The sequence below is a fragment of the Lactuca virosa genome, chromosome 1, assembly GCF_052849685.1.
Source record: "Lactuca virosa cultivar CGN04683 chromosome 1, Lactuca_virosa_CGN04683_v6, whole genome shotgun sequence".
NCBI classification, from domain to species: domain Eukaryota; kingdom Viridiplantae; phylum Streptophyta; class Magnoliopsida; order Asterales; family Asteraceae; genus Lactuca; species Lactuca virosa.
Genome location: NC_136426.1, coordinates 91,025,531 through 91,097,619, shown reverse-complemented (window position 1 = coordinate 91,097,619; position 72,089 = coordinate 91,025,531). Strand labels below are relative to the sequence as shown.

The 72,089-nt window shown below is 34.7% G+C and overlaps 6 protein-coding genes and 1 pseudogene across 7 annotated transcripts; 3 read left to right on the top strand and 4 right to left on the bottom strand.

Moving 5' to 3' along the window:
• Nucleotides 1-1,794: 1,794 nt before the first annotated feature.
• LOC145116845 (delta(8)-fatty-acid desaturase 1 pseudogene) lies at nt 1,795-2,634 on the top strand (annotated as a pseudogene).
• A 905-nt stretch (nt 2,635-3,539) lies between these two features.
• LOC145150970 (uncharacterized) lies at nt 3,540-5,579 on the bottom strand. The gene is made up of 4 exons (XM_079075308.1): nt 5,369-5,579; nt 4,720-4,976; nt 4,162-4,641; nt 3,540-4,075 (listed from the first exon to the last, which is right to left on the bottom strand). The coding sequence occupies exons 1-4, from the start codon at nt 5,460-5,462 to the stop codon at nt 3,779-3,781; spliced, it is 1,128 nt and encodes a 375-aa protein (XP_078931434.1). The 5' UTR covers nt 5,463-5,579; the 3' UTR covers nt 3,540-3,778.
• Nucleotides 5,580-20,491: 14,912 nt separating this feature from the next.
• LOC145150987 (uncharacterized) lies at nt 20,492-22,488 on the bottom strand. The gene is made up of 4 exons (XM_079075309.1): nt 22,297-22,488; nt 21,613-21,869; nt 21,059-21,538; nt 20,492-20,955 (listed from the first exon to the last, which is right to left on the bottom strand). Exons 1-4 carry the CDS (start codon nt 22,388-22,390, stop codon nt 20,659-20,661), a joined length of 1,128 nt encoding a protein of 375 aa, XP_078931435.1. The 5' UTR covers nt 22,391-22,488; the 3' UTR covers nt 20,492-20,658.
• Nucleotides 22,489-27,759: 5,271 nt separating this feature from the next.
• On the top strand, nt 27,760-29,120 carry LOC145105574 (uncharacterized). Of its 2 annotated transcripts, XM_079042664.1 has the most exons (5): nt 27,780-27,855; nt 27,990-28,074; nt 28,336-28,447; nt 28,531-28,655; nt 28,727-29,120. In XM_079042664.1, exons 3-5 carry the CDS (start codon nt 28,366-28,368, stop codon nt 28,943-28,945), a joined length of 426 nt encoding a protein of 141 aa, XP_078898790.1. In that variant the 5' UTR covers nt 27,780-27,855; nt 27,990-28,074; nt 28,336-28,365; the 3' UTR covers nt 28,946-29,120. The 2 variants fall into 2 exon arrangements, with proteins under 2 accessions (XP_078898786.1, XP_078898790.1); XM_079042660.1 differs by lacking the exon at nt 27,990-28,074 and having other exon boundaries at nt 27,760-27,855.
• Nucleotides 29,121-35,473: 6,353 nt separating this feature from the next.
• FACE2 (farnesylated protein-converting enzyme 2) lies at nt 35,474-37,597 on the top strand. Its single transcript, XM_079075307.1, has 8 exons — nt 35,474-35,789; nt 36,191-36,250; nt 36,386-36,598; nt 36,678-36,789; nt 36,877-36,948; nt 37,043-37,105; nt 37,193-37,270; nt 37,363-37,597. Exons 1-8 carry the CDS (start codon nt 35,571-35,573, stop codon nt 37,497-37,499), a joined length of 954 nt encoding a protein of 317 aa, XP_078931433.1. The 5' UTR covers nt 35,474-35,570; the 3' UTR covers nt 37,500-37,597.
• Nucleotides 37,598-37,854: 257 nt separating this feature from the next.
• On the bottom strand, nt 37,855-52,575 carry LOC145150938 (protein NRT1/ PTR FAMILY 2.7-like). The gene is made up of 3 exons (XM_079075306.1): nt 52,504-52,575; nt 51,650-52,409; nt 37,855-39,003 (listed from the first exon to the last, which is right to left on the bottom strand). The coding sequence occupies exons 1-3, from the start codon at nt 52,565-52,567 to the stop codon at nt 38,151-38,153; spliced, it is 1,677 nt and encodes a 558-aa protein (XP_078931432.1). The 5' UTR covers nt 52,568-52,575; the 3' UTR covers nt 37,855-38,150.
• Nucleotides 52,576-57,567: 4,992 nt separating this feature from the next.
• On the bottom strand, nt 57,568-61,021 carry LOC145150922 (protein NRT1/ PTR FAMILY 2.7-like). The gene is made up of 3 exons (XM_079075305.1): nt 60,915-61,021; nt 60,057-60,816; nt 57,568-58,576 (listed from the first exon to the last, which is right to left on the bottom strand). Exons 1-3 carry the CDS (start codon nt 61,003-61,005, stop codon nt 57,760-57,762), a joined length of 1,668 nt encoding a protein of 555 aa, XP_078931431.1. The 5' UTR covers nt 61,006-61,021; the 3' UTR covers nt 57,568-57,759.
• Between the last annotated feature and the right edge of the window lie 11,068 nt (nt 61,022-72,089).

Genomic DNA, 72,089 nt, shown 5'->3' with positions numbered 1-72,089 from the left:
GAGCTTTTTTAAAATTTTCCAAATACACATTTTAATTAATTATAGAAACACATACTCCTACATGTCCTTTTATGTAATTTTATATATTTCAGCTAGTTTTACCAAACGTTATTTTTTATCAGCTAGCTTTTCAGCTATCAGCTAGCTTTTTATTTAACAGCTAGCTTTTCAGCTATCAGCTAGCATTTCAGCTAACAGCTAGCTTTTCAGCTAGTACGTCAAACATAGCCAAGATTTTAGATTTTTTTAAGAAAATTTGTGAAATGACCAAAAAGAGAAGGATGTTTGAGAAAAAATGACCAAGATTTTTTTTTCGGAAATGACCATGACTTCTGTAGAGAGGAGTTCTGCGGAAGTCCTTATCTTCTGAGGAATGGATTTGGCTATGAGGAAATTACGTGTCATGGGAAAAAGACAAAAAACATTCATTGTTTCGGAGAGGGTGCATCGGTTCCGCAGAGATGCCCTATGCGGATCTGTTCATCATAGGTACTCCTCTGAGTATTTATTCTTCGTTGAAAAATGATTGAAAACGATCGAAATCGATCGCTGTGACAGTCCGAAACTTCATCATCTTCCCTAAAAACCCTATGTTATAATCGGATTAGAAATCGGTTTAGAAACATAGTTTTATAGTTTAATTTGTTATTTTGAATCAATTATATGTGCTAAATGTTGATAACTCGTTAGATTTAGACATCTCTGCGAAACCATGAAATTTTTTTTGTCTTTTTACCATGACACATCATTTCCTCAAAGCCAAATCCATTCCTCAGAAGATAAGGACTTCCGCAGAGCTCCTCTCTGCGGAAGTCATGGTCATTTTCCGAAAAACAAAAATTTTTGGTCATTTTTCTCAAACATCCCCTCTTTTTTTGTTAATTCACAAATTTTCTCTTGTTTTATTTGACAAATCAAAAAGGAGTGTATCAAGTAGGTTTTTAAGATGCTATTTACACTAACATTTAAGTAAGTTTATTGAGTTTTTTTAATTCACCTAAATCTACCATTTATATTAATTATTAAAAAAAAAAAAAAAAAAAAAAAAAAAAAAAAAAAAAAACTCAATTTTTTAAATGTCTTTTATATCATTTTATATATTTCAGTTAGCTTATCAGCTAACAATTATTTTTTATCTATAAGTTAGCATATAGTTTTTTTCAGTTAGTCTATCAAACATAATCTAATTACAACAATTTTATCATGTAAAGATCGGTGCATATGACTTTTGACTTTTGATAAGACTTTAATAATTATTCATTGAAGCATCAAACATTCGGTTCATCAATTTAGATCCTCCGTCGTTCTCTTCACCCCCAACAACCATATTCTTCATTTAATCATCTTCTTTCAAAAGAGAACTCGCAAAACTCTTCCAATTATCCACCAAAACCCTAAAAATCAAAACCTGAATTGCACGGCTAAGGCAAGAGAGGTATGACGAAAAGAGAAGAGCATCATCAATGTTCAAGATCATGGCGACTAATGGAAACTCCAATTTAGACCTAAAAATAGATCGTGCCACGACCATGTTTTTGTATTGGTATTAGTGGAGATTTGAGGTGTTGTCTCCCATTAGAGAGGTCATTGACGGAGATATGTGGATGGCGAGATGAGGATTGTTCTACAGAGGTTGGTAGAAGGCGGTGAGGATCCTGACCTTCAACACATACCAGTGTTCACTATTTTTTTCAAAATGCATCAACTCTCTCACATCCAAATGCTACGAAAGAAAACTAATATTCGATTCTATAACCATGTTCCTTGTTATCTACCAACATTTAACATACTACCATGTTATGTGAGATGAGGATTGTTCTACACAGGGACGGACGCAGGAATACATTGCAGGTGTTGCGGGGACGAATAGGTGTTGCCGATACATGAAAAATAAGTAAAAAAAATCGAAAAATCGAAATTTTTTCCACTGCGGCCAGAAAAGTTAGGGGTTGCTGGTGCCACACCGAGAGCCCCTTAAATCGTCTGTGGTTCTACAGAGGTTGGTAGAAGGCGGTGAGGATCCTGACCTTCAACATATACCAGTGTTCACTATTTTTTCAAAATGCATCAACTCTCTCACATCCAAATGCTACGAAAGAAAACTAATCTTCGATTCTATAACCAGGTTCCTTGTTATCTACCAACATTTAACATACTACCATGTTATGTGTGTAGCAGACTCAATCTATTTGCTCAATCTTTCGTGTTGCTTTTATCGAACACAAAGGTACCCAATATAGGTCGGGAGCTTCTTGTAGTGTTTTGGATATAATATCATTTGCTTGTTTCTTACTTACCCAACTGGAGTGAAAGGGTGATGTTCGTGATAGCAAGCTTTTCAGTAACTGGGATTCAATATTTCCAGTTTACTTTAAATCATTTCTATTCTACTGTTCACGTGAACTAAGCGGAAACGATTGTTTTGAAAAGAAAACAAATGTCACACTCAATATCACTTGTTCTTCACTCATGGACTGGTTTCAAGGTGGGCTTTAGTTTTAGATCGAGCATCATCTTTTTCCAAGATTGCTAAGATGTCACTACAGAAAAATCTCTTCGATTGTGAAGGATTTATGTAAGAAACATAGGTTGCCTTATGAGAGATGGAAACTCCAAAATAAGACGACGATGTAGAAGAAGAAGACCGCCAAGTGGTGGAAGAGGTGAATCTGGTCATAGGTTTGGAGGAGAAACGAAACACGAGTCAGGTCAAAAGAGGTGGGGCTTTTCAAAGTCAAAGTCTATGTGACAAAGGGGTATCCGGGTTACCCCTTCAATTTGTTCAAAGTGACCAAAAAGACCCGACAAAAACAAGTTTATTCCTCATAAAGTACGAAAATAAGTTAAGGGGCTAAAGCACAAATGTGCAGTACATTGTACGGCTAATGTGTCATTTTCCCTAATGAAAATTCAACCGATCCAATCCAATTACTATCCAATTTAACGTGTCCCAATTATAATCCAATTAGTATCCGGTTTCAATTATCAAAAACGATTAATACAGATATTTTAAATACTTATAAATTTTATGAAATTTGGATGGATCCAATCGGATGGAAATTAGATGAAACTTGACATATTGGATATCCAACATTAAATATCCAATGGATAAAACCAATCCTGTCTTTAGTTGGTCGTAGCAAATTGGATTGGACCAGTTGGCAATATCCAATATCCTATGGATGATTGTATTAGTATTAGATCGGTTGTATAAAAATATGAGGATATCCAATGGTGAACAACCCCACTTTATATATTTGACATGTAAATGACACTATATTGTCACAATACATAATAGTGGCTTTAGGAGGCAGGGAGTGAAGCTCTCTAAGGAAATTAAGTAATCTACAACAACATTGACGAACCAACGATATTTGGCTTCGATGCTGGACCAGGAGATGGCACTCCTTCTCTTAGAGGACTGGTCTATAAGATTTTGCAAAGAACACAATATCCTAGAAGTAGATTGTTTTATTGTTGGATATATTCCCATATGTCAGTATTAGAGTACGATATTCATAGAGATAGAAGTGTGTATCTAGAGCCAAAGGTTAATAGTTCCCATACATATCGTAAAATGTGCTTAAGAACGCCAACACGGGCCTCAGAAAAATCATTCATAAAGAGACACATCTATGAACATAAGATCGATCTAGTCTGGTAAAGGTAAAGGTACTAAAGTTTGTTGTGATGAGGACATTGTACAGAACACAACAGTTTCATCATGTTCTCAAAAACTTAAATAACTAGTAACAAACCCCAAAAAGCATATTTTAATCTAATTTTTACCAATAAGTAGTTCTTTTAAGATCTCGTCACTGATCCCATCAGCATAAGGAAACATATGACCAGCACCTGTGATCTCATGGTATTTTATCCATGGAAGTTGTTGGGCAATATAACGTTGCAGTGTCACAGGCACAAGTATATCTTCATCACCCATCCAAATATGAACGGATCCTTCATTATTCGGAAACGGGTTCTCAATCTCCATCGGGTCAAATTCCCAAGTACCAAATCCAATATTCAAGTCACGGTGGACAGATTCATATTCTCCTTGCTGCCTTACTTGTCCCTTTTCAACACACAAAAAACAGTAACATTAGATTCATATTCTCCTTCCATGCTTTAAAATAGTCAAGTAATTGTAATTACAGGTACCTCAACTGCTGCTCTGCCAGCTGTAAACTTTGGAACGAGTTCTTTATCCTGTCTAGAGAGAATATAAGGGCTATGAGCAATAACAGTGAGAGAAGGAAACAGCTTCTGAGTGTTCCACCAGTACGTCAATGATGGAAGGTGGTGAGCAACACGCAGACTCCATTGATCCTGAATGAACTGCTTTGAATACGCTTCTTGAGATAGCTTAGATGGCAAACGTGGCCACCAGTAATTAACTACTGGAGCTATAAGAGTTGCTCCTGCTAACCTGTGAGGAATGTATTTCAAACAAGACCAGATCACTTGACCTCCCATTGAAAAACCAACCACATAGAATTTTGATCCGAGTTCTAACTGATCACCAAGCTCCTCTATATCCAAAGCCAAACTCTTCAAAGTTCGTTTAGGATCTGGATCGCTCTCTCCATACCCGGGTCGATCGAATGAAACAATATATACCCCTAAATCTTGAATTAGATCCTGTAAAATCAACGAAATGATCAAGAAACACAATAGCGAAACTAATAAATGTGTAAGAGAAAACGAAAGAAATCATACTGGAGAGGCCGATGTGGCAATAACAGCGTAATGCTTGACAGAATCGAATCCATGGACATAGATGATTTTGTATTTTGCGACCTCTTTTGGTACTCCATATTCTTTATAGGACAAATGTCTGCCATCGCGAAGCTTTATTCTAGAGGTTGTAATGGGAAGTCCGTCTGGAGATCCGAGTTTGATGGGTTCGGGTGGACAAGCTGATTGATAAGCCCATGCCAGAAACCCGATGATGAAGACTAATAGTATGAAAATCCCTGAAAATTTCAGCAAGTGATGCGAGTTGAATAAGTAGACAGAGAATTAGATTATTAGTTGATTGAAACTAAAGTAGGTAGCTACAAGTGTGTATATCTTAATTACTAGATCCATCCTTATTTGATTTTAGTTGCTCAAAACATATGCTATGAGTGTAAATCGTATATTATCCGAATACCTAACTCAAATTGCAGATAAAAAAATTAACTGATTTGACCAAAAAAGTCAGAAATCAAATCTATATTAATGCATAATGAACCCATCTGCTAGAAATTGAATTCAAGCAAAATCGGTATTACAGTTCGGAATTAAAAGCTTCGATTCCAAAGGGTAATTAAAGTCTGTAGTCTAAATTTTTTTTGATAACGAGAAGTAGATGGGAATAGAGCACCTGAAGGGAAAGAAGAGGAAGAATTGGATTTGGAATTCCTGGTATGGGACCTAGCTGATGCTGCTGAAATCTTCCTCTTTACCTCCGCTGCCATTGTTGTTGTTTCTTCGATGGCTGAATAGGATTGAGAAAGAGAAGAAGCTTTGATTCACATCATCACATGGAAGAGCTGTAGTCAAACTCATTGACAACAAATGTGGCGGAAAACGATTGAAATTAGGTAGCATTGTTAATTTAATTTGGCATTCTTTTATGTAGGGGTGGCAATTTATGCCACGACACGATAAAAATACACGATACGAAATGAAGTTGGGACGAAACTAAAATTTGAATTCGTGTTCGTGTTAGCTGTAAAAAACACGATGTCGTGTCATGTCGTGTTCGTGTTCAAAATTCGACACGAAATTGACACGATTTAGCAATTTTTTATCGTATTTTTCGTGTTTCTCGTGTTTATCGTGTTATATTTCATAAAGTATTCATTAGATAAACTAGTTTTTAGTATATGTTATATTTGTCGTGTCGTGTCGTGTTTGTTGTTTTTCAAATTCATTCGTTTTCGTGTTAGTTAAAAAAAACGACATCATGTCGTATCGTGTTCGTGTTACAAAAAACATTGTCGTGTCGTATCGTGTCAGACAGAAACACGAAATGATAGCATGGTAATAAAATATTGATTTTGTATATATATTTTTAGTTGTTGTTATTATTATTATTATTATTATTTTGTATGATTTTTATGAGAAAATTATAAATTTAATCATTTTCCTTAATTACTTTGCAAAAAATAACAAAAAAAAAACAAATTTACAAAATTAGCACTAAAATCGCAGATGGATTAGAGCCATCTGCAATTTCGGCATTTGATCTACGAATGTACAAGTGTTTAAAATGTGGGCGTGCATTGGTAGTTGTACGTTCGCAGATGGACTCAATCCATCTGGGATTTTATTAGTTGATCTGTGATTTTGACTTTTTAAGGGTATAAATACCTAAAAAAAATTGCGCTTTCATTTTGCAAGGTTTTTATTGGGAGAACTCTCTCTGAAGGCGAAAATCAATAGCTTTTGACGATTTCATGTAAAATCGTAGTCAAACCCTATCATTTCGTAGTCAAAATTATTTAAAAAAATAAAAAAAATTTGCGTAAAATCGCAGATGAAACATCAGAGGAAATCACAGATGAACTAAGTTCATCTGCGATTTCCTCTGATGTTCCATCTGCGAACATACAACTGCTAATGCACGTCCACACTTTAAAAACTTGTACATTCACAGATCAAATGTCAAAATCGCAGATGACTCTAATCCATCTGCGATTGTGGTGGCTAATTTTGTAAGTTAGGTTTTTTTAGCTATTTTTTACAAAGTAATTAAGAAAAATAGCTAAATTTGTAATTTTCTCTTTATTTATTGTTTAAAGTATTATTTTGATATGGTATTGTAATTCTAGTGGTTTATCTGTTTAAAGGAAACATCATTTGTTGTTCAATAAACACTATTAAACTCAAATTTTTGTACATTGTTTCCTAATAAACTAACTTTTATACATATTTTTATCTTTTCCAAGACATAATCATTTTTCGGTCATATTCTTCTGCTAATAGAATTTCAAAGAAGTAGAAAAGACTTTTTTAGGTGTCCATTTAAAAAAAATCACAAAGTGAAAGTGCACAATCTCCTCATTCTCCTTTATGGTGCTAGGTGTGTCGGTCGATAAGTCAATTCCCTTTTTTGTGTGTCCGACATTCTAAATCACCTCCATAATAATTCCTATGGTTTCTTACTTTCTTTGGTTCTTTACATAACCATTAGTTTTCACACATTTATTCATTATAAGACCATGCGGTATACTCATCACATGTCATGTGTATGTGGTGCTGACTTTGCATGCATGGCCATGTAGATACACCACCCCCTCCCGGTGTGGTGATGATATGGAGGCTTGTTGGCATGGAAGGTTAAGGCCTCAACCATTCCTTATAACACCATTCTCTCTCTCTCTCTCTCTCTCATGATGGAGAGATTTGTGTTGAAGGTGGTATAGTGTCGTGAGTATAACTCATTACCTAACACTTAAGCATTATGCTTTCACTATAAACTCTTAAGTGTTTGATTCATGAGCCCATAAGCCAACGCTCGATGAGTCCTAGATCTTTTTTGTGATAACCATCAAATTTCGGTCAAGTCAAAGTCAACTAGTCAAACCGGTCAACTCCATTAACCCTTGTATGATAGGGTTTACGTTATGTAATCACTGTACAATTCGCTATTTTAATGAGAAAACATCATTTGGAAAGTTCATGTGTTTGATTTTCCTTAGCCTTAACAGTGCTAAACAATGAACCAAAGCGATAAAACACTATTGCACAATCATCGGGATTGTGTAGGACACTAAATCATGGCTTAACGGGGTCTATGGACCTTGCGTTGCGAAGCCGGACACTCAAAAAGATCACAAACGAAACCTCTCCCAATCTCATTCAAACCCTACTCAAGATTACTTGACGCTAATAGGATCGAAACTCATACACTACGATATAAATTGACGTTAATAGCAACATAGTATAGTATAACGTTATAACTATAATCAAATTAAATTATGATACCATATTAAAATCAAATCAAAGTATAATGCTCTAATTAAATTTAAAAGAATCAAACTTGAATGCTATAATTAAACTTCAAATCAAAGTAGATTGTTATAATCAAATAATAACTCATCTTTTATAAAACTCCATTTTTATAAACTTTACATTAAATTTTATAAAACTCTATTTTTGTAAACTTTACATTAAATTTTATAAAACTCTTATATTAATTATGTAAAAGATGCTTGTGTTAGTGGGAAATTATGAAGACCACCAAAAGCAAAAAGATTATTCCCATGGTCTCCCACTCACACCTCACATCCACTTTCCTTTCCTTTTTCTCCCAACACATTATTCTCTTCACCACTTAAACCTTCTTTATTCTTTCTCTCACTCTCAATCTCGAAATTTCCTCCAAGAATACTCATATTCCATCCAAGAACAATCTATTATACTCAAATCTTCATCCCTCTTGAAGCATTCATCAAGGTATGTTGTTAAAAGTTTCATATTCATACAAGAAACAAATTAAATCCACCAAAAGATCTAAAACTCATTTTATGCATAAACCTGATTTTTCTCAGAATCTCATCAATAAAATAAGAAGTTCTGGAAATTTTCAGAAAATAATTTATTTTTATTGAATTACTATAATTATTGCAATAAAGTAGGGCAATAATTCACATAAAATACTTTTTGCATTCAATAAATTCTGAGAAAAATCTGGGATGACCTGTATACTGATTAAACATGATATATGAAGTTTCATGCATTTATATTAGTTTTTACTATTATTTATGATTTTATTGATTAATTAATAATGAAATATATAAAAAATACTTCCCATAGTCACAAATATCTGAAACTTATACACTGAGCTCTACATCATGTTATAAAACTATGGTTAAGTTTACAGATTTTTTGAGAATCATTTACTATTTTTCCCGAATTTTGTGTTGTTTAGTCATTAAAATATTAAATAAATATTAAAACATTTCAGAAAAATATACAAATTTTACAGTAATTCATATTGTATGAAATAATGATTTCCTAATAATTTCATAATTTTTCAATACTGTTTACTATTTAAAACTATTTTCCTAAGTATTTAAGCATGTAAAAATGCATTTTAATGATTATTTCATATAAATAATTGTTAAAATCTGTAAATAATTATAATTGGGCAAGTTATTATTTTAATAAGAAATTATTAAAATCTGGCCTAAATTGAAAATATAAATTAATTATGCAAAGTAAGTAATTCAATTTAAAATTCATTTAACAAATAAATACCTTAATATTATAATCAAAATGAATTATTGTTAATTCATCTAATATAAGAATATGTGTCTAATTATTTGTATTAATACTTCATTCTCGTTTAGCAGTTCCTAAACCAAAACTATTAATTATATTAGGTTCTACGCCATTTTGACCCGAATCGTCTATCGTACGACACACGCATTTCGTTTTGGGACTAATGTGAGTAATCTACCCCATATTTTTTAATTTTCAATACTTTTGGGGTGTATCATGTGGTTCTAATATGTTCCAACTTCATTTTATTGTTTTATCACAATTGAGACATTGTTGGGACATTTATACGTGACTCATTAATTGTATAACTATTGTTTGTTTACGCTACATGTACTTGTAGTGCATTATCATTTTTAGTCTAATCTCCATGACTATGCCCGTATTCTTGAGGTACGTTATGGACAATAATAGCGCTATTGGGTTGACCACCCCGCCTTGGGACGCTAAGGTGATTGATCGCACGTGGTTGAGTGTGTATGATGATTAGATGCTCCATCCTATATATATATATATATATATATATATATATATATATATATATATATACATATGTATATATAGGGTGAGGACTTATTGTTGTTGTTATCATTTGTTAATCAATTTTTGATTTATAAACCGTTATCTCAAATACAATTGTTTGCCGACTTCAAAAGAAAACAAATTTCCAATTATAAAGGTTTCAACTTCACAATTTTCTCTACTAAAATTAGATTATTCACCAACTCTCGTAGTTGACCTGTTTTTACCCATGATGCAGATTTGAAGAATGAAGTTGATGAAAAATAGGTTGTGCCTTAGAAATCCACAAGACTATTTAAATTTGATGTAATAAATATTGTTCATATTTGGATTTGTATTTGTATGTTGTGGATCTTGTTTGCATACTTAGTACTTAATTGAATCTAATCATATTATAACATAGTTGTCATGAGACTTTGAACAATATATCACGCCTCGATCGATTCCGACAAGGATCGGGGTGTGATAGATTGGTATCAGAGCCCTTGACTATAGGGAATTAGGTTAATTGCTTTGACCTAGTCTATAGCCTCTAGGGTCCTCTCGTATGCTAGTTTATAAAATGCACACACAACTGCATGCAATTCGCACTTAGAAAATCCTACGAATACCTTTGTGTGTTAATTGCTCCCTTATGTGCATACGTATTACTCCTGACACTTATATGTGTGCATACACTTGTGAATATTCTCCACTTTCTTTGAAAATCACACACATACCCAAGTTGTTTAACAAAATGTATATACATATATGTATTCCTTAGAGCTCATAGGAAATTCAAAGTCATCCACTCTAGTTGGGTAGGATCATAGTAATGGACGCGTAGTAACTGGAAGGGGGAGGTGCCGGTAGCCCGAAAGTCCTGACTAGGTAAGCATTCGTATACATCCCAATCAACCGAGGGACCAGTTTGCTTATCTGGGGACCAAAGGCGAGAGTTCCCAAACCTATAGGCCAAAGCGCGTCATTCACATTACTTTTGAGCCATCAAAATACCCGACCTTATCAAACGTATCCGAAAGGATACACTCCAAAATGGCCAACTCATTGGACTATTAAGTTCCCTAATGGGCCTAGAAGTGGGAAAGAAATGTGAAAACTTAGTTTTGTGGGGGCCCACGCAAGTGCTACATGTTTCACATTTAGTAACCATGGAAAGCCCAAAAGGTGCCCAACACTCCTAACCATGGCCCAACAAGTGTTTTACAATTATTTTACCCAACAATGTCTAAAAAAAAAAAACTTTATTTCCCTAATCAATTTACAAATAACTCACAAGTCCATATGCGTGTTTCTCATAGTTGACATGTTCCTTGTTTGGTTGTGGACTTAGGGTAGACTCATTAGGATCAACAGTCTAATAAAATTTTAATTACACATAACTGGGGGCATGTCGAGTGAATCTTAGGAGTGGATCAGACATGGAACAAATCACAAGATTATAATCAAGTTATTCCTACTAAATTCATAAGTCTATTTATATAGACCTCTGGTATAGAGTCGTCAGCGTAGTCGTGTCGGCAATCTAGAATATAGCTAAATACATAATACAAACTATAATACCCAAATTATACAAAATTTTCTGCATAAAAAATCAATAGACAAACACAATGAAACTAAAAAGGGTATCAATCTATCAAGAGAAAAACACATACAATGTAGATTAAAATCCACTAATTATAACAAAATGGCTAAAAGAAAAGGTAAGGACTAAGGATTGTTAAGTCCTCTCTTCTTATAAATAGCTTTGAAGCAAGCTTGCCTAAGCTTCTTTGTTCTTTCTGTCAATTCCATACCTGGCAATTTCTCCATCATCTTCTTGTGCCCTGTTAACGTCTCTACCTCCTCCTTTAATCCCAACTCCTAGTTTTTTTTAGGTAGATGCAATATATTTTTCGTGTGAGTTCATAAAATTTACAATGAGTTAAGTTTATGTAAATATAAATCAGAAATCGTAGTAAAACAATTGATTCGATGTGGCATATGCCTAGGGCCTATGTTTATGTTATAAAGAAACTAATAATTAAAATTTTAGAAAATACCAAAACTACTTTGGTTACCAAGTGCATGCATACATGCATGAGTAATGTATAGAAGGTTATTATCGTAGTTTACCTTGGCATTTTGAATGAGGGATTGAAGGCTCTTAAGTTTTCTATGAGGCCATCTGTTTATGTTTAGCTCTCTGCATCTTTTCTTCAACAATGTTAACCCTATCCCTAGTTCCTTTGCTGCCATGATTAGCGGCATCTCAAAGTACTTCGCTATCTCTTCAAACTCCAATGGTCTCAATCTATTTGTCACCTTCCGGCCACCGTGATCAGTGGTGGCAGCACTAGAACTACATGTAGCCTTACCACCGGATTTACAGTCTTCACTAAAACTAACCAATGGTAAATTACCATCCTCCCAACAATCCCATAAGCTTATGTCTTTAAGGGGATCCAAATCGTGAAACTCATTTCTAGAAATGATGTTTTGATCTTTGTTAAGTACTGTGGAAACGTTCTGATCGAGCACTTCATGCAATTTTTCCGACAACTCGTAATCATGATGGTCGAGCATGTCACCACTGCAAAAATCCAAAAAAAAAAAAAAAAAAAAAACTCAAGATAATCAAATCCAACACGATGAAAGACTCTTTTTGATCACTACAAATCCAAACCATGTTTTGATCAATATAGACAAAATCACTTTTCTGTGCGAAAGATGGGGTAATGAGTGACGTTTATATATACCTGAAAAGATCTTGATGATCAAAGTACTGAAACCAATCGAGGTCATCTATGGGGTTTTGATGATCTGCAGGTGGATCCATTTGTGAGGGAGAAGTTAAAAGTTGCGGTAAGAATGTGATGATTTATATAAGTGAAGTGGGAGAAGTAATTAATAACAAATAAAGAGGAAATGAATATATATGGTCTTTGAACTGTAACCTTCTTCTTCAATTCACACACATATACGTATATGTTGCCGCAAATTATGACTTATGTGCCTCATGCATTTAATACATCACATGCCTACCGCATATTCTTGACTTTGAAGCTACGTACCAGTTTCAAATTTCCCCAGTAGCACACTTTTCATTAGAAAGTACTCCAAGTCTTCACACATGAACCAGTTAGAAAGTACTCCAAGTCTTCACACACGAACCAATTAGAAAGTACTCCAAGTCTTCACACATGCAAATTATGACTTGTGTGTCGCTATAGGTAACTAATAAAATTTTATTTTTTAACCCCTTAAATATCAGTACAAGCTTCTAACCTCGACGTTTAAATTCAAAATTTCTTTTTATTACTAAAACTAGCATCGATTCAAGTATATAAACCATGAATCTTGAGAACACGGCAAAACCCAAATAAGTCTTATCATCTATGTAAAAAAAACTCAGGGTTTTTACTAGTAAATCTATCAGTGGCGGAGCTTGAACAATTAACTTGGGGGGGGGGGCGAAAATATTATAAACTGAAATTAAAATTAAAAAAAAAACAGATTGTTTTCTACAAATAAACACCAAAAACACCTAGAAAAAGAATTACAACTCAGCCCGACAGCCTTTAATGTCTTTAAAAACAGATTATGAATGATATATTAGTAAGCAGACAACAATTTCTCTTTCAATGTTTTCATCTTTCCCATGATTATATCTAGAAAAATCAAAATGAAGGAACAATTGATCCAATCAAAATAAAATCAAATTCAAAATTAGAACAATAACCAATAACTCATTTAACAATAACCAAATCAATCTTTGTTGTCACTTTTCAGTTTTGTTTGAAGCTGACAAGTTGTTAAGCATAACCAAATCAATAACCAAATCTATAAGTTCATAACTTATAAATCAAATTGGCAAATCGCCAAATCGCAAATGACAGCCAAATTAAAAGGAAACTCAGTAAGACAGTAGTAACGCATAAATAGGCAACAAATTGACAGAAAACAGCAGCAGCAGTGCAATACGCCAACACCAACAATCAACAATCTTACAATCAGAAAAGAAAAAACATCTGAACAGGATTTGGGTCTCGGGATTACATACCTGATTTCTGTGAAGTGAGAATGGGGACTTGGGCACTTGGCGATGATGATTGGCGAGAGTGAGACCAGGCGACTGACTTGGCGAGACAGCGACAAACGAACAGCAGGCGAGATAGGCAGCGAATTGGGAAAATGGGGATGAATCGATTTTGATTTCTTGATACCGCTTGGTCGCTTGGAGAATTGGGAGTATTGGACCATTCTGATTAGGAATCGGGAGGGGCCAAAGCCCAAGTTTGAAGATAGCAGTCTTATAACTATTTTATTTTGAACTACAATTCCTACTTCTAGCCCAATAATACTACGCCCCTGGAATCTATGAGGGCTAGTGTAAACATTATGGTCATATATCATTAAGATTCTATGGACTTAGAATGTGTGATTCCGCCTCATTCCCTGCTCCTTGTTTGGTTGTGGGCTTAAGGCGGGGTCACCCATCCAAAATGCCGTTGCAATCTTAATGATATACGACTAGTTTACGTCAATCGACTATAAAAGAACTTGTAGGACTTATAATGCAAATTTCGTCAAAATTTGTTGAAACATTCGTAATGATGGAACTCGCTAACTACGTTATAAAATATTCATAGTGGTAATACCAAGGATAAAACAGGGAGTATAAAAGCACACATAGAATACTCTATCATCCCAAAACAATAAACTCCTTTTAAATTGACTCAGTTCAAGTTACAATAAGAAATTTCCAAGGTCATCATGTGACATCAGGAGGGTTGTTCCTCACCATAATCAATTTCTTGTACTACGAAAAGTTTTCCACATCTTTTTCCAAACTCTTGAAGTCCCAATCAAAATGCAAATTTCGGGACGAAATTCCCTCTAACGGGGGGATGATGTGATAACCATCAAATTTCGGTCAAGTCAAAGTCAACTAGTCAAACCGGTCAACTCCATTAACCCTTGTATGATAGGGTTTACGTTATGTAATCACTGTACAATTCGCTATTTTAATGAGAAAACATCATTTGGAAAGTTCATGTGTTTGATTTTCCTTAGCCTTAACAGTGCTAAACAATGAACCAAAGCGATAAAACACTATTGCACAATCATCGGGATTGTGTAGGACACTAAATCATGGCTTAACGGGGTCTATGGACCTTGCGTTGCGAAGCCGGACACTCAAAAAGATCACAAACGAAACCTCTCCCAATCTCATTCAAACCCTACTCAAGATTACTTGACGCTAATAGGATCGAAACTCATACACTACGATATAAATTGACGTTAATAGCAACATAGTATAGTACAACGTTATAACTATAATCAAATTAAATTATGATACCATATTAAAATCAAATCAAAGTATAATGCTCTAATTAAATTTAAAAGAATCAAACTTGAATGCTATAATTAAACTTCAAATCAAAGTAGATTGTTATAATCAAATAATAACTCATCTTTTATAAAACTCCATTTTTATAAACTTTACATTAAATTTTATAAAACTCTATTTTTATAAACTTTACATTAAATTTTATAAAACTCTTATATTAATTATGTAAAAGATGCTTGTGTTAGTGGGAAATTATGAAGACCACCAAAAGCAAAAAGATTATTCCCATGGTCTCCCACTCACACCTCCCATCCACTTTCCTTTCCTTTTTCTCCCAACACATTATTCTCTTCACCACTTAAACCTTCTTTATTCTTTCTCTCACTCTCAATCTCGAAATTTCCTCCAAGAATACTCATATTCCATCCAAGAACAATCTATTATACTCAAATCTTCATCCCTCTTGAAGCATTCATCAAGGTATGTTGTTAAAAGTTTCATATTCATACAAGAAACAAATTAAATCCACCAAAATATCTAAAACTCATTTTATGCATAAACTTGATTTTTCTCAGAATCCCATCAATAAAATAAGAAGTTCTGGAAATTTTCAGAAAATAATTTATTTTTATTGAATTACTATAATTATTGCAATAAAGTAGGGCAATAATTCACATAAAATACTTTTTGCATTCAATAAATTCTGAGAAAATTCTGGGATGACCTGTATACTGATTAAACATGATATATGAAGTTTCATGCATTTATATTACTTTTTACTATTATTTATGATTTTATTGATTAATTAATAATGAAATATATAAAAAATACTTCCCATAGTCACAAATATCTGAAACTTATACACTGAGCTCTACATCATGTTATAAAACTATGGTTAAGTTTACAGATTTTTTGAGAATCATTTACTATTTTTCCCGAATTTTGTGTTGTTTAATCATTAAAATATTAAATAAATACTAAAACAGTTCAGAAAAATATACAAATTTTACAGTAATTCATATTGTATGAAATAATGATTTCCTAATAATTTCATAATTTTTCAATACTGTTTACTATTTAAAACTATTTTCCTAAGTATTTAAGCATGTAAAAATGCATTTTAATGATTATTTCATATAAATAATTGTTAAAATCTGTAAATAATTATAATTGGGCAAGTTATTATTTTAATAAGAAATTATTAAAATCTGGCCTAAATTGAAAATATAAATTAATTATGCAAAGTAAGTAATTCAATTTAAAATTCATTTAACAAATAAATACCTTAATATTATAATCAAAATGAATTATTGTTAATTCATCTAATATAAGAATATGTGTCTAATTATTTGTATTAATACTCCATTCTCGTTTAGCAGTTCCTAAACCAAAACTATTAATTATATTAGGTTCTACGCCAGTTGACCCGAATCGTCTATCGTACGACACACGCATTTCGTTTTGGGACTAATGTGAGTAATCTACCCCATATTTTTTAATTTTCAATACTTTTGGGGTGTATCATGTGGTTCTAATATGTTCCAACTTCATTTTATTGTTTTATCACAATTGAGACATTGTTGGGACATTTATACGTGACTCATTAATTGTATAACTATTGTTTGTTTACGCTACATGTACTTGTAGTGCATTATCATTTTTAGTCTAATCTCCATGACTATGCCCGTATTCTTGAGGTACGTTATGGACAATAATAGCGCTATTGGGTTGACCACCCCGCCTTGGGACGCTAAGGTGATTGATCGCACGTGGTTGAGTGTGTATGATGATTAGATGCTCCATCCTATATATATTTATATATATATATACATATGTATATATAGGGTGAGGACTTATTGTTGTTGTTATCATTTGTTAATCAATTTTTGATTTATAAACCGTTATCTCAAATACAATTGTTTGCCGACTTCAAAAGAAAACAAATTTCCAATTATAAAGGTTTCAACTTCACAATTTTCTCTACTAAAATTAGATTATTCACCAACTCTCGTAGTTGACCTGTTTTTACCCATGATGCAGATTTGAAGAATGAAGTTGATGAAAAATAGGTTGTGCCTTAGAAATCCACAAGACTATTTAAATTTGATGTAATAAATGTTGTTCATATTTGGATTTGTATTTGTATGTTGTGGATCTTGTTTGCATACTTAGTACTTAATTGAATCTAATCATATTATAACATAGTTGTCATGAGACTTTGAACAATATATCACGCCTCGATCGATTCCGACAAGGATCGGGGTGTGATAGATTGGTATCAGAGCCCTTGACTATAGGGAATTAGGTTAATTGCCTTGACCTAGTCTATAGCCTCTAGGGTCCTCTCGTATGCTAGTTTATAAAATGCACACACAACTGCATGCAATTCGCACTTAGAAAATCCTAGGAATACCTTTGTGTGTTAATTGCTCCCTTATGTGCATACGTATTACTCCTGACACTTATATGTGTGCATACACTTGTGAATATTCTCCACTTTCTTTGAAAATCACACACATACCCAAGTTGTTTAACAAAATGTATATACATATATGTATTCCTTAGAGCTCATAGGAAATTCAAAGTCATCCACTCTAGTTGGGTAGGATCATAGTAATGGACGCGTAGTAACTGGAAGGGGGAGGTGCCGGTAGCCCGAAAGTCCTGACTAGGTAAGCATTCGTATACATCCCAATCAACCGAGGGACCAGTTTGCTTATCTGGGGACCAAAGGCGAGAGTTCCCAAACCTATAGGCCAAAGCGCGTCATTCACATTACTTTTGAGCCATCAAAATATCCGACCTTATCAAACGTATCCGAAAGGATACACTCCAAAATGGCCAACTCATTGGACTATTAAGTTCCCTAATGGGCCTAGAAGTGGGAAAGAAATGTGAAAACTTAGTTTTGTGGGGGCCCACGCAAGTGCTACATGTTTCACATTTAGTAACCATGGAAAGCCCAAAAGGTGCCCAACACTCCTAACCATGGCCCAACAAATGTTTTACAATTATTTTACCCAACAATGTCTAAAAAAAAAAACTTTATTTCCCTAATCAATTTACAAATAACTCACAAGTCCATATGCGTGTTTCTCATAGTTGACATGTTCCTTGTTTGGTTGTGGACTTAGGGTAGACTCATTAGGATCAACAGTCTAATAAAATTTTAATTACACATAACTGGGGGCATGTCGAGTGAATCTTAGGAGTGGATCAGACATGGAACAAATCACAAGATTATAATCAAGTTATTCCTACTAAATTCATAAGTCTATTTATATAGACCTCTGGTATAGAGTCGTCAGCGTAGTCGTGTCGGCAATCTAGAATATAGCTAAATACATAATACAAACTATAATACCCAAATTATACAAAATTTTCTGCATAAAAAATCAATAGACAAACACAATGAAACTAAAAAGGGTATCAATCTATCAAGAGAAAAACACATACAATGTAGATTAAAATCCACTAATTATAACAAAATGGCTAAAAGAAAAGGTAAGGACTAAGGATTGTTAAGTCCTCTCTTCTTATAAATAGCTTTGAAGCAAGCTTGCCTAAGCTTCTTTGTTCTTTCTGTCAATTCCATACCTGGCAATTTCTCCATCATCTTCTTGTGCCCTGTTAACGTCTCTACCTCCTCCTTTAATCCCAACTCCTAGTTTTTTTTAGGTAGATGCAATATATTTTTCGTGTGAGTTCATAAAATTTACAATGAGTTAAGTTTATGTAAATATAAATCAGAAATCGTAGTAAAACAATTGATTCGATGTGACATATGCCTAGGGCCTATGTTTATGTTATAAAGAAACTAATAATTAAAATTTTAGAAAATACCAAAACTACTTTGGTTACCAAGTGCATGCATACATGCATGAGTAATGTATAGAAGGTTATTATCGTAGTTTACCTTGGCATTTTGAATGAGGGATTGAAGGCTCTTAAGTTTTCTATGAGGCCATCTGTTTATGTTTAGCTCTCTGCATCTTTTCTTCAACAATGTTAACCCTATCCCTAGTTCCTTTGCTGCCATGATTATCGGCATCTCAAAGTACTTCGCTATCTCTTCAAACTCCAATGGTCTCAATCTATTTGCCACCTTCCGGCCACCGTGATCAGTGGTCTCAATATATTGATTATCTCAATATATCACGCCTCGATCGATTCCGACAAGGATCGGGGTGTGACATTTTTGTCATGGTTGTGACCAAAGAAGGAGATTAAGATTAATACGATATGATATTTACTCTAAATGATTATAGATGTTATTAACTAAAAAGATATTCATAGTAGATTTTTAATTTAGTTATATTCAAGATTCGATAATCAATATATGACTTCAACAATAAAATTCAAACAAAAAAAAACTGAAAACGAACCGTTAAAAATCCCAAACCCGATAGATAAAACCCAAGTACAAACCAAAAAAAGACTTTCCAAAATAGGTGGTCAGACCGGATCGGTCTTGATAAAGACCGGAAAAAAAGGATCGCTTAGAATGCGTTTGGTTCCTTAAAATTTTTTCTAATTTTTCATGAAAATTTTCAAAAGAAAATGAAAATTTCGAAATGTTTTGTTGATTCAATTTTAAATTTTTTTCCAAGAAAACGAAAATTTTATGTTTTTCAAATTGTATGTAAATTAAAAAAGTGATTTTTAAAGTTTTCTAAATTTCTAAGATGGAAAATGAAAACTACACACATCCCAACCAAACGCGTTTTCTAAAAATTTATTTGAAAACTGAAAATCAAAACTCTATTTTCTGAAAACATTATCTTAAAAAATGAAAACAGTTTTCCACAACCAAATGCATCTTAGAGACCGATTTTGTGCACATCTAGGGTAGACGAATATGTTCAATCTGATCTACTACGGAGTATGGATCCAAAGCTTCCCCTCTTATCCGATATTTGATAAGCTCGATATATATATATATATATATATATATATATATATATATATATATATATATATATATATATATATTCTCCTTTTGCCATGTGTCATCCTATTAAGTCCTCTAATGCCACTTGTCAACCTATTGATTCTGTATTTCAAATTTTAAATTTCATAATTTTTTTTCTAATTACATTAAATTAATAACATTAGAATAAACATTAAAATAACATTAATACAAATTATAAGACCACTTATTTATTTAAATCGACGATTATAATTTTATATAACTAAAAAATATCTCTTAATTAACAATTTAATTAAAATAATTGATTAATAATTTTGATTTTTTTACTATGAAAATTTAATTAGTTTTATAACCGTGGTTTCCACGGGTTATAAACTAGTATATATATATATACACACACACGACCTACCAACAATATATTTCATCAACCACTCTCAACCCCAAAATTAAATGTAGTCATAAATTTATAATACCAAATACAACAGTTTAATTTACACAAAGGACATCAAAATACCCAAAAGTGTGCAAAGAATAAAAACAACTCAAATTTTTACTCTTACAAAAATACCCAAATTTTTACTCGTACAAAAAGTATATGAATCTAAATTTTACCAAGAAGAAGTTCTTTTAGGATAGCATCGCTGATCCCATCAGCATAAGGAAACATATGACCAGCACCCTTGAGCTCATGATACCTTATCCATGGAAGCTGTTGGGCAATATAACGTTGCAGTGTCACAGGCACAATCTTATCATCATCACCCATCCAAATATCAACGGATCCTTCATTGTTTGGAAACGGGTTCTCAATATCCATCGGGTCGAATTCCCAGGTACCAAATCCAATATTCAAGTCACGATGTATAGATTCATATTCCCCTTGCTGTCTTACTTGTCCCTTTTCAACACAAAAAAAAAAAGAGTAACATTAGATTCATATTCTCCTTCTTAAAATGGTCAAGTAATTAGATGTTTGGATGTGTGATTACTTAAATGAGTACCTCAATGGGTCCCCTGCCAGCTGTAAACTTTGGAATGAGTTCCATGTCTTGGTGAGAAAGAATATCAGGGCTGTGAGCGATAGCTTTGTAAGAAGGAAACAGTTTCTGAGTGTTCCACCAGTACGTCAATGATGGAAGGTGGTGAGCAACACGTACACTCCATTGATCCTGAATGAACTGCTTTGAATACGCTTCTTGAGATAGCTTCAATGGCAAACTTGGCCACCAGTAATTAACAACTGGAGCTATAAGACTTGCTCCTGCTAACCTGTGAGGAATGTATTTCAAACAAGACCAGATCGCTTGACCTCCCATTGAAAAACCAACTACATAGAACTTTGATCCGAGTTCTAACTGATCACCAAGCTCCTCGATATCCAAAGCCGAACTCTTTAATGTTTGGTTAGGGTTTGGATCACTCTCTCCATAACCAGGTCGATCGAATGAGACAATATGTATCCCCAATTCTTCAATTAGGGCCTGTTAAAATCAACCAAGTAATCAAGAAACTGAATAACGAAACTAATAAATGAGGAACAAAACAGGATACCTACCGGGGAGGCTGATGTGGCAATAACAGCATAATACTTGATAGAATCGAATCCATGGACATAAATAATCTTGTATTTGGCGACCGCTTTTGGTACACCGTATTCTTTATAGGACAGATGTCTACCATCACGAAGCTTGATTCTAGGTGTTGTAATGGGAAGTCCGTCTGGAGATCCGAGTTTCTTGGGTTGGGGTGGACAAGCTGATTGATAAGCCCATGCCAGAAACCCGATAATGAAGACTAATAGTATGAAAAACCCTGAAAAAAATATGGTGTTTGGATTAGTTCTTATGATTCATAATTGACAATTTGACATGATGATTATTTGATTCTAATTGATGAAAACATTGCTGTGATTAAATTGCATTTCAGAAATCAAATTAGAATTAATGCTCGATGGACCCATCTCTTGATTTCAAGTAAAATCAATATTACAGTTCGGATGTTAAAAGGTTCAATTCCGATCGGGAAGTTCATGATTTTACGGTTTTCTAAGCTTCTACCTACAGATGTGATATGTTTTAGGATCTTAATTGAAGGAAATCCAAGTTGACAATATTCATTCATTGGCACACAAACACTTCGATTCGGTAAAATCGCCGACGAATCTATAACGAATGAATCAAATAGTGAAGTCTGTAAGTTTGAAAAAAAAAATGGTGACAAGTATATGAGAATAGAGCACCTGAAGGGAAAGAAGAGGAAGATTCGGATTTTGATTTCCTGGTATGCGACCTTGCTGATGATGCTGAAATCTTCCTCTTGACTTCCCCTGCCATTGTTGTTATTCAATGGCGGAAGAGGAGGAAAAAGAAGAAGATGCTTTGATTAACTTGGAATTTGGAAAGAGTTGTATACAAAGTCTGAGACAAAATGTGGACGATTTTCGTGGGACATAGTTGACTCTCGGACTTTTCTTGGGCCTATATAGCATCAAATGGATCGGTTTTAAACCGATCCCAGACAAAGACCGATACAGTCCTAGTTTAAAATGAGATTGGATCGTAAAACCAATCTCAAAAATTATGGATTGATCCAAGACCAATCTCACAAAATTCACATTTGTTAATCACGTATTACCTATTTTTTTAATTAAATTTTAATGTATCATTTTTTAGTAAATCTTAATATATCATTTTGGTGTTAATCAAACATTTATTAGTGGAAAAACCTGAAATTGAAAACGGATCAAAAACCCCCAAAATTGAACCGAAATAGATCCAAAAAAATATTATCCTGTAAACATCTAGGACATATCTGGAAAAACCTGAACTGTAAGACCATTCCTAAAAATATAGGATCGTTCTGAGAAGGCTCATGGACTGTTAATGTGTAGGTTTATTCTTAGCTAGTATTTTGTTATCTTCATAAAAGAATAAAAAAAACCATGAAAACTTATGGGTTATTTTTTTGAGAAAACTATAAAAAATGGTCCATATGATTTGCAATTGATTGTGGCTAAATTCCAAAAAACTCTTAACTTGCAAAAAATAGTCATTTTGGTTTGGCTGTAGAAGACTAACTTTAATATCCATTTGTTTTAAGACGATAAATAAAAATTACTATTTTCCTTTTTATTTTTAATTTTATTGAATTATTAATTGTTAATTAACATTGTTTCTATTTTAATACCTCCTATATTTCCTGTCATGTCCTCCTACTCATTGTTTTAATTTTGCTACAAGTTTGGTCCTTATATAAAAGTAGATTTGGAATTATGTTTTCTTTGGGGATGATTTGTCTCACGGTCTTGGAATTCAATGTGAATTTAATTATAGGTTGACTTTTTGAACATTTGACATGATTATTGTTCTCTAAGCATATTTTTAAGATGGTTTTAAATTAAGTTGATATTGGTGTTCTTTACTAATGAACTAAGTGATGGAATCCTGTGGTTTATGTGAATTTAGTCATCTAGGTTTTTTTGCTTTAACTTTTTGTGTGACAATCGTCACTTTCTGGTCAGGTCAAAGTCAAAGAAAGTCAACAAGTCAAACTGGTCAACTCAACTAGTACTAATATGATTAGGGATTTCTTTATGGTTACTAATGTATGACTCTAAATCTTAAATGCAAAGTAACACTTGAAAGTTTCAAATGTTCAAAATTCTAAACCTTAATCAGAAGTAAGGAAGTAACAACTTTATAAAACATTATCACGTGCCCTTCGGGGGTGTATAACACTCAAAATGGGATGTAACTAAGCCTACGGTCTTTGAACTACGAAGAAAAGCATTAATAAAGGCTCCCGACAAAGTCTCTCTCAATCTCTCCCATTGTATCTATCTCTCTCCCAAATCTCTCCAAGTATGTGAAATCTCTCCCAAATCTCTCCAAGTATGTGAAATTTCTCCCAAATCTCTCTATGTACCTTCCTCAGTCGAAAACAGCCCAAAACCAAAGGAGAAAACCCAAAAGAACCCTATTGGTTCGGAACCCTCTTGGTCCGGATCCCTCTTAAGAACTGGACAATTTCGCATCTCCCTCAGCTTCGGAACTCCTTCACTCCGGAAAGTGGCTCCGGCATGCCTTGCTTCGGACCATCTCGCATACGGCAGGAGGACTTCGCCCCGGACAAGCCTCGCACCTCGGAAGCCATGGATCCACTCCGGAAGCTGCTTACTCCGCACTCCCCACTCAGGAACCATGAAAGAGCTTCGGAATTTGCACATTGGCTCCGGAATTTGGCATGTTGACTCCGGAACCCTCGCAGGTTCGCTTCCTTCTCCCGGTTTTCGACCGCTTTTGCGTTTTAAGCTCGTTTTTCATTATTTTCGCGTGGGATTTTCACCCGAACTTATATTTTGACATATAAGGCCATATATATTCACAATTTAATCGCATTTTGGGAGAAATCTTAACTTAAGAACAATATCTAGTGGTGAGATATTGTGTTAGAGTGTTGATGTTTTCATGAAGTGTGACTCAAGCTAACGCCCATACCCACATAGGACAACCCTCAGTCACTATTCATCCATACCTAGTCAACTATTTGTCCTCTCACACCTCTCCTCCAGCCGGTAATTTGATCAAAAGTTGGAAACCCCCATCTCTCCTTCTACTTTACTCACTCTCTCACCAAGAAGCAAACACTTCTCTCTCATTTCCCTCTCTCAGAACTTGAGACTCCAAGGCTGCCTTTGAGCTTTTCACCCTCATTCAGTAAGTATTCCCATCCTACATTGAACATTATTCACTCCTTCACTTAGATTATGAGTCTCTCATAACAAATAACACTATAATTATTCTTAGATCTTCAACTCTCCAAGCTCCTACCAAGTGTTCTTGACTTGGAAACCCTTTCTCTTCAGCATACATCTAAGGAAATCACTCAAGGTGAGTTCATACCCCTATATTTTCATATTTTCTTCAATTTTTAGGGGGGGGGGGGGGGAATACAAGTTAAATCACCTTAACACAACTCAAACTCGTACTTCAGCTTTTCACAAAAAAGTTGAGTCCTATTCACGGACTGTTTTGACCATCTTAAACTTAATATCTTTCAAAACTGTTTTATATGCAAGTAGTTCAAGTTTATACCTTTCTAATGAGTACTTGCACATCTCCATACGATTTTTCTACAATTTATGGTGATTTTTACAAAACTGCCTATCACTTCAGAAACGAATTCGGACCAGTCTGTGAATATGAACAATTTCACACAAGTTAGAGACTTCTAAAAATCAAAATAAAAATTATGGATAAACTAGACACATTTACTAAACTCTCAGAGTTTACGGATTCATTTTTTGACTTCGTATGATTTTTCTATGATCATTTTAAAACAGTGCAGAAAGGTTAAAAACTAGTTAACAGTTTTCAACTTACACTTTGTAACATGTTGAGCAAAGTGTTTATCTTTGATGACTCTATCTTTTACATGTGTTTTCTGTTGAGTTACATTAAATAACAAAAATGATTCACTGAATTTTAAGAGTCCTTTATCATTACAAACATACTAGATGAAACATAAAAAGTATAGTTTATGGACTGTACTTTTCAAACATACTACATAAAGAGGGGATTTATTTCCATCACACAAAAAGGTTTTATACTCAAATAACACGTAAACTCGTTAACATAAGTTGTGAGACAATTCTTCAATTGTACTCTTAGAGTACGGGTTAAAAAAATCCTGTAAGTTATAACCAGAATCTCTTGTAAGGAGAGCGTGATAATTGTGTATAGATCTATATTGGAATTGACACCCCACACCTTGCCGCTAGCTACAGCGGGACCTGCAGGTCTACGGGTGACAAAAGTCATAACAAATTCTAACGCCTGAGAAATGTTGTAGCAGGTCATCTAGTTGTAGTATGGTTATAACGACTCACATAGGGAGTTAACAACACTTAAATTTTAGGGGAAAATGCTACTTTAAAAAGGAGGTTTTATCTATCTAAAACTGCATACTCTCAGTCTTGGGATTTAAGACTACATGACTTTGTATAAGGAAAATATTGGATTTTTCTTGGATACACATTACAATTACAAACACGTTATAAGTACAAAATACGCACATACTCTCGGTCTTGGGATTTAAGGCTACATAACATTTTATAAGGAAAATATTGGATTTTTCTTGAGTATTCATTTACATTTACAAACAGAGGTTTTTCCAACATTTCATCCAAAAGCTTATGAACTCATCAACTTAATTGTTGACACTCTTTCAAAACTACTTGTATTCTCAGGAAATCAGTGAAACAGGAAATCAACAGCTTTTGAGGATGGAACGTTAAATCGTCAAACATTTCATTTTGTCATCATAGTGTAATTGATTGTGAAACATGTAAACTCATACTACGATGTAACTTTTTCAATTATAATTATGAAAGTTGTATTTACTATGAGCACTATTATACTCGTTGTTGTGATACTATCAATGAAGTCATTCCCACCCCCGGATGTTTCCGCCATCCTTGGTTTGGGGGTGTGACATTTTGGTCATTATCATTCATTTTGTAACTTTTACAACTTCTATGGGTTTATCTTAGGTTTGTTGGTATTTTTTTGTAGCCATTGCACATGATGTTCAATGGGTATTTGGTCGGAATCTCGATGGGAAAAATAAGGTCGTCGAAGGAAAGTGGTGGCAGTAGGAAATAAGAGAGAATAAGGAGTGGTGACTAGACGAAAGGAGATAGAGGGTATGGGTGAGTTGATGGGTTGATGAATTAAGGAACGGGGTCCACTTGTAATTTAGTTATAATAATAAACATATAAAAAAATAATTAAAAATCTAAAAGGAGGGTAAATTTATTAAAATCGGTGATAAAATCCACAATCAAACACTATGAGAAGGAATATTATTTTCAAGTTGAAAGATTTTTGGACCTTAACTTGTTTTGGGGATAGCTGTAGAGCCACTTAGTAGGAATTAGATACAGATTTAAAGAGTTAAAAAAAACATATGTGTATGCATGTGTATACACGTATGTGTAGGGTGTGCATGGACATGTGGGCATAGGCGTGAACATGTATGTTTATATGGGTGTAGATGTAGGTGTATATATATATATATATATATATATATATATATATATATATATATATATATATATATATATATATATATATATATATGGTGTACGTATGTGGTTATGGGTATAGGTGGGGGTATAAATGTTCGTGTTTGTACGGGTGTATGATGTTGTATGTGGGTGGAATGTAGGTGTAGAAGTGGTTGCATGGGGGGTGGATGCAGGGGTGAGGGTAGGTGTTTGGCCTTGGGCTTATGAACATGACATAAGTGTGGAAATGCATGTATGTATATTTATATGAGTATAAGGATTGGGGTGTATGTATGTAATGGTGTGGGGGTATGATGGGCACAATGAATGTGTGGTTGTAGGTACAGGGTGTGAGTAGGGTATGTGTGAAGTTGGATGCATGAAAGAGTTTGATAAATAATTGTTAAAATAAAAAGATAACTGGAGGAAATTTTTATATTTTTATTAAATTATAAGTAATTGAATAGAAAATATTATTTATTAGTAAAAAAAAATACCAATTCATTCAAATTCATATTTTAATAGAATTTAAAATTTTCCAATTTATTTGATTTTTTACTAAACACAATTGTTTTTATCATGAATTTACATTTCAACCCCTCTAAATACTTTGAAATTCAATTCGTGAACCAAACACGTTCTTACTTTCTTGCTATCGGGACTCCGCTTCCAGACTTCCAGTAGTCGATTTCAGAACTCCTTTCTTCATTCCACAGCGTCAGACTCACAAGGGTATGTGTCTTTCTTTCAGTACTTTTTACGCCCTAAATCCTAATCTGATAATGATAATTGTGATTTCAATTTTCACCTTCCCATCGACGCTGATTCACGATTTCAATTTTCATCCACGCCTCCATCACTGTCAGTGGACTACGATTGCAGCCATCTCCCGGTCTCGTTTTTTTTTTTGTAACCACGGCTGCACACAGTACAACACATATTCTTGTTTAGGTAACTAGATGGCTGTTTATGTGAATTGCAGCCTGATTGTGAATCTGAAACTCATATTTTGAAACTGAAGTACAGCTCTTATATGTTAATTGCTAAAACTCAGATTTTGGTTAAATCATGCCAGAAGTTCACAATTGTAGATGTCGGTCTTCCTAGTAACTGTAACCTAACTACATTTGAAGGGACTAGATAGTTAACCATCAACTGATAAATTTCCAATAGTTTTACATGTTGTTTTGAATTTGATTTGCCTACATACAGGTTTTAGTTACATAAAAAGGGTCAGGGAGGATGAATTTTGCAACCTCATTGTGTAGGAGATTAACTGTTAGCAACTTGGTTACTAGAATCCCTGTTTACACCTCTGCAAGTGGTATAAACTCTTACATAAAATCCTTTCTATTTCCATTTATCTTGTGGTAACATAACATTTATTTGAAACTGAATCATACATAGATGTATCTGGAGATGGATTAAGCATGATATTCAGACGCTGGGCCACCAAAAAAACAGCAGGCTCCACAAAAAACGGACGCGACTCAAAACCCAAGATGCTTGGTGTCAAGAAGTTTGGTGGTGAGGTTAGTCTCTAAATTTGTATTAAATTTTATTTATCTTTTCTATTTTGTTAATATTTGGGAAATTTATACAGAGAGTGATACCTGGGAATATCATTGTAAGACAAAGAGAAACTCGGTTTCACCCAGGTGATTATGTTGGAATGGGAAAAGATCATACGCTTTATGCTTTGAAAGAAGGGTGTGTCAGATTTGAACGACATAAGCTGAGTGGACGTAAGTGGGTGAATGTTGAACCCAAACAAGGCCATGTACTACACCCACTTTACGTGAAAACTGGTACCACATCTTAAGGTCTCTCTTTAAATCATGTTAAGTTAGTTAAGGCGTAAAAGATTTTCCTTTGTTTTTGGAATTTTTGTTGAATAATTTATTGGGAAGTTGTCAATTACTTCAACTTGGCAAGTGTAATGGAATTGAAGGCTACTGTTAAAAGTTGTGCTTTGTGGCACATGATATCTTGGAAAATAGAGCATAAAATGTAAAATTAAAAGAGCATTTGTTATATGTCTAATTTTTATCATGTATTTATGTATAATATAAATAAAACCTATAAATGAAAATATAAAACAAATGAAAGTAATTTAACTTGTATATTTGAATGATTTTTTTGGCAATTTCATTAAGAAAATCATATATTGATTTCAACAAATGAACTCCACAAACTCAATTTTAATGTTTATTTTATATTATGTTTTTAGGATGCATGGATTTAAATATTAAACAACTTTTTGTAAATACTATTTTGAATTCCGACTATGTTTGCAACCTCCTATCCAAATTTCTGGCTGCATCTTTATGTTTTCGCCTTTTCAACATTTTTGGAAAGGAGTATCATTTTGGGAAATTGTCATAAAAGCCCTTAAGTTTTCCAAAAAGTGACGGTTTTACCCTTGGATGAGTTTTGGGGGCATTAAAGCCGGATACTTTCATTAAACCTATCAAATATCTCATTTAACAAGTTGGACCCTTTGTAGCCGGTTACCATGTGCTGATTTGACACTTAATTGACATGTCAAACAACGTGGGCCCCAACCCTCTCCCCACATAACCCTTCCCCACCCCCCTGTTTCTTGCATCCTCTCGCACCACAATATCCCACGCAAAATATTCTCGCACGCAAAATGCCAACATCTTCTGCAAAATCAAGCTCGAATTCACATTCACGATTCAAGAAGAAGATCGAAGTGAAGTGTTGGTGTGAAGATTTATGCCCAATGTTTGTTTCACGCACACCAGAAAATCCAGGCAAGAAATTTTGGGGGTGCCCTAATTATAAGGTAAAAATCATTTTCCCTTTTCTTTAGCAGGATTGTAGTAAGGGTATTATGCACTGACCTCATCATCACCCTGGTTTTCCTCACCATCATCAACATCTCCACCACCATGACCTTCTTCATCACCATCACCTTCAGGCCCATCACCATCATCAACATCTCCACCACCAGGACCTTCTTCATCACCATCACCAGCACCTTCATATCCAGCACCATGATCAGGTCCAACATCCAGACCAACATCATCATCCAGACCACCATCACCAGCAACTTCATCTCCAGCACCTTCAGCTCCACCATCCAGACCAACATCATCATCAGAATGATGACCGTCAATGAAATCATTTACATCCTAGTGTAAAAAGATATAATTAGGTCACAAGAATCACCAGAAAAATTGTTAATTAATAAAAGATAATAGGTCTTACCAGTTCAACTGGTGGGGAATCATCCAATTCCACTTGTACCCCTGGCATAGCTTCTATTTCTGCCATGCTATAACCAGCTTCTAGCATACTAGCAATTTCTTCAGGTCCTAAATGTATCTTCTTTGGGTGAATATCATCCTCTTTTCCCTCAGTAAACTCAATAAACTGATTATCTTCAATTTCATCATTTATTGATTTAAGCTTCCTACCAATACTGGACCCTACTTGCCCAAAAGTGTCACTACCTTCCATCACACTTGCTTGACTACTTTCTCCTTCTTGCATCATATGACCATCTTGAATATGAATTACTGGAACTTCCTGCACAACTGGAACTTGTTGAACCACACTTTGACCCACATTATCACCCTCATCAACAACTGGAACTTGTTGAACCACACTCTCTTGAGTACCTATAGTTGCAGAACCAATCCTCCCACCACCTCTCCTTGTGCACAACTTCTTCCTTGGTACATCAATACTATTTCTCCTAAATCTTTTAGAACCTGTCTGTTGCTGATGTTTTCTGGGACTCATCCTCAATGTGTTATGTTTTCTTGGACTCCTCCTCACTGTGTTAGAGCATGAAGGTTGACTTGGGACATTTGGTTGACCAGGGCTTGTAGACACATGGGGGATGAGATGTTTTCTTGGCCTTCCTGTCTTCTTTGGTGGGGGAGGTACATATTGTTTTCTCTCATTCTTACATGCCCTCTTGTTATGACCATATTCCAAACAATTACCACATCTGGTAGTTCTTGCAACCTTCACTTTTGTTGTTGAAAACTTGCTCTCCTTCTCACTGGCATGCCTCTTTCTTTTGGTAGCAGGCCTACCAGGCATCCTCCTAGACATTGGAGGCAATGGCTTAATGTATTCAGTTTGGGCCCAAAGATTGCTGCCATTAACAGGTTCAATGTTTGTTGAGTAACATTGCCTAAATTTCTCTTTAGAGAAGTATGCATTGATGTATGCATCTGGTGTTTGATGGATAAAATTAATTGCTGCATTTGCATGCACACAAGGGATGCCAGCCAAATCCCACAGCCTACATGAACATGTCATATCATCTAAGTCCACCCTATAACTGTCACACCCTCTTCTGGCCTCAAACACATGCCCTTGACTATGAATTATTCCCCAGAACCTACAATCAAGTATCTAGTTAGTAACAATAATTAATGATTAAGATAAGTTTTAGAAAGCATAAAATAGTACCTCAAACTTTTCCCAAATCTATTCATTTTTTTCAAAATTTTTGGACAAACATTTGAATTCCACTTTTCACTTTTCACATTCATGTAAGCAAACCTGTCCATGATATAAATCCGTATCTCTTCAAGCATAGTGATCAAAGGTTTTTTCCTAGCATCCAATATTATTGAGTTGAAGCACTCTGAGATCCCATTCTCAACTGCTTCACATGCATAGCCTGTTCCAAAATAGGCTCTACACCATGTTTCTGGTTGCTTTGACATCAAGTATTCATATGCAGAAGGGCTCAATTTCTTGATGCTTTCCATATGCCTCTTGAAGTCACCTTCTGTGCAACTCATAGAGGCAGCCCAAAACAACTTCTTATACTCCACACCTATGAAAGCCTTTCTAAAGTTGGCATAAATGTGCCTAGCACAATTCCTGTGTTCAACATGAGGCAGTATATCTTTCACAGATTCAAGCAGACCCTACCAGACAACCATTTAATTAGTTTAATAGAGGACAAATATGTAATAAGATAATTATGCAATTAAGTAGAGGACAAGTATGTTAAATTTTACCTTGTGTTGATCTGATATCACTACCAAACCTCTTCCACTATCAAGATCTAAATCATCCCTTAGAAGCTCAAGGAACCATGTCCAGTTAGCCTTATTCTCAACATCCACAACAACCCAAGCAATTGGGTAGACCTGATTATTGGCATCTCTACCTATGGCTGTCAACAACTCACCCTTTACTGCTCCCTTCAGAAAGCACCCATCCAAACCAATAACTCTTCTACACCCTCTTTTCCAGCCTTCACATATAGCTTTGAAACCAATATAAAACCTATGAAAATAGTTTATCCCATCTGGATTGACAGTAACACACACCTTACATGTAGAACCTGGATTGGATCTTAACAACTCTTGTGCATAATCCCATATTCTGGCATAATGTTCGGTCAATTTACCTTCAATTAGCTCTTTGGCCCATTTCTTTGCCCTACGACATTGGCCTATAGACACAACACACCTAAACCTTTGTCTGATGTCAGTAATCATCTCTTTAAGCTTCACCTTAGGTTTATTTGCAATTTCAGTTATGTAGTGTCTACCTATCTATTCAGGAGTAACCATACAGCCAAGTTTGAACTTCCTACCACAAACATGAGTAGCTTCTAAAGTCTTGATTTGAATAGATCTTTCATTGAACATCCATGAGGCATATAGTCTAAAAGGGCAACAATTATCCTCATTTCTTTTCCTACATCTTACAACTATTCTTGTACTGTCACACTTCTCAAAGTAGAGTTGATACCCATTGTGGACTGCGTAGTTTTGGATACAAAACTTCAGTTGTGTAACATTCTCAAAAATGTCACCAAGTTTTGGTTCCATTTTGTCCCATCTTGTTTTTGGATCATGTAATCTGTACTTGTTTATCACCTGTTCTTGCTCTTCTTCATCTTCATCACTTTGCAAGTCACCACGATGATACACTTGTGCTCTTACATCATTAGTCAAACTAGAGTTTCTAATATTTTCATCACTTAGTAACACATTAAGAAATGCATCCTTACACTTGTCCAGTGGAGTAATGAACTCTTCGTCTGGTTCATGATCCATGTAGATGCCATGAAGCTCAAAATCCATCTCATTAAGACCAGAGAAAGGCTCGCGTAAACCAAAAAATGAGTCTGTGTTACCTTCGTGTTCTGAATCCCAATCCATCATAACAACCTGAAAAAAACACAAACACATGTTGTCGTTATTCCTTAACCTTTGAAGAACAAAGAACTGTAATAACACAATCTTCAAAGAAATTACACATACCCTGTGAAATCGACTCTCTAATAACCTAATCTTCTTCAAAAACCATAAGCCCTAATTTTGAGATGAATGATATCGACTTTCTGAAGGATTCTGAGAAAGTGTACGTATATGTGCAAAAGGGTGAGATTAGTTGGTGGGTAAACGGACGTAACGGAGTAACGTCCGTTTTGACATGTCAATTAAGTGCCAAATCAGCACATGGTAACCGGCTACAAAGGGTCCAACTTGTTAAATGAGATATTTGATAGGTTTAATGAAAGTATCCGGCTTTAATGCCCCCAAAACTCATCCAAGGGTAAAACCGTCACTTTTTGGAAAACTTAAGGGCTTTTATGACAATTTCCCTATCATTTTCTCTTTTTTCTTTGTTTCTTCCAACATTGATAAGAAGTTATTGAGAAGAGTTAGTTTCGATTGGGTATCCTCATTGTCCTTCCAACAAGCTTTTCCACATGTGGTGCACGGTTATTGAGAGTGTTCACCATTTTGAAGAAATCCATGTGTTAGCTCTTAAATAATAGTAAAACATTGAAAACTAAAAGAAGGGAGAATCCTACATTGTATCCTAGGCACATAATAGGGCCACATCATCGCCTTTCTACCCGTCTTTACTCACTATGGTTTAAGACTAACACATTCTTCTCGAGTTCAACTTAACGAGGGAAAATAAGAGAAATGGATATAAGTGAGAATAAAGTAAAATAAATTAGTGTATCTGAATTCATTAAAGGAAAGAAATGAAAAAAAAGGAAATGATATAGGGCGTGTTTGGCACGGAGCTTTTGGAAGCGTTTGGGAGCTTCTAGCTTTTAGCTTTTGACAAAACGCTCTAATTTAAACAAAAAGTTTCGTTTGGCAGTACGAGTGTTTAGCTTTTAGTTTAAACAAAACGCTCCAAATCTAAAAGTTACTTCATGTAGCGTTTAACAAAAAACGCTACTGAGCTTTTGAAATCAATTTCCATAATTACCCTTAAAAATATATTTATATATTTATTTGTTTTTAATCGGTTGCTCTTTTATGTAATTTTATATATTTCAAAAGCTATCAGCTACTTTTGCCAAACACTCATATAACAAATAAAAGCAACAACTTCCCGCTACCAGCTACCCGCTACCCGCTACACGCTACCAGCTACCTGCTACTAGCTAACCGCTACCCGCTTCCAGCTAACAGCTACTTTTACCAAACATGCTCATAATTACTTACCCTCCTGAGTTTCCTTTCAATTTGGAAAGGAAAAAAAAAACATTTTTTTTAAAATTTTTCTTTCAGTTTTTTATAACTCAGGAACACAAAATATAATTTTATTTTTTCTCCTTATTTTTTTTCCTCTTTTTTCTTTTCTTTGCTAAAATTTGGGAACTAGGTGTAAGCACCTAGTTCATTTAAAGCATACTCGTTGTCACTAATTTGAAACACCTGTCATATGATTCAAACGTTTTGACCATTTAAAAGCATTATTTCAAACAAAAGCATAATTTGTGAAAAAATAGGTCATGACGTCCTAAAAACCAAGGTTTATGTAAAACTTTCAAAGATATACGAAGGTGCAACAACTTAAACATCATAACATAATTTAAAGTAAAACCACGACAATCATCATGGCCTTATAAAGATCTATAACTTCAACTAGCATGTTCATTATATAGTTTGACTTGAATTATACATGTTAAAATACGTATTTTAGGCTTGGTAAGCCAAATTGGTAATATCGAAATTCAACATCTTAGAGTCCAAAGAACTTGCATTTTCCTTAAGCTAATAAACAACCTTAAGACATTTAAAAAATCCTCTTTATAAATAAATAAAAACATTTAAAATGAGAATAACAATTGCACAATGTCTTAGGCATAATGTATAATACACTATTGTCTTTGGACTCATGGATCATTTTCGTAAATACCAAGAAAGTGGATCAAATACACGTATTTTAGACAGACTAGTGGTTATTTTTGTTATAAAAATATTAATTACTTTAGGAAAGATCGTTATTTTGATGATTTTCTCTTTTATATTTATAAAAAAAAAAAAAAGTTTTACACTTTTTTCACCCAAGTAAAAAAGAAGACGAATCATACCTAAGGATATGGGCTAGTCTTCTGTAGGTCAACAGTTCGACGAAGAAATTGAACCCCCGATCTGGAGAAACACATTCAGTCTTCAATTCCATCAGACATGGAGGTAGACGGCGGCGCCGGTGATGGCGTTTCGGTATCAGTAGCAGTCGTGGCATGTACCGCTATGACTATTTTCTACGTTGCCATTCTTTACTCTCCCACATTGATCCTCCGTCTCCCGCCTCCCACATCCTTCAAGAGCTACATGACTCGACGGTTCGTTTGCGCTGGTATTTCTACCGTCGTTTCGCTTCTTGTCTGCGCTTGTATCCTTCCTGTAAGTTGAAACTTCCATTATCCCCTTTCTAGTGCAAATTTCGATAGTTGACAAAATCAGCGATGTGTATTAGAGCAATGGACTTTTCGAACTAGTAATTGCTTTCCTTCAGCTCAAAAGCTATCAATTTATCGATGTTACAGTCCCATTTTAGGCCCTACTTCATTCTTTTAGTAGTTTATTTTTCTCCAACCAGTTTTAGGGTTTAAACAACTGTACATAGAGAAGTGATCCCAAGAAAATTGAAATGATTCACTTATATCTAACTTCAGGGCTAACCAAATTCATATCCTACAATCCCATGATTGAGTTATAAACTATCCTGAAAAACATTATGTTCTCAATCATGTATTTCCTTTTCAACTTACTGATGTTACCAAATTTCTCCCTAATTGTTCCAGATAAAGAGCTGGGAAACACCATACTTGTTTAGTGCTTATGGTATCCATCTACACCACACTGTAAGTAGTCCTTATGTTTGTACACAGGTGCATCAAACATGAATAAAGTCATAAACACTTGTTTTTATCAATTTATGTATCTTTCATGATTTGCAGATTGTAAATTGCTGAAATGGACTTTTATGTATGAAACAGTGGGAAGCTGTACTCCTTCCTCTTTTCCTCACTTCTCTCATGTACACCGGATCATTTCTCCTCAAGTTCTTCTCACTCTGGACCTCGTTGACCAAGCAAAGTGGTCAACAAATAGATCTATCATTTCATGGCATAAAGACTGCTCTTCAACACTTCATCAACTGGATACATTCACATGTATGCAATATTTCATCATGGAGACTCTATATCGTGGTCAGTTTCTAATGTCTCTTGTTTTCAAAGTTCTATTTAAATATTGAGTTTATAAAGTGAGAATTTATCAAATTTACAGGCTCCACTTACAGAAGAGCTGGTTTTTAGAGCTTGTATGATACCTTTGCTTCTATGTGGAGGATTTAAACCATATACAGTAATACTTCTTTCTCCAGTTTTCTTCAGCCTAGGTGAGTCCAACAGTTTTTTTTATTTTCACCATATTTTATTCCACATATTCATGTCAAAGAGCTTTTCTTACACCATATATTTTGCAGCTCACTTAAATCATTTACTGGAGTTCTACATGCATCAAGATTCCAGTTTTCTGAAAGCTTGCATGGTTGTAGGTATTTGCTTCTTTTTCACATGCCCTTTAACATTTTTTTTATTGAAGGATTTTTTTTATTATATTCACCAAATATCTCTTTCCTATTTTTTTAGGTTTTCAACTTGGGTACACTGTGATCTTTGGGTCATATGCATCATTTCTTTTTGTCCGAACTGGTGAGTGATGATTAAATATCAATAATATGTTATATGTTTTATTAATTGCTAGTGATTTATGTAAATAATATTTGTTGTTAATTGCAGGACATATAGCAGCACCACTTGTGTCACACATGTTTTGCAATTTCATGGGCCTTCCTGCATTTTTTTCTCCAAGGACAAGTAACAAAACACATTTTTATAATTTCATTTATCTATTTATATTATTATGGTTCAATTAATTAGTCATAATTTTTCAAATCTGAAAATTTCAGGAATGGTGAGTGTGGGATTTGTGGCAGGGGTAGTTGGATTTGTATATCTTTTGTTTCCACTCACTTCCCCTGAGCTGTACAATGATAGAATTGACAATTGTAAATGCTGGCATAGATACTGTGATTGGAGGAGCTAGAGAGTATGCAGTTGCTTATTAATACCAAATGTAAACTCAACAACTGTGAAAATTGACTTTTTATTTTTATTTTTATTAGATCTTAATATTGTTTGGTTGATCTTGGAATTGGAACAGAAAAGAAACGTAGTTTGAGAATTCCTTTAAAGAAAGATCTATTAAGTTGTTGGAGTAAATCAGTTCATAACACAATTGATATCTACTTGGTAGCAAATTAGTTATAACACACTATTCTATAAATAACATAGAGAGGGAAAAAATTTCCATAGCTAAAATCTGTAGCAAATTCGTTATGAAATAACTAGTCTGTATCAATGTTTCACTATAAATTTTGTAGCAATTTTTTATTATAAACTTCATAGCAAATTTTTTAACAAATTTCATTATAAATTCTTTAAACAATGAACTACATAACATATAAAGCATAGCAAATCCTGTAAACACTACACTTATGCAAACTTATTCTAAGGAGCATTTATATTCTATAATACAAGATCCTCTATTCCATTTAGCTTCTATATATTTGTAGGCATAATTTATAGATTTGATAAGTGTTGACAATATGATCATCGATCCACCTGTTTCCTCCATCAATGGTCATCTACTTGATTCTTGATTCAATTACTCATAGCATGTATGCATATACATCACTTAGCAAGGAGCATTAGAACTATCATCAAGTTCCATCTTTTCAACATTTTGGTACTCATACATCCGCGAACACACCAAGTAATATCCAAAGTTGGTCAACCCAATACCAGTCAACACCCAATACAAGTTATCCATCCTCCCATCATTAATCCCATCAGGCAACCACCCCGTCGTCTTCCTCACAAGATCAACCAACGCAGTCCCCAAATAAAACGCTACTCCAATAAACAAGGCCACTATTGCAGCAGCTGTGCTCTTCATCGACTTAGGAAACTCTTGGTAATACAACGACACATGACCCGGTAAATGAAACGCTTCACCAGCACCAATAACCACAAGTTGTGGAACCATCCAAAACACTGACATTGGCACGACTGAATTCCCTTTTAGGTCATGTGATCGAGCCATAGCAAGTCGTTTTGACTCGACCAGTGCTGAAATGGCCATGCCTGACGCATTCAGAACATGGCCCACCCCTATTCGTTGTAGGGGTGTGAGGGAGGTGTTTGTAAGTTTTTGGTATGTGGGAAGAAGGAAACGGTCGATGAGGGCGATAAAGATGGAAGTTGAAAGGATAGCGAAGACAATCATGGTTCCTGCTGAGATTTGGAAGGTGGTGGGTGTGGGTCCGAGGTGACGATCCATGGCTAAAGTTTGGAGGACTATTAGGCTCATTTGGATGGCTAAAGGGGTGGACATCATAACACCAGTTGACCAAAGTGGGGAGATTCTGATTAGGGTTTTGAGGTCTTCGACTTGTTGTATTGTGCAGAGTTCCCATGGTTTTTTAATCGAGCTGTTGTCCGAAGTGGTGTCCCCTTGGGTTGTTATTAGAGCTGCATGGTTTAGGAACCTGTATCACTTTTAATCATTAGTTACAGTCACTTGATATATAAAAAAAAAAAAACATAATCATTAATCATAAATTTACCAACACTTACTTTATACAACATTGAATGCTTGTTTAAATGTTAACATAATCTGTGTGACATTTTAGTAAATGATTTGGAACATGTTTGTATACTTTTCTACCAAAAACCTTTGTGTTAGAATAAATTCAAAAAAATTATGAAACATGATTGCATAAATATTCACTTATCCCTTCTAAGTGTATCAAATATGGATGGTGTAGGTATATGAATGCCATTTTTCTTTTGCTTATTAGATGGAAGGTGTTAACAAAAGCAAAGAGTTTTTTCTCTCAAACAAATATCACATTTTCTCTCCTGCCGATCAAAAAAAATGTCATATTTTTCATATTAGCTACCTTTATGCATAATTTGACACCGTCATTGTTTAAAAACACATTAAAGAAAATAATATAAACTAATGTTTTTCAATACAAATCCAAATTTTAAACAACTTCCCACATTAAATTAAATAATCGATGTTAATTGTAAATTTTCAAATAAAATCTTTCTATTCTCACAAAAAATTTTAAATTTTAACACTTGTCATTTAGTATCTCTGTTAATTAAACATACTTTTTATTAGTTGTATATTATCATTTTCTTTATTTTAGATGTTGGAAACAAATTATTTACTTTAGGTTTCATATATATATATATATATATATATATATATATATATATATATATATATATATATATATATATAGGTTCAAATGTTTCTCACATCTATTGTGTGCTAGAATGCACCAATAGAAATTTAGTATTAATTATATGTATATTAAATGCTATCCATACTTATAACTCATTTTTATGGAAACTAATTAAATTCGTCATTAATGTCAACAATAATATTCTTTCAGAATTAATTCATATCTAGAAGAATGAGAGTGTATTCTAGTAAAATACAATTTCGTTATTCATATTCCATGCAACTTTATTGTATTTTAAGTGAGTGACTCCTAAAACAAAATACGAACTCGTATATAAAAACCTAGATGCGAATTCATTCTGAAAGAATGTTATTGCTGACATTAATGACAGATTTAATTAGCTTCCATAAAATTAGAATTATAATTATGGATATCATTTAATATACATATAATTATGGAAATCATTTAATATTTATATTTATTTAATTACTAAATTCTTATTGGTGAATTCTAGCACACAATAAATATAAGAAACAAAATAACATAGTCCAATATATATATATATATATATATATATATATATATATATATATATATATATATATATATATATATATATAATTGCAAAAATGGTCCCTATGTTTATCAAAATTATGTGGTTTTGGTCCAAAAAGTTCCGGAGGTGCCTCAATGGTCCAATTTTGGATCTTTTTAGTGTTTTTGAACCCTATCAGCTGGAAAAGACTATTATGCCCTTATATTTTATTTTTTCTATTTTTTAATTATTGTAATCCTCAATTATTTAGAAATTAAAAAAAAGGGAAATTGTCAGAAAAGTCCTAATATTTTTAGGAAAGTTACACTTTAGTCCCAAGATTTTTTTTTGAACATTAAAGTCCCGATTATTTCATTTTGGCTCAAGTTTACAAAAAGTCCTTTTTTTATTTTAACAGGAAAAGACATATTATCGTGTTTTTACAAAAAATTGGGACTTTAATGTTCAAAAAAATAATCTTGGGACTAAAGTGTAACTTTCCTGAAAATATTGGGACTTTTCTGACAATTTCCCTAAAAAAAATAGCCCAACCCACCCCACTCTTCTATCTTTCACCTCTCTCATCGGAAACCACCAACACTAGCTCCCCTTCTTGACCAGATCTAAACCAAGTGCCCAAAAATCATATTCAATTCCCAAAAATCACACTCAGTGCCCAGATAGATGCAAGGGGTGCTCAACCCCACAAATTAAACCCGCATATCATGCCTATAACAAGTGCCAATAATTGATGCGAGGAGTGCTCAAACCCACAAATTAAACCCTCATATCATGCCCAAAACAATTACATCAATAATAATCAGAAATCAAGGATGAAATCAAAACCCTCGAAACAAAAATTCACAAGTGTACAAAGCTGAAATTAAAACCTGAAACCCAAAAGAATCCTAAACGAAAACCTACATCGCTTTTATTTGATTCACGTTTCAGAGAGTAGAGAGGTGAAGAAGATGATGAACAAGCATGAGTGGGGTGGTGTTGGTACGGAAGAAGTGTCAGTGGGAGATCAATCACATCGATTTAGTTTGCATTTGGGTCTAAAGCCTCTTACATCAGAGTTTGTTAGGGTGGTCGATGATGAACAAGCAGGGAAGTTATGTTTCTCGTTGTAGCCGGAGGAGCACCACAATTCTTGTCGGAGATTGTTAGGGTGGGCGATGATTAAAGCCACTGCCACGATCACCATCGAATGCCACCATAGCCCACCACAAACATTCAATCCCACCCTCACCCTATTTCTCCTTCCTTAGACCTGATGAAACTTCCCCACACATTCGTTGCCGCTCACTCCTTCTTGTGTATGATTCGAACCACCATATTTGTCAGATTCCTCTAAACTTCACCACAATTAATCATCAAAAACCCTAAATTGTTTTGTGCAAACCCTAGCTCTGATTGACTCATATTATGGCGACGGTGGGGAATAACCCATCGATGAGAAATTTACAGTGTAGGCGGTGGGAGGTGGGGTTGTTGTCATCATCGGAGGCAAGGCTTGTGGTGGATGTTATGTTGAGAGTAAAGAAGAAGGAAGATCGAGGGAGAGAGGGAGGGGGAGGGGGATGGGTGGGTATTAGGCATGATGACTTATGTGGGGCTGCTTGAGATTTTGTTTTAGTTTATTTAATTAAAAAAAGAAATCTTAAGAAAATAGATAAAAAGAAATTAAAAAAGCAATTTTAGAGGCATATTCATCAATTCAGACTGGATGTGGACCAAAATCACACGAAAATTTCAATCATAGGGACCAAAACCATATAAGGTATCTAAAATTGGACCACTGATGCACCTTCAAACTTTTTTGGGCTAATGCCTTAAAAACCCGTGAATTTTAAGGTTTAGTCGGTTTTGCCAAAAGTTGGATTTTATGTTCATTTTTGTCCTCACATTTTCCAAAATAATATTCGGTTTTACCCTTTTATCGGTAATTTCAGGTCACCATTATATTAAATTCATAAAAAAAAACTTTAAAATTTCTTTTTTTTTATCCTTAAGCTTATTACGTTTTTTATGCTTTTACCATAAATATTTTTTCTTCATATTATACGTATTCATGTAGAAAAATCGTATTTATATACGAAAAAATGTTTAATTAAATATTGTATTTATGTTCTTTTTAAATGTTATTTCTTATATATATATATATATATATATATATATATATATATATATATATATATATATGAGTTTTTTGCTTGGTTATACCGTTTAAAATGTAAAAGAAAAAAAATATATGTTTTTAGAACTATAAAATATAAATACATATTTTTATTTATCAACCAAAAACATGTTTATATGCAAAAAAACATGTCCAATCATAATGTGTTTATATATATATATATATATATATATATATATATATATATATATATATATATATATATATATATATATTAGAAGTACAAATACATTTTTTTTATATAAATACGATTTGCTGCATGAATATGTATAATGTGAAAAAAAAAATACTTAGAGTAAAAGCGTAAAAATAATTATAATATTAATGGTAAAAGCGTAAAAAACTGTCAACTTAAGGGTTTTTTTGCGAAGTTATTATTATGATAAATTGGAAAACCTGTAATTACTGGTAAAAAAACCGAACATTTTTTGTAAAATATGAGGATAAAAACGGACATAAAATCTAACTTTGGGCAAAACCGACAAAAACTTTTAAACGTAAGGGTTTTATGACATTAGTCCAACTTGTTTGGTTCAAAACCATATAATTTTGACAAGCACGTGGCCTAATTTTTAGTTTTCTCTCTCTCTCTCTCTCTCTCTCTATATATATATATATATATATATATATATATATATATATATATATATATATATATATATATATATATATATATATATAAAATTAGGTTCGTGTAAGACGGCCTAATTTTGTGAGACCGTGAGACGCAATCCTAGCCAATTATTTTGTAGATAAAAAAACATTTTTAAAATGCAAAATAAATAAAAAAATTTGAAAAAAAAAATTTCAAATATTATTTTTGTTATTTATATTTTCCAAAAAAAATACCAAAAAATAAATAAAAATAAAATACCATTTTTACGTATTCTAGTAGAATATTAGAATATTCTAGTAGAATATTAGAATATTTTACATATCTAACAAATTTAGTAGAATATTCTAACATTCTAAAAATCACATTAGAATATTTACAGTGTAATATTCTATTACAATATTTCACGTATTTTTCAAAAAAATGGTTTTTTTTTTATTTTTTATTTTTTTAGGTAATTAAAATGATGAAAATAATAATTAAAAAAAGAATTTTTGGATTTTTCCTTGTATTTTGCATTTTAAATTATTTTTAGATTTGGTCTCACGGTTTCACAAAATTAGCATGGTCTCAAATGAACTTTAACCTATATATATATATATATATATATATATATATATATATATATATATATATATATATATATATATTAACATTTTTGTTTTTTAAAAGGTTAAATGTTAGCAGTGTGCGGACCACATCTTCAGATATATACAGAAGAAGTGATTGACTAAACTTCTATAGTTTTGTAAAAATAAGATTGTTTATTATTTTTTTTAAATGTGGAGATTACTAAAGTAAACCAAACTTTAAATAAACTGATTTTTTTTAAATTTTAAAAGTGTTTTTTAACATTAAATTTAAATAAATTGTTATAAGCTAATACCTGAATTTTAATTAAGGTTAGTCTATATCCTGTTTTTCTTCAACGACTCTAATGACATTGTTGTTCACTTGTTTTTGAACATCAGGCGACTCTTGATTTTACCATTTAACCTAACTTTTATATCGTTTTTTTTTAACTCGAGAACATAAATATACAATTATATATCTTCATTTCCCTTCCCTTTCTTTTCTTATTTCCCTTCTTTTTCTTTCAAATAAAAAACTCGAAACACAACGTTAATGTATTTTCCATGAGGTTTAAAAAAAAGATCAAAATCGAATAAGATGAGTATTTCTTGAAAAACAATGTCAAAGATGTATGGTTTTTAGGGCTTAGACTAGGGGTTCTAAATCCAACAAAGACAAATAAGTAGAGTACTATTTTTTTCTATTTTTCGTTTTTGATTTTTCATGTATAAAAAAATGTCTTTAATAAGAATTGAATCCGCAATGGAGACCCTGAAAAGTGAAAACCACATATATACTTCAATTTTTTTTGGTACAATTTATTTTATTTACATTTTTATGAAATATTTGTTTGATCCATTTTTAAAAATTTCAACCTCATGAATATATTTAAAAATTCATGAGTTTGTGTTTCAAAAAATAATCTTGCCAATTCATAAGTTCTTTTTTCATGAAATTGATAGTTATTCTCTGATAGACGTTTAAAATGTTGTTAACTGGTTATATTGATATGTTAGCCTTCAAATATGATCATTTTAAATTAAATTATCTTTAATAAAAATTCACATGATTTCCTTATTGAACAAAATAATATCTAACTAAAATTGACTTAAAAAAACTCAAAGGATAAATTTGAAAAAAGAAAATACACTTCGTTTATATTTAAATTCCGATTGAAATTGATTGTTTGAATGCGAATATGGTCCGCTATTCATATATTCATGTATTACGCAATAATTGCGCCATACATGTGTTACATATGCACTAGTCATTCATTTATACTTTGCTTCAATGCCAAGTATTTCTCACTCATGATCATTGCCTAAAAGAGGAAAATATAAAGGTGATACTAATTCATATACATTGATATTGATAAGTCCTTTTAAACACAATCTACACAAGATACCACTTGAAAGACATTTAGGTATTTTATTTGTAATTTATTTTGTAAGAACTTTGGGTATTATATTATTTTATCAAGTGTCTTTTCAAGATCGATGATATTAATGTCCCCGTACATAACTAGCTGGAATTTTCATGGTAAAAAATAAAGAAGTTTAATGTTATAATTAAAATTTTCCAAAATAAAATAGTATACAACTAAATGAATAGGACTAATATTATAAAAGTCCTAAATTTTTAACCCGTAATTGAAAAAAACCCTAATATTTTTTTTATTGCTATGACCACAACTTTCTCGCAGAATTATCACTCTAGTCCATTTAACGAGTTTCATGGTTAACTTGATTAATTTTTTTTCAAAATTAGTCCCAAAAGTTCAAATTTGATCCTTGAGGTTTGCAAAAAATTACACTACATGATGTTTTAACTTTATTTTTCGTTTTTTGTATATTTTATTTATTTTCGGTTTTTTTTATAAATATATATACATTTTTTATTTTCTTTTTTGTATATACTTTATTTATTTTCATTTTTTAACTTTATTTTTCATCAATTTGATTTTTTTTACCTTTTTATCTTTTTTTTTCTATTTTATAGTGTATATATAAAGTATATTAGAACCTTTTTTTAGTTTTTTTTTTCATATTTCTTTTTGTATTATATTTTAATTTTTTCATCTTTTTTTTTTATTTTTTTTTTATTTGTTTTCCAATTATTTGTTTTTATTTTTTTGTATTATTAACTTTTTATTGACCTTTTTCAAAAAATATAAAATGTATTAATATTTTAGATTATATTACAATTTATATAATTTATAGTTTTTGTAATTTTTTTTATTTTTATTCAAGTAAATAAATTTGTTATGTTTATATTTGTAATTTCGGTCCAACTTATTTTCTTTTTACTTTTTTTTAGTGCTATTATATTTATGTTACGAAAAATGAAAATTAAAAAAAAATAGCTTGTTTATTGAGAATTAGTGTTTCAATGTGTTATATAACTTGGAAATTAAATCATATTTTTATATGTGATATCAATAGTTTAAATTCAAGATAATATTTTTCAATTTGATAATAGACTAAAAGAAAATAATAATAATAATAATAATAATAATCGGTCTCTATAAAAAACTTGTTATACTAATTTATAAAAGGTAAAAAAATCAAATTGTTGAAAAATAAAGTTAAAAAATGAAAATAAATAAAGTATATACAAAAACGAAAATAAAAAATGTATATATATTTATAAAAAAACCGAAAATAAATAAAGTATACAAAAATCGAAAAATAAAGTTAAAACATCATGTGGTGTGATTTTTTGCAAACCTCAGGGACCAAATTTGAACTTTTGGAACTGATTTTGCAAAAAAAAATAACCAAGTTAACCATGAAACTCGTTAAATGGGCTAGAGTGATAATTCTGCAAGAAAGTTGTGGCCATAGCAATAATAATAAAAAATATTAGAGCTTTTTCCAATTACGAGTTAAAAATTTAGTACTTTTATAATATTAGTCCAAATAAATAATAAAATTATTGTTTCTTATAATTAGCCATGCCCAATAATTATTATTAGGATAGGGATGTGAGAAAAAACCGAAATCAAATAGAACCGAATGTGTTTGTATTATTTGGTTTTCAGCTAATTTAATTTGGTTAACCGAATAAACCGAAATATATATATATATATATATATATATATATATATATATATATATAGAGAGAGAGAGAGAGAGAGAGAGAGAGATGTACTGTTGACATTAAAAAACATAGAGATATTAAGATTCAATATCAGCCACATATTTCAATTCGGCCGCTCTAACCCTCCAGCTTACCGGCGCGACAGACATGTTATATTCATAAATTTTAATATAGCGTCGTCTGTTCCTTTCTCCTTCGCCGTCATCCCCACCACCACAACCGTCACTTCCGCCACCACTACCACCATCTCTGACACCAGCTGACCCCACCACTGCTACCTCCGTCATTTATACCACCGCCACCTCTACTACTAGTACCTCTTCTGCCTCCAACTGTTATAATTATATATGATTACTCAATCTGTGAACATACATATATGTATAATCATTTATGATTAGGCATATACGTACAAACATGTATACTCATATATGATTATACGTCTCTGTCATATAATCATTTATGATTAGGCATACCTTGCTGCTGCCGGTACGGTGGAGCGTTAGAGAGGCAAATGAAAAATATGTGGCTGAAGGTTGAATCTCAAGATCTCTATTTTTTTTAATCTCAAGTGAACAATCCCATGTTGAGATCCGTTAAGAACATAAATATTCGTGAAAACTTGAGAATTTAAAAAAAAAATATACAAAATAAATATTTTGAGACATCTTTTTTACTTTATATGTATAATCATTTATGATTAGGCATATACGTACAAACATGTATACTCATATATGATTATACGTCTCTGTCATATAATCATTTATGATTAGGCATACCTTGCTGCTGCCGGTACGGTGGAGCGTTAGAGAGACAAATGAGAAATATGTGGCTGAAGGTTGAATCTCAAGATCTCTATTTTTTTTAATCTCAAGTGAACAATCCCATGTTGAGATCCGTTAAAAACATAAATATTCGTGAAAACTTGAGAATTTAAAAAAAAAAATACAAAATAAATATTTTGAGACATCTTTTTTACTTTATAGGTCATTAAGTCGTTATTAAGAACTTAATTTGCTGGGAAAAAAACAATTTTTTATGTATATGTGCAGATTTTTTGAGATGCATACATGCATATTAGAAATTGCGCATATATACAAAAAAAATCATTTTTTTTAGTTTTTTTAGCAAATGAAGTACTTAATAAGTGACTTAATTTCCTATAAAGTAATATATATATATATATATATATATATATATATATATATATATATATATATATATATATATATTAGACGTGTCAAAGTATTACTCCATTTATCCCAAAATTATAGTCCATGTTTCCTTTTTGGTTTGTCCCAAAATAATAGTCCACTTCTAAAAATAAATAACGTTTTTACCAAAATACTTCCTCATTATTACTTAACCAACTAAGCATTTAATGGAACATTAAATGCAAAGTAAGGACAAAACTGTCATTTTATTAAATAAAGTTAATTGTAATTAATGTTTGTCTTAATATGTGTGTTTTTTGTCTGTGGACAATAGTATTGGGACCGAGGGAGTATTAAAAAAAATAGAAAAGTTTTTGTTTTCTCACGAATATATATATATATATATATATATATATATATATATATATATATATATATATATATATATATATATATATATATATATATATAAAGGTTTATTTGAGGCCATGAATTTTTTCTTATACATGAGGATGCAACCTAGGCATTTATTTTCAAGATCAAAAAATAAAAAATAAAAAAAGCAAAAAAAGGATTAATTCTCGTCACATTTCTTTTCAATAAAAATTATAAAAATAAAAAAATCAACGTCAAAAGCAAATATTCCAACAAAAAATTTATTAATAATATATATATATATATATATATATATATATATATATATATATATATTTGAAATAATTATACGTGTAATCTGAAGTATTCTAAAAAACTTATAGTATAATATTTTAGTGGAATGATAAACATACATATACATACATAAACATACATATAATATTTTGTTAGAATATTATATGTAATGTTAAAAAGATAGGTTTATTTATTTATTTATTTGTAATAAAAATGATGAAAATAATAATAATATATTTTTTTTGAATGTTTCCATTTACTGCATTTTAAAATATTTTTTTTGTTGACACCCGAAATGATTGGGTAGAAATGCTTCTCGAATAAAATGTCAAATAGACTTGTAAATCGGTCCGGAATCGAAAACCGAACAAGTTGTAAACTAAGAACCAAGAACGAGAGCAAATACTACTAACTAGTTTCAACCGGTTCGATTTTTCAATGAAAAAACGCATCCCTGATATCAAATATTAAAATAATCTCCAAGTATTCATATAATTGGATATATTTGTATTGTATATGTTACTATATATTTAGATAAATAAAGAGTAGTTACCGATGTGTCTATAGTGTTCTAATGACAGAATTATTTATTATTTATCTTCTTTGACTAAAGATCGACATCAATAATGTAACACCCAGTTCCAGGTAAATATTTCTTTAGAATTTTCAATTAATTTTTAAGGGTTTAAACCTTGGTTACGACGTGGGCACTTGTGTGTCACGATGTGACCATGTTTGAGGAAACGCACATTTCACTTAAGTGCCACGGCGTGACCGCATGAGGGTCACGACATGACACCTGTTTCAAGCCAAAACCTCAATTTTGGGGATTTTCCCTCTATTTAAGGGAAGTGAGGGTTAGGGTTTGCTCACCCTCAGCCTCTATCACCTCCCTTCAACCTCCAAAACCCTAATCTCCCATAAGTTGAACATTGAGCTCCATTTTTGGTGATTTCTAGCCAAGAAGAAGAAGATGATGAAGAGTTTTGTGCATCATTCCAGCTTGGCACGCCTTACCATCATCCTTTCTCACACTCTGGACCTTTGTGAGTATTCAAAGTTCCATGTATGATCCTAAGCGCTTAGATATAGATTTTTTATGTATTTGTGGTTAGAAGTGATGGATCTGAAGTTTGATAGAGATTTGAACTCTTGCATGGGATCTTGACCCTATTTGTCACCATTTTTTTACCTAGTTTAAGTTCAAGACATGCATTGGTCATGCATGTCTATAAAGCACTGATTTTTATGATCTTTTAGGAGTATGAAAGCCTTCGGGAAAGTATGGATGGGTGGAAAAAGGATTAAAAGCTTAATGCATTAAGCTGCCCATAGCGTTTCTCATGACGTGACATTTTGGTTGTCACGTCGTGACGAAGGCTCATCCGCTACTATCCAGTCTCTATTATACCACGACGTGACCAAAGGGTGGTCACGACGTGGCGATCGGCTAAATGACTTTTTGAGGGCTGACTTTGACTGGATCGTTGACTTTTTGACGAAGTTTGACTTTAGGTCAGACTTGGGGTTTGGGTGTAACTTGAGGAATTGTCCTTGTTTGCCGTATAGGCGACCTGTAGAGTTGGTTAGCGGATTGGTGATCATTACTATTACCTTCTAGACTACGAGGTGAGTTTCTCACCATACTCGTGGGTCGAAGGCACCAATGTCAACCCATTAGATCATGTTATGTATCATTGTGTATAGGATGTTGCTATGTTATAGTGGTCTGTTAGATTGATAAATTTGTATGATTTCCTGTACTTGTTGGTCATTTATTTCCTGTTTGCATATGTCGACATAGTGCGGTTGGGTTGATGCGGTACGACTTTGTGTTGTAGGCCAACAAACCCAAGGGCAATCCAGTAGGGAGACTGTGGGCCCAGGGGCAATCCAATTTTATACTGTAGTCCCGGTGTGCATGCATTGTTTATGTATTGTTGTGTGGGTATTTTGGAGGAACTTACTAAACTTTTGCTTACAGTTGTTGATTTCAATGTTTCAGGTACTTCTGATGATCGGGGCAAAGCGAAAACGTGATCATACACATCCTCCTATGATTTTATGTTTTGAGAGATTGACTTGATACTCTGAGTTTTCTTGGATATGATTTGAAAACTATGGTTGTTATCTATGGATTCTTGTAGAAATGTTTTTATAAAAATCAAAAAATTTATCATGGTTTTGGGATGTTACAAATAAATTATAATAAAGAAAAAATTTGATATGTAGTTTAAGTAAACTTTTATTTGATTACATTCGTAATTGTAATCGAAATCGAACATTATTTGGTTTGTTTCAAGTTACTTTCTGAGATATTAAAATATTGGTTAAACCAAAAACCAAGAATATAACGACTATTATATTATTTTTATATGAAAAGAAAGTCGATTAAAATGGTACTATGTCAAATGTTAAAAGGATATAACGACTATTGTATTATTTTTATCGTTTTTTTTAAATGTTTGATAAACTATCTCAACCGGATGAAAATGATGTTTAATTATTAGAAAAAAGAAACTTTTAAAAAGGTTTAAGAATTAAAAATAGCTTTTTTTATTGATATTACCAATTAAATAGAAATAAATAACCTTTAGATAATTAATTATTTATTGTTTACTCATTACAAGTTACAAAATTAAGTTGGCTTATTCAGAAATGTTCATATCACCAAATTATTACCATCAGTTATGACAAAAAAGAAAAATACTCTTAAAGTGTATAAGTAAAAAATATCTGTATCAAATTAATTCTAGTATTTAATATACAATTTAAATTCTCAATTGCATTTACTTATAGCTTTACGAAACAATATAATGATATAGTAAAATTCTATCATCTTTCCATTGGAATAACGTAACAATTTACCAAATATCATACCAATTTGTTATATGAGACTTTTGTATTTTAGTTAAGATCAAGTTTTCTCAATAACAAAATTTATTATTTGTAGAATCACCAATCTTAATATATATATATATATATATATATATATATATATATATATATATATATATATATATATATATATATATATATATATATATATATATTCCACCATAAAATAAGTAAATATATAAAAACTTGTAGATACTTACTTCAAACTATTTGTTGGAGTTGTTCTAACCAATTTTGTTCCTTCAACATATGGCTCTTGACAATAATCCTCACTTTTTAGCGACAACAAAACATTTCTTTTCCGGAAAGCTGCTACCACAACACAAGCCAGACGAGCAAACGGACTGGCTTGTGGTTTCAACAGCCGATATTTACTTCTTCCTACCGCAAAAATCACTAAACCAATCAAATTAGCAGCAACACATATACTGTACCCCAATCCCCAACTTATATTGTCTTCAACATAAATAATCCCCACGACACTAACAAGTGTCCCGACATACGAGGTAAAAAAGTGCCAGTTAAAAAAAAACCCTTGATCCTTAGGGTTATCAAATTGATCTGCTCCCATTGTTGCTAACGTGAACCGCGTACCTGCGAGCCCTACGCTTGAAAGAGCCACACTCATGTACAAGATTGCAAGTTGACTTTTTGATGAGCCTACGCAAAGGTCCGACCCATTTTCGCATGGTGCAGGCTTTAACGGGCCGAGTGTTGCGGTTAGGGTTAGCAGCAATATGCCCGCCAAAGATATAAGAGATGAAACCGAAATTATTGTAAACGATCCAAAAAATGAGTCAGCGAGTATGGCTCCTAGGATTGGAAGCAAGGTGGTGCAACCGTTGACTATGTTTGCGATTTGAGCAGCATCGATGCTTTTGATGTTAAATTCGTTGATTAGGTACACGATAATATTAGTTGACCATCCTGCCGCGGCTAGTGTCAAACCAGCCATTGTTGCTATATTTTGATTGAAAAAATGGTTTTTGTTATGATTTGAAAGAGACTTGGATTCTAAAACTAAAAGTTAAACAAAAGAAGAACATATACATACCTATGAGAAAAGGGAAGGTGATCCAGCCTCCTTTGGCAGGTGTACCAGATGGTTTTGTATCCATGGCTGCTAAATTTGTATGTAACTGAATGTGTAAGTTTATTTTCGGGTATATATAGAAAACGGGACAATGGACCCCATAAAGGTAGGGTCATACCATATGTATGTCAATAATGTCAAGTCATCAGAACTATGGACATCAAGTAACTTATTAAGGGGGTATTACAAGCTTGTCGATGTTGAATTTGGAATAAGTTTGCTCATTTTTTTTCAGATTCTAAATCTTAAGTTAATTGCGGTTGGGCTTTCCATAATTTGGCTCTTCTTAGGATACTTTTGACCGTTTGGGGATTATAGCTATTAAGGAAAGGAGACAAGCTTTACCTGCCGGGGTAGACTGGAATTTCACTTTTCAATCGAACAATATAAATTTTCAGGTTTGTCTCATTTGATATATTGAAATGGTAATAACTTTTTTTTGAAGGCTACTCATATGCAACAATGCACACTCTACTTCTGCCGTAGTGGCACCAATTAATGTACTCATTTGCCTCTTAGTTTACATAATAACAAGTGGGCTTTGTTGCACAACATGTTTTTAAATCCACAAATAAATAAGATGCCGTTTCCAAAAAAAACAAATAAATAACAAGTTATTATTAACATTCATCGAGTTAAGCATTTTTATTTTGTTAGTACAGCCTTGCATAAATGATTAGTAATATTTTTCATGTCTATGTGGACTTGAATGCAGCCTACATAATGCATAATGCAGATATGTGGAATGAAGCCCTGAATATGCAGCTTGGGACATAAGTAAAAAATAGCAAATCTTGAGCTTCATTTTTTACATACATAAGTTCGTTCTTGAATATAAATTTCGCAATGACAATTGTATATTAACACCAACACCCCCTGTATATATTTTGATGGGTTTTTTCTTTTCCAATGATTATATATATTTTGATGGGTTTTTCTTTTCCATTGATTATATGTATATACGGTCACAAATCAGTCTTGATATATTTAATTTTTGATTAGATATATTTTTTGATTATATGTTCTAATCTACCTTAGAACATGATATGTTTCATTTTTTATTTTATGAAATTTAGTTCAAAGTTGTAATGTTATTTTATTTTTGTTACTTTTTTTAAATATATTTGTTATATACACCTTTCGTCCGCAACGAGATTTAAACCCTCGATCTTTAGATGAGGGACACTTATCTGTCAACTTCTGTGTCTCTTGGTAAATATAATATGTAACGACGTAAATTTTAAAACAATTTTTCATTTTTCAACATAATAAAACTCATATAATATTCTCGAAATCTCATGTATCAAATGTCATCATAATAAAACATATCCCAGAATCTCAAACATAATCATCTGCCAGTGTGTACAAATCATGCCGGCGTCTTCCCGCAATCCTCGCTGGTACCTGAAACACATATCACATAACACGGTAAGCATAAATGCTTAGTGAGTTCCCCAAAATACCACATACAACACTTAAGCCACTCGAGGCTATGACTCGGTATGACCCTCCGGTCAATGTGTCTCGGCGGGACCCTCCAGTCCCGTAGCTCGTTGGACCCTCCAGTCCGGTCTAGCTCGTTGGACCCTCTGGTCCGGTCTAAATCGTTGGACCCTCTGGTCCGGTCTAAATCGTAGGACCCTCTGGTCCGGTCTATATAACACATAGCATACATATATCACAATACACATAAACTCAACATACACATAACACATAAGACCCTCCGGTCTGCACATAGTTACCACTCTAGGTAATGTATAGTGAGAAGACTCACCTCGGGTAATCTCGGAAAGTCTCGAACTCGAATATCTGATCTAGCCTCCGCCTAATCACATAAAGTAATTATCTCTAATTAATACGACTCTCAAAGGCTAGACTAGTCCCTCCCTATATTCTCTCAGAAGGGGAAAAGACCATTTTACCCCTCCAATGGTCCAATGTCCAAATGTTGACCAAACCCTAAAAGTCAACCATAGTCAATGGTCCAACTTTGACCAGACTCGTCGAGTGCACTCGGGTGACTCGGCGAGTCCATGCGTGTCCTCTGAATCCTCCTAAGGCCTCACTCGACTCGTCGAGTTAACCTTTTTCTCGACGGGTTACCACTGATCACGAATCGTGGTGCAACACGATCCGACTCGTCGAGTCCGCTCATGGACTCGACGAGTTTCTTCCATGAGAATGCTCAAACGACCTTCTGAGGTCAGATCTGTTTCTCTAACCTATAGATCTGGCCTTCTAACACTCAAAAGTTACGTAAAGGTCCAAACTTTATGCTCATGCAACACTCATATGGCTCTATTTGATGAATTAGCCCTAATATGACAACCATGATCCAAAACCCAAAAAGGGACTGCATAAAGCTGGATGCTTAGGGCTCTCTGGACCTCTCAAGGTCCAGATCTAAGGTCTATTTCACATTGGGACCTCTCATGCTCTTATTCCAACTCAAGAAAGGGTAAAGAAACCCTTGATTCAAGAAACCTACACAATAAGGAAGAAAAGGGCCGAATTGCTACCTTAAAGTGAAGCCTCCTTGCTTGAAAGTCTCAGAACAACAACCTCCTTTGGTCCTTCTTGCTGGATCACTTCTCCTCCTTAGCAAAATCACAACAAATGGTTCAAGATGGCTCTCTCTCTCTCACTACACACACTCAAATATGCTAGGGTTCTTTTCTCTGAAAGGGTGGCCGCAAATGAAGGCCATAAGGACCCTTAAATAGGGCACAGACCCAAAGATTTAGGGTTTCAGTCCACAACGCGGACTCGTCGATTCGACCCTCCGACTCGTCGAGTTCACTCATTAATCCTAGTCAGCAGACGCGATCCTATTCGATGAGTCTAGGCGTCAACTCGTCGAGTCCCTCTCCTTGACTCAAAAATAAACACTCAATTTATGATACCTGGAAATCCGGATGTTACATAATAAGGGAAATCTACTTCTACTTATTCTAATAAATGAAACCTAAAAATGTCACATGTCCATTTTTTAGCATTCCCTTTTGACACGTGGCAATTTTCTATGATTTTTACCATTTTCTCTTTTTTTGGTAACAAATCAACTTCAATTAAAATTTTGAAAATACAAAATCTTATTCATAAAAACATTTTCGAAATTTATAGTAAAATATTATGTTTGTTTTACGTAACAAATTTATTCAGAAATCAGAATTATTTACTATCAATAATACGTTAAATTTTTTTGGCATTTATTATATTTTTATCAATTTATTTATATAATAATTTTAAACAAGCTACCGTGGTTTCCACAGGTTATAACCTAATAGACTTATTAAGGTAATTAAATTTCGGTTTGTTCACATTTGAGTAACTATCTTTTTTTATACACATTTAGGTAAGGAACTTTTTGGAAGTGTTCACATATGACCATTATAATCGGCTGTAGCAGGTTACATCCGGTCATAATTGTCATATGTGAATATTTACAACAAGTTCGTTACCTAGATGTGTACAAAAAAGTTAGTTATCTAGATGTGAACAAATCGAAAAGGTAAGAGTAAGTTACACGAATGGCCCCTGTGGTTTGGGTAATTTGTGCGTTTGGTCCCTAACTTATTTTTAAACTCGGATGATCCCTACTATTTATTTTTGTTGTGCGTTTGGTCACTGTCTTGCCTCAAAAAACTATTGTGCTCTTTTTAATTTATTTTTTAATTAATTTTCTTATTTATGTGATTATTTTTTATATATTTAAAAAAATTAATAGACCACACATATCTGTATCTCCTCACCCTAAACCCGAAACCGTATTTGATAAATTTAAGTTGGGTACCGCAGTTACCGTGCCATCTTTCATTCTCCTCAACTTCCATTTCCTTTCCATCTTTAGTGACATCGACGTCTTCACCATCCTTTTTTTTTCGGTTCTTCAACTCTGGCGAACCAACACTACAACCCACTGTCTCTTCATTGAATTTTCCACCATCACAACCCAATAGAAGGGTTGTGGTGTTGATTCGCTGTAGTTGAAAGACCGAAAAAAAGGATGGTGAAGACGTCGACGTCACTAAAGATCAAGATTGTAAAAATCGTTCGACGGTAGTTCGACGGTCGACTGGTGTTAAGGGATTAATCGGACTAGGCGGAGATTAACCGGGGACCATAGATTATGAATAAAATATTAAAATTAATCAAAGATTAATATTTTAAGAAAAATAAGTATTTCAAAATCAGAAAATAAGAGAATTTGTAATTTGAAAGTTTGAAAATACGAAAATATGAACATTTTGGTATAATATTTGAAATTTTGAAATTTGGAAATTTGAAAATTTTGGAGTGAAAAAAATTAATTTTTTGAATTTTTTAAAAACTTTTTTTGACTTTTTTTTACTTTTGTTGACCGATTAATCTCGCCAAAACCGATTAATCCATAATTTCCGTCAAACACACTAATCCTAGTCGGTTGGAGAATGTCAAACGATTAATCCACGATTAATGTTGATTTCTGCAATAATGCTAAAGATAGAAAAGAAATAGAAGTTGAAGAGGATGAAAGATGTGATGGTAATTGGTGGGACTCAACTTAAATTTCTCAAATGTGGTTTCAGGTTTAGAGTGAGGAGATACAGATATATAAGATCTATTAATTTTTTTTAATATATAAAATACATAAATAAGAAAATTAATTAAAAAATAAATTAAAAATGACACAATAGTCTTTTGAGGTAAGACAATGACCAAACGCACAACAAAAATAAACAGTAGAGATTATCCGAGTTAAAAAATAAATTAGGGACCAAACGCACAGATTACCCAAACCACAAGGACCATTCGTGTAATTTACTCTTACCTTTTCGGTATGTTCGCATCTGGGTAACTATTTTTTTTTGTACACATCTAGGTAACAAACTTTTTGGGAGTGTTCACATATGACCATTATGACCGGATGTAACCTGCTACAGCCGGTCATAATGGTCATATGTGAACACTTCCAAAAAATTTGTTACCTACGTGTGTAAAGAAAAGAAAAATAGTTATTCAGATGTGAAAAAACTGAAAAATTAATTACATTAATAAGTCTATTTCTCATATAATTAAGTATAATGCACTTATGAGTAAAAGGTTTATACAACTTATATCCGCAATTGATCCCAAGTAATGAGATTTCAAATATAACCATCAAACTCCTTACTTCACAATTTATCTTCCGCTTCTATTATGTCTAATTATTATAACATTATGTATATATATGATTACTTAGCAAGGACTTGAACTTGAGATTCCCATCTTTTCGACATTTTGGTATTCGTACAACCATGAACATACAATGTAATATCCAAAGTTGATCAACCCAAGAATAGTCAGCACCCAATACACATTATCCATCCTCCCATCATTAATCCCATCAGGTAACCACCCCGTTGTCTTCCTCATAAACCCAACCACCGCAGTCCCCAAATAAAACGCTATTCCAATAAACATGGCCACCATTGCAGCAGCTGTGCTCTTCATCGACTTAGGAAACTCTTGGTAATACAACGACACATTACCCGGGAAATGAAATGCTTCACCAACACCAACAACCACAAGCTGTGGAACCATCCAAAACACGGACATTGGCACGACCGAATTCCCGTGTATGTCATGTGATCGAGCCATAGCAAGCCGTTTTGACTCAACCAGTGCAGAAATGGCCATGCTTGACACAGTCAGAGCATGGCCCACCCCTATGCGTTGTAGGGGTGTGAGGGAGGTGTTTGTAAGTTTTTGGTATGTGGGAAGAAGGAAACGGTCGATGAGGGCGAGAGAGATGGAAGTTGAAAGCATAACGAAGACCATCATGGTTCCTGCTGAAATTTGGAAAGTGGGACCCAAGTGACGATCCATGGCTAGAGCTTGGAGGACTATCACGCTCATTTGGATGGCTATAGGGGTGCATAAGAGAATACCAGTTGACCAGAGTGGGGAGATTCTGATTAGGGTTTTCAGATCTTCGACTTGTTGTAGTGTACATAGGTTCCATGGTTTGTTGATGGTGTCCCCTTGGGTTATTAGAGCTGCATGGTTTAGGAACCTGTTTCATTTTTAATCATTAATTAGCATATTTCGAAGATTAGTACTTAGTATATCAATAATTACCACATTTTCAATGTTATTACAAAATGTCCATCTACTCCGCGAATTTGTAAGTTACATTTTTAATATATGAAAGACTTTTTCTCATATGATTTCGTTATTGAACAAGATAAGACCGGATATAAATTTAAGTTTAAAAAATTGAAGAAGAACATTGAAAAAATATAGAATCGAAAGACATGCATGGGTTTCGTTTTAAGTTCTGACTTCTGATTGCATTTGATTGTTTGGTTTTGGAAATTTGGTCCACCCTCGCACTCCTGCATTATGCAATAATTGTGATGTGCATCTTGAGTTACATATGCACTAATCATTCATACATGCTTTGCTTTAATGCCAAGTATCTCTCACTTATCATGATGCCTAAAACCGGAAAATATAAAGGTGACACTGATTCATGTACCATTGATATGTCCTTTTAAACATTATCTACAAGATACTTGAAAGACATTTAAGTATTATGTAATTTATTTTGTAAGAACTTTGGATATTATATTATTTTTATTAAGTTGTCTTTCAATTTCTGTGATATTAATGAGAGGAGGATTCTTATTTTTAATGTCCCGTTAAATACCAAAACATATTGTGTTGATGTTGCGTGTAAAACTAGATAAAATTGGCATTATATTTTTATGATTAGTATAAAGATCAACAAGATTATTAGTTAAACATTTATTTCTTTTATGACCATGTTAGTTATATTAGATTGCTTAATAACAAAATCAACAACTGTGAAAAATAAATTTTGATCCAAAAGACCAAGAGAATAATACTTTTTTAAAGCGTAAAAAAGTTTATGGAAGATTTATATTAGATTAATTGATTGAAATTAGAACAATATAATTTAATTGAAACAAAATGAATAAGCTTTCCGATAATTAATCATTGGTAGGTAGGCTTACTACTTTGTTGGTCTTTCTTGATTACCATATTTGGGAAATTGGTTGGTGGGTTCAACTTGCTATTTCTTTATTATTACCCACTAAAAGTTACAAAGTTAAGTTGGCTTCATTCGGAAATGTTCATCACACCAAATTATTAGATGACAAAAAAAAAACTTTTAAAAGTATGTGTATCAAATAAATTATAGTATTTGAATATTTAAAAGGCTATAATATACAATTTAAATGCTCAATTGGGTTTATTTAAAGCTTTACGAAACAATATATGATAGAGTAATTTTTGTCATCTTTTTATTGGTATAACGTAACAATTTACCAAATATCATCAAACAACGAACTTCCGTGTAATAAATAAATATTACCAATATAACTTTGGACTTTTGTATGTTAGTTATGATCATGTTTTTTCAAAAACAAAAATTATTGTTAGGAGAATCATGAATCTTAATTTGTCTTCATCTATATACATTTTCATATTTCATTATTAAATAAATAAATAAACTTGTAGAAACTTACTTGAAGCTATTTGTTGGGGTTGTTCTAACCGATTTTGTTCCTCCATCTCGTTGCTCTTGACAATAATCCTCACTCTTAAGTGACAACAAAACTTTCCTTTTACGGAAAGCTGCAACCACAACACAAGCCAATCCAGTAAACGGACTGGTTTGTGGCTTCAGTAGCCGATAATTACGTCTTCCCACCACAAAAATCACTAAACCAATCAAATTAGCCGCAACACATAAACCGTATCCCAATCCCCAACTCACATTGTCTTCAACATAAATAATCCCCACAACACTAACAAGTGTCCCGGCATACATAGTAAAAAAGTGCCAATTGAAGAAAACCCCTTGATCTTTAGGGTTATCGAATTGATCTGCTCCCATTGTTGCTAACGTGAATCGTGTACCTGCGAGCCCAATGCTCGAAAGAGCTAGGCTCATGTACAGTATCGCGAGTTGACTTTTTGATGGGTCCATGCAAAGGTTCGACCCGTTTTCACATGGTGCGGGCTTTAACGAGTCGAGTGTTGCAGTTAGGGTTAGTAGCAGTATGCCCGCCAAAGATATAAGAGATGAAACCGAAATTATTGAGAATGAGCCAAAAAATGAGTCCGCGAGTATGGCTCCTAAGATTGGGAATAGGGTGGTGCAACCATTGACTATGTTTGCAATTTGAGCAGCATCGATGCTTTTGATGTTAAATTCATTGATTAGGTACACGATAATATTATTTGCCCATCCTCCCGCTGCTAGAGTCAAACCAGCCATGGTTGCTATATTTAGATGGCAAAAAATGGTTTTGTGTTATGATTTTAATTAAAGAGACTTGGATTTAAAACTAGAAGTTAAACAAAAGAAGAAGAACATATACCTATAAGAAAAGGGAAGGTGATCCAGCCACCTTTAGATGGTTTTGGTTCTGCATCCATTGCTGCAAAATTTGTGTTTGAGGAAATAAACATGCGTATGTTATTTTGGGGTTAATATAGCAAATGGGACTATGGACCCCATAAAGGTAGGGTCATAAAGTCATGCGTATGTTATTTTGTTTTAGTTAGAAAACCTATCATCGACAGCTAAGTATTAATGTATTATTATTAAGGGGGTGTTTTGTTATCCAAACTTGGACTACAATGTCTTGAATTAATTTTATAATAATGAATTAGGTTCATGTTGAAATTTTCTAAACAACTATTTGCTATGTATTTATTTGATCACTATATTTTCTTTGAGACCCAAAATCATTAAATGCTGCTGTATTTGTATCCATTATATGATATGGCCTTGTATAGTTTCACGATACTTGGCCAAAAAAATTATATAAAATTGCAAGAATTTTATTTTTATTACGTATTTGGTCTCAATATATTTACAAATTTTTTGTTCTTTTTAATATTTTTTGTTTTATATTTTTTACCAATTTGTATTATTTGGATTTTGGACCAATTATCGGCTAAATCCAAAACATGTGTATACATTTTCATGTAGGTGTCAATAAAATAAAAAATTTATGAAGTAATTTATATTATATGTACATTTAGCCATGATCACTTGGTAAAGACAATGATTCCCCATATGAGAGTTCCTAAGTTCTAATCTTGGAGGCTTTAATTAGGGGTGATCATAAGAAAGATAATGTTGTGACGTGCTAGCATTTCACCATAGGTGAGCCCCCTCCCTCGTATCCTTGCCGATCGGGGAAATCGTAGTGGATAGTTGTGCAACCCATATATTAAAACAAATATAAAGTAAACTCATGTTTTTTGTGATGCTAATGTCATTGTTGATTTTTCTTATAAATTCAAATCTTTGAAATTTTTAGTGAAAATTTTATTATTGAAATGTTTTATCATAAACAATTTTTATAAAAAAAGAAGTTAGGGCGAATTTATTAAAAAAAGGACAAAATTCATGACAAAAAATAAAATTTGAGCCAATTTTTTTTTCAAAAGTTGCTAAGGATCGGTAACATATGGTAAGGGATGACAATGGATACAAATTTGAAATTAAATGACATTAGGTCTCAAAAAGTTTCATGACCAAATATATTACGAAACAAATGAACTTTGGTGATAAATGGTGAGACTAGATTATGGGATGTTTAACCTTCGCGAGAGCATCAATACTTGTGAATAGCTCACTCACCAGCATAGCATAGGAGTTCAATATCAAGAAAGAAGTGACTCAAGGTGATCCGGTTTCCTTTTTCTATTCATCATTATAATGGAAGCTTTAAGTGTGTTCGTATGAAAACGGCTTATGATGTTCACATCTTCAAAGGTATTACCTTCCTTTGAATGGTCCGACACTTTCACAAATCATACCTATTGTATACCAATGAGGTAACCTTTATAGGAGAAGGCATGGTTAGTATTTTGAACCTCAAAAGATTGCTTCGATGTTTCATGTGGCATCCGGGCTAAAAGTAAACCTACACAAAAGCAAGATATATGGAGTTGTTGTCGAAAATGGTGATATACTTTGTATGGCCAATTTTCTTAAATATAGGCATGCCTCATTTCCATTCATTTACCTTAGCGTTCCAATTGGTGCCAAAATGAAATTAGCTAAGAATTTAGAATCGGTTGTTAAGAAATTTAAATGTAGGTTAAGCCATTGGAGAGAGAAAAAACTTTCTTTCGGATGGAGGTTAACCTTGATCAAATTGGTGTTGGAAAAGCTCCCACAGCATTACTTATTAATATATTTTAATGAGAACAGTTACATCTTCATATATTAAATATTCTAGCAAGTTACTAGAATGTTGAAAAAATAACAATTACAACGGATTAAAAAACCAAACATTCCAAACTACAATAGAGTTGGTGTAACACCCCAAATTCAGAAGGTCAAGAAAGGAAAGGAAAAACCCTAAGTCAATGAGTCAACTCGTCGAGTCCAAGGAAGAACTCGACGAGTCGGAGCGAGTTCCATGTCGCGGATTAAGTGGCCGACTCGGCGAGTCGGGGGACTGACTCGGCGAGTCTGGTCTGGGTTGGGAAACCCTAAAATCGGGTCCTTGTGCCCTATTTAAGGAACTCATTCCCCTCCCCTCAGCCCCATTTGTAGCCTCCACTGTCCAGAACCTAACCCCCGAAACCCTAGTGTTCTCCTTGAGTTTGTGAGCCATTTGTGAGTAATTTTAGAAGCTCTTGAAGACTAGAAGAAGGAGAATGAGTTGGAGGACTTAAGGAGAAGTTGTAGATCCAGAAGTAGCTCCTCATCCTCATAATTTTCTAGTAATCAAGTTCCTACCTTGACCTATGGTTTCTTAGATCTCCTTATGTCCCTTTTATGAGAGTTATGGTCCATGGAGCTTGACCTTTGGGACAAGGACGTCCCAAGCAGAGATCTGGGCACTCTTGAGCTTGAGAAGCTCAGGGTTGCCAGCATTATCCTGTTAGGGCTCCATTTTATGGCTTAGACCTTCATCTTGGCTTGGATTAAGTGTTCTAGCTTTGTAGCACCTTGCATGAACATAAAGTTAGCAACTTTACGTGTGATGCTAGCCTTAGGAGTCCAGATCTATGAGTTGGAAGTGTTGGAATGATTGTAATCGACTAAATGGAGATGACACAAAGAGGACTCGGCGAGTCGATTCATGGACTCGGTGATTCGGGTCACAAACCCTAATCTCTTCTGGATGTGAGTCGAATCAGTAAGTCGAGGTGGTGACTCAGTGGGTCGGACAGGACTAGGACTCGAAGGTTGAAAGGACTCGACGAGTCATGGGGTGACTCGGCGAGTCGAGTCGCGAGTTGTAGGGTTTCTGAGTTTATGAACTCGGCGAGTAGGGTCAACCTGGAAGGTTGACTTTAACCAGGACTTTGACCTTGAGCATGACTTTTTCATTGGCCAGAGTTGACTTAGTTTGACTCCTGGAGGGCATTCTGGGACTAAGTGTTATATTGGTATTGGTAGCTCGGGGAGCTAGAGGAGCAGCGATTCGGGGAGTTGCCAGATAGCAGTCAGAAGGGTATCAGCAAGAGCTTCAGCAGTACAAGGTGAGTTTCCTCCTTTAGGAACGGGCCTACGGCCACAATGTCGGCCCGTTTAGATGATAGTAGTTCCGGATTTCGATCCAATGTCGGGGGTTAGCCCGATGCAGTTTATATGTTCCGGACTTCGGTCCGATGCCGGGGCGGTCCCGGGAAGCAGTTATGTATGCCTGATGTCTTTGTGATTCATGCATGTTATGTTATGTTAGGTTATGTGTTATATGTTCTGGAGTCCGGTCCGATGTCGGGCAAGCCCGATGCAGTATATGCGATTATGTTATATGTTATGTGTTAAGTGTTCCGGGGTAAGCCCAATGTCGGGGAAAGCCCGATGTATGTTAGTTATTATGTCATACATTATATGTTTTGGGGCAAACCCGATGTATGCTAGTTTATATGTTATGATTATATGTTTCGGGCTTCGGTCCGATGTCGGGCAAGCCCGATGCAGATCATGTGATTATGTTATGTGTTTATGATATATATTATTCTGTGTTTGTGCCGGGGTAAGCCCGATGCTGGGGCAAGCCCGATGTCGGGGTGAGCCCGATGCCCGATGCGGTCGGATGCCGGGGTGAGCCCGATGTCGGGCAGGAGTCCGATGTCGGGTAAGCCGATGCCGGGATTCGTCCCGATGCAGTTAGGAATAGTCCCAGAGCTATGTGATTGTTATATGTTATGTGTATGGTATGTGGTAGTTGGGGGAGCTCACTAAGCTTTGTGCTTACGGTTTTCAGTTTTGGTTTCAGGTGCTTAAGTTTTCAAAAGAGGAGCTCGGGAAGATTGTAGTGCACACACCATTTGTTCAGCCTAGGTTGTTTATACTCTGATATATTTGACAGATGTTATTATGTTTTGAGATATACGATTTATGATTTTATATGTTGAAAGATAATTATGGTTTTATTAGTGATTTAAAACGAAATTTTTGGACAGTGTTTTTGGTATGTTTCAAGTTGGTATCAGGAGCCTTGGTCTGATGGATTCGGGCACACTTTCGGGTGTGTCTAAACTCAAACTAAGGAAGTGGTATAAAGTTTTCAAAAGAAAAATCGTGCTTACAAAAAGGATTTTGAGAAAAGAAAACAATTTTAGAAAAAGCAAAAAGTATTTTGAAAAAGAGAAAAGGGTGTGGTGCATGCAATCAGCCGAGCTCAAGTATGTTATGTTATGTTTATCAGCTTATGAGGATTGCATGCTAGTTTATGTTATGTTATGTTTATCACCTTATGAGGATTGCATGCTATTTTAGGACTAAGGATCTAGGAAGGATGCCTTATGTGCCTATTATATGTGTATCAGCTTTATAAGAATTGCATGCTAGTTAGGACTAAGGATCTAGGAAGGATGCCTTATATGCCTGTTATATGTATCTCAGCTCTATGAGCTGTATGCTAGTACAGATTAGTCAGTATGATAGCCTGATTAGTATATGCTTGATTTTATGCACTCAATGCTCGAATGCTGCTTGCTTTGTGCTTTTAGGAGTTCTAGTTATTTTTTACTAACTAGTAAACGAATATGTTAAGTTACATATTGCAAGGACTAAATAATTTCAGAAGGTTAGGTCTAGCCCTATTTCGCAGCTATTGTTTGAGTCCAACCGTTGTAGGGTAGGATCTCTCATTCGAAGAATTATCTAGTCTGAGTGATGTGTAATAGTATTCGCGAGCTAGCTAGGGGAAGAAAGCATGGACTTCGGATGCAACTGATGGCGGAGAGCGGGATGGTGATTACCCTAGGGCATGCCTAGGATGAGAGTAGCAGAGAGCAGTAGCAGTAGAAGGGTCTTGTTGGAGTCAAGGCAGTTCTTGAGGAAAGTACGGATAGATGTGGAAGGTCGTATGGGCCCGTACTACTGAAAGCAGAGGATCCGTACTCGAATCAAGGAAGGCTGAGATAAGACCAGGGAACTTGTAGTGTGTGAGATCCCTCAAGTTTTGATGAGTATTGTGATGTTAGTGATGGTATATTACCGAGTATAGTGATGCTACGTGGTAGACCAGATGGCAGTTCTGGTGCCAGCGAGGGATCAGGCGCGGACTCTGGAGCCGGGCAGCTTGATGGTCAGATGAGGGAGTTCATTCCATCTGAGATTAAGCATAGTATCAGTGACCAGACTCCTGTGGTCCTCAGTATGATCAAGGAGGGCATTATAGAGATTTGTGATGAGTGGCCGAGTGCATTCTGCACTGAGATAGTGTTGGATAAGGTGTCTAAGTCCATAACTATTCTGGTATGTACTTGACCCGGTTTAGCATGGTCCATTTGGGTTGCATGGCATCATGCATTTGGATAGACTAAAATGAGAGAAATAACACTTATGGTTTATTAATATATTATAAGTTCTAATATATTAATAGTATTATTTAATTAGTATTGATTAAGAATTAATTTGGAATTAATTAAGTGATCAAAAGAAGACTAATTAAATATATGGGTGGATTGTGTAAATCATCCATACTTGTATAGTGGGCTAAATGCTCCATGGATTATCAAGTTGGGCTAAGACCCATAGGATACTCCATGGATGCTCCATGGTGGTTATAGAATCCATGGGTCATGGAAATGAAAGGTCATGACAATTAGGGTTTATATGGTGTAACCCTAATTGTAACACACTATATAAGGATCCTTATGTTCACCAAAATCGGCACTTAAGCAAGAAAGAAGAGGGCTAGCCGATTTCAAGTAGTGTGACATTTCTCTCAAGTTTATTCCAAGTGCATTTGGTGTTGTGTGAGACATTTGAGGCATCACACTTGGGGTGCTAGGCTCTCAAGGTTTTCAAGGAATCCAAACTACTACAAGGTATGTTTTTCTAGCTTACTTTTATGTTTAAAGTACCCCATGTATGCTAGATAGTATTATGAACCTTGGAAAATCAATTTTACATGTATCTTAGTCAAACATACATCCAAGGTTTCTAGGGTTGCATGTACACCTTAGGCGTGAGTATCTCGGGGTGCGAGACCCTGAATGATATGACTTCTAGAGCAAGAGAACGAGGTATATACTTGGAGCACATTGGTAAGAGGGAATCAGATCAGTTGCTTTTACGGAAGGGTCTCGGTAGGAGACCCAAGAGTTAGGATTAGCTTGTGAGAGGCCAGCAGGGCCAGATTCGGTGCAGCACTTGCGGGGAACTGCACAAGGGAGCCTTTCGTTCTAAGGGTTGAGTGAGTGTAACTCTGGGTTATCCTCTGTTGTGTTGAATTATATTTTTAGGAGATGTCATATGCCAATTGCGTACCGAGAATTATTAGCGGATAGCGATAAATCATTTCCCCAAGTTACGGGATTGGGAGAGTGCAGTGTCATCTTTGTTTATTCCAAGACTGAGGAGCAGCACGAGGAGCATCTGAGGGAGGTGCTAGAGACTTTGAGGAGGGAGAGACTTTTTGCAAAGTTCTCCATATGTGAGTTCTGGTTGCGCGAGGTTCAATTTATTGGGCACCTTGTCAACCATAAGGGTATACTAGTTGATCCGGCCAAGGTAGAGGCCGTGATGCAGTAGGAGATTTCGAGGTATCCATCTGAGATTCGGAGTTTCCTGGGTTAGCAGGTTATTATCGGAGATTTATTCGGGACATATCCAAGATTGCAGTTCCTTGGACCCGACTGACCAAGAAGTTGATGGCCTTTCGTTGGGGGCCCGAGCAGTAGGTAGCCTTCGAGACTCTCAGACAGCGGTGGTGCGAGACCCCAACTCTCACCCTGCCAGAGGCTGTAGATGATTTCATGGGATATTGTGACGCTTTGATCACGGGCATGGGTACGATACTGACGCAGCGGGGTTACGTGATAGCAGGCCTTAGGGAATCAAGTTGAGGATTCCAGTCAGGACATGAGTTCAGTAGAGTGTTAGGTCAAGCGCGCGTTCGACCCAGAGAGTGTTGGAGTGTTGTAAGTCTGCGGGTGTAGTCGTAGCATTCACTAGCAGCCAGATAGTGATAGGGTGTTGTAAGTCTGCGGGTGTAGCCGTAGCATTCACTAGTAGCCCGAGGGTGTTAGAGTGGTGTAATTCTGCGGGTGTAGCTGTAGCATTCACTAGCAGCCATACAGCATTAGAGTGTTGTAAGTCTGCGGGTGTAGCCGTAGCATTCACTAGCAGCCAGAGAGTGTTAAAGTGTTGTAAGTCTGCGGGTATAGCCGTAGCATTCACCGGTAGGTAGACAGTACGGGAAGTGTAGTGAGGCTACAGGATGACCGTAGTATTCGCGTTAGTTGATAGCTGGTTTGGAAAACCAGGTTGGAGGATCGCCAGCAGGACTCGAGTGAGTCAAGATGCAGACTGAGTGAATATCCGACATGAGATGCTTTCGGATTAGTAATCAGTGTAGAGTCAGCATGGGGAGGGTGGTAAGACTGCGGGATAGCCGCAACATTTGTTAGTAGCTAGTTAGAGGAGTGTGGGCGAGGGCCCGTATCCCCTAGTTAGCGGAGTGTGGGCGAGGCCCGTATCTCCTAGTCAGCCTGATAGAGATCGAGAAAGGATAGTTCGTTGAGGATTCAGGATGGTTTAGGACCCGCGTAGCCCTAGATAGGTGAGACCGGGGGCAGGGTCGCTCAGTAGTATGGTTTGGGTGGGATCCGTGGGCGAGGCCCTTGCGATAGTAGCAAGACAAGTAAAACTTGAGGGAGAGACCGCTCTAAGATATAGTTTGGGTGAGACCCGTGGGCGAGGCCTGTGTGATTATAGCAGCGTAGGTGGGACCTGGTAGAGACCTTAGGGTCAAGATACAGGATCGGGGATTTTAGGATTTATAGAGCCATGAGTGACAATGTGGATTAAGTAGTTTCGGTAGCTGAAGTTTTATGCGGAGGTCGCTGGGAGCGACTGAGAGAGTGATCCGTGGTTTAGTAACCGGGTGTAATCCGGTATTCCAGATAGAGGACAGATAAGTTAGGACCTGGGAGGTCCCGTTTCCTATGGAAGATAGATAAAACAGTTTTAGTAGCGGAAGTTTCTTTGGAAGTCGCTGGGAGCGACTGAGAGATTGAGTTTAGGTTTAGTAACCGGTGGGAGTCCGGTAACCAAGAGGATGGTAGTTTAGTTGGGACCAGAGTGGTCCCGGTTCATCCGGAAAGCGGATAAGAGATAACAGGATCTTCGGACAGGGGTAGCATAAGGGAATTCTTGTATGGAGCAGCTAGTTGACCGAGAGGTGCTACGCCACTCACAGCTGGGTTGAATAATCTCAGAGAGAAGGGTTTGATCCTGTTGCACAGCTCTCGTATGAGTCTAACCGTTGCAGGGATGAATCTTTTACTTGAAGGATTATCTGATCCATTCGCTACAATGGGCGTTCAGCACTGAGATATAGTAGGAGGAAGCATTCGGCGGGTATCAGTGAAGTGACCAGCGCTGGGAGTGGCTGGAAATACAGATACAGCGAAGAGTATGTCCTTCACAGAGATAGGAAAAGGAGTTGATTGTGTACCGTTGCCTTGGGAAGGCCGTAGCGGCACAGAGTAAAGGGGTGAGCCCCTTGGATGTCAAGTGGAAGTACTCGGGGAGTACTGGAGGGATTGTCGGCTGGATAAGATCCATGTTCTCAGGATTGCTGGTGATCAGAGAGCTCACGAGGTTTTTACCTCCAAGGAATTGCTTATGCGGAAGATTGGGCGGAAGGCCAACGGAAGCGGCCCTCCGAGGATTGGACGAGCAGGCAAGGTATGTATGTATTATATATGTATGTTGTGAGAGGTTGTAGAGTAATAGACGTGGCGGACTTCGAGGACGAACTCTAGTTTAAGTGGGGGAGAGTTGTAACACCCCAAATTCAGAAGGTCAAGAAAGGAAAGGAAAAACCCTAATTCAATGAGTCAACTCGTCGAGTCCAAGGAAAAACTCGACGAGTTGGAGCGAGTTCCGTGTCGCGGATTAAGTGGCCAACTCGGCGATTCGGGGGACTGACTCGGCGAGTCTGGTCTGGGTTGGGAAACCCTAAAATCGGGTCCTTGTGCCCTATTTAAGGATCTCATTCCCCTCCCCTCAGCCCCATTTGTAGCCTCCACTGTCCAGAACCTAACCCCCGAAACCCTAGTGTTCTCCTTGAGTTTGTGAGTCATTTGTGAGTAATTTTAGAAGCTCTTGAAGACTAGAAGAAGGAGAATGAGTTGGAGGACTTAAGGAGAAGTTGTAGATCCAGAAGTAGCTCCTCATCCTCATCATTTTCTGGTAATCAAGTTCCTACCTTGACCTATGGTTTCTTAGATCTCCTTATGTCCCTTTTATGAGAGTTATGGTCCATGGAGCTTGACCTTTGGGACAAGGACGTCCCAAGCAGAGATCTGGGCACTCTTGAGCTTGAGAAGCTCAGGGTTGCCATCTTTATCCAGTTAGGGCTCCATTTTATGGCTTAGACCTTCATCTTGTCTTGGATTAAGTGTTCTAGCTTTGTAGCACCTTGCATGAACGTAAAGTTAGCAACTTTACGTGTGATGCTAGCCTTAGGAGTCCAGATCTATGAGTTGGAAGTGTTGGAATGATTGTAATCGACTAAATAGAGATGACACAAAGAGGACTCATCAAGTCGATTCATGGACTCGGCGAGTCGGGTCACAAACCCTAATCTCTTCTAGATGTGAGTCGAATCAGTGAGTCGAGGTGGTGACTCAGTGGGTCGGACAGGACTAGGATTCGGAGGTTGAAAGGACTCGACGAGTCATGGGGTGACTCGGCGAGTCGAGTAGTGAGTTGTAGGGTTTCTGAGTTTATGAACTCGGCGAGTCAGTAGGCAGACTCGGCGAGTAGGGTCAACCTGGAAGGTTGACTTTGACCAGGACTTTGACCTTTAGCAGGACTTTGACATTGGCCATAGTTGACTTAGTTTGACTCCTGGAGGGCATTCTGGGACTAAGTGTTATATTGGTATTGGTAGCTCGGGGAGCTAGAGGAGCAGCGGTTCGGGGAGTTGCCAGATAGCAGTCAGGAGGGTATCAGCAAGAGCTTCAGCAGTGCAAGGTGAGTTTCCTCCTTTAGGAACGGGTCTCCGGCCACAATGTCTGGCTGTTTAGATGATAGTAGTTCCGGATTTCGATCTGATGTCGGGGGTTAGCCCGATGCAGTTTATATGTTCCGGACTTCGGTCCGATGTCGAGGCGGTCTCGAGAAGCAGTTATGTATGCCGGATGTCTTTGTGATTCATGCATGTTATGTTATGTTAGTTTATGTGTTATATGTTCCAGACTCCGATCCGATGACGGGCAAGTCCGATGCAGTATATGCGATTATGTTATATGTTATGTGTTAAGTGTTATGGGGTAAGCCCGATGTCGGGGCAAGCCCGATGTATGTTAGTTATTATGCCATGCATTATATGTTCCGGGGCAAGCTCGATGTATGCTAGTTTATATGTTATGATTATATGTTCCGGGCTTCGGTCCGATGTCGGGCAAGCCGATGCAGATCATGTGATTATGTTATGTGTTATGATATATGTTATGCTGTGTTTGTGTCGGGGTAAGCCCGATGACGGGGTGAGCCCGATGCCCGATGCGGTCGGATGCCGGGGTGAGCCCGATGCCGGGCAGGAGTCCGATGTCGGATAAGCCGATGCCGGGATTCGTCCCGATGCAGTTGGGAGTAGTCCCAGAGCTATGTGATTGGGGGAGCTCACTAAGGTTGGTGCTTACGGTTTTCAGTTTTGGTTTCAGGTGCTTAAGTTTTCAAAAGAGGAGCTATGGAAGATTGCAGTGCACACACCATTTGTTCAGCCTGGGTTGTTTATACTCTGATATATTTGACAGATGTTATTATATTTTGAGATATACGATTTATGATTTTATATGTTGAAAGATAATTATGGTTTTATTAGTGATTTAAAACAAAAATTTTGGACCGTGTTTTTGGGATGTTTCAGTTGGAAGCTCGATTATCCGACCAAGAAAAAGAATTGTTCACTATGCTATCAAAAATGGAACTCTTATTGACATGCATATCGTCAAAAAGGTAAGGAGTTACGAAGACACCAAATAAACAAATATGATGTTAAAATAATCACTTCCAGATGTCGTTTTTGGTAGTATGGAGGGTACTACAT

Bases quoted from the DNA above. Each gene is read 5' to 3' on its own strand.
- LOC145150970 (XM_079075308.1), bottom strand. From the start codon at position 5,462: ATGGCAGCGGAGGTAAAGAGGAAGATTTCAGCAGCATCAGCTAGGTCC. The intron at 4,977-5,368 runs GTGCTCTATTCC...TGAAATTTTCAG, and splicing joins TTCCTCTTCTTTCCCTTCAG to GGATTTTCATACTATTAGTC. The intron at 4,642-4,719 runs GTATGATTTCTT...TTGATTTTACAG, and splicing joins TTGCCACATCGGCCTCTCCA to GATCTAATTCAAGATTTAGG.
- LOC145150987 (XM_079075309.1), bottom strand. From the start codon at position 22,390: ATGGCAGGGGAAGTCAAGAGGAAGATTTCAGCATCATCAGCAAGGTCG. The intron at 21,870-22,296 runs GTGCTCTATTCT...TATTTTTTTCAG, and splicing joins TTCCTCTTCTTTCCCTTCAG to GGTTTTTCATACTATTAGTC. The intron at 20,956-21,058 runs GTACTCATTTAA...TGTGTTGAAAAG, and splicing joins CTGGCAGGGGACCCATTGAG to GGACAAGTAAGACAGCAAGG.
- LOC145105574 (XM_079042660.1), top strand. From the start codon at position 28,366: ATGAATTTTGCAACCTCATTGTGTAGGAGATTAACTGTTAGCAACTTG. The intron at 28,448-28,530 runs GTATAAACTCTT...AATCATACATAG, and splicing joins TGTTTACACCTCTGCAAGTG to ATGTATCTGGAGATGGATTA. The intron at 28,656-28,726 runs GTTAGTCTCTAA...AAATTTATACAG, and splicing joins TCAAGAAGTTTGGTGGTGAG to AGAGTGATACCTGGGAATAT.
- FACE2 (XM_079075307.1), top strand. From the start codon at position 35,571: ATGGAGGTAGACGGCGGCGCCGGTGATGGCGTTTCGGTATCAGTAGCA. The intron at 36,790-36,876 runs GTGAGTCCAACA...TATATTTTGCAG, and splicing joins TCCAGTTTTCTTCAGCCTAG to CTCACTTAAATCATTTACTG. The intron at 37,271-37,362 runs GTAACAAAACAC...TGAAAATTTCAG, and splicing joins ATTTTTTTCTCCAAGGACAA to GAATGGTGAGTGTGGGATTT.
- LOC145150938 (XM_079075306.1), bottom strand. From the start codon at position 52,567: ATGGATACAAAACCATCTGGTACACCTGCCAAAGGAGGCTGGATCACC. The intron at 52,410-52,503 runs GTATGTATATGT...ATCAAAATATAG, and splicing joins CACCTTCCCTTTTCTCATAG to CAACAATGGCTGGTTTGACA. The intron at 39,004-51,649 runs GTAAGTATCTAC...AAAGTGATACAG, and splicing joins ACTCCAACAAATAGTTTGAA to GTTCCTAAACCATGCAGCTC.
- LOC145150922 (XM_079075305.1), bottom strand. From the start codon at position 61,005: ATGTTTATTTCCTCAAACACAAATTTTGCAGCAATGGATGCAGAACCA. The intron at 60,817-60,914 runs GTATATGTTCTT...ATCTAAATATAG, and splicing joins CACCTTCCCTTTTCTTATAG to CAACCATGGCTGGTTTGACT. The intron at 58,577-60,056 runs GTAAGTTTCTAC...AAAATGAAACAG, and splicing joins ACCCCAACAAATAGCTTCAA to GTTCCTAAACCATGCAGCTC.